Consider the following 72,089-nt stretch of genomic DNA (forward strand, 5'->3'; position numbering starts at 1 on the left):
TATGGTGACAGTGTGATATACGGTTCCCCCGCCAAGATTATTAGCTCCCCTCTGGGTACAGTAAGTCCTGCAAGCAGTAGTCTACTCTTTTGGGACACACTCTTGTTGTTTTATGAGAGAAACTCCAGGTCAAGTGATGTTCACACGAGTCGTCATGGTGTCCTGTTGCCCCCGGTTATCTCTCTGGATGTTGGAGTTGGAGGGCCTCCTCACTCGAGGTTGGTGTGTCCACGGAGCAAACCCTGCAACTTCAGGGCATGGTTGGTGGTTAGGATCACCACGTGGGGTCCTTTTCCCTTAGGAGGGAGGTGGCCTTTTGGGCTGCTGATTTCCAGGTTTTTAGATACTGCCAGTATCTTGGCCAGATGCGGCAGTGGGCCAAGCCCCTTGGTGACCATAGTTTATCCTACCTGGATGGCATTCTTGCATTGTTCCATTTCAAGTGGTCCCAGTTTTTGCACTAATTCTCCAATGGCGATTCACCTTTCACCAGGAATGTAAAGGTCAAAGGGTTTAGCTAAATTAGGGAGTTCCAGGGCAAGGGTCTGAATTGACTGCTCTTTCCATTCTTGAAAGGCCACTTCTGGATTCTATTCAAAAGGATCATCATCTTTTCCTTTCAGTGTTTCATATAATGGCCCAGCTAGTAGACTGCAGTTAGGGATCCAGAAGCAGCAAACCCTGGCCTCCCCAGGAACCCCTAAGCTGTCTTCTAGTTTTAGAAAGGAGTAAGGCCGAAAATGGTTTCTTCCCTTTCCTGGGATGGGCTTCTCTGACCTTCTGTGAGAATGAAGCCCAGGCAGGTCACCGCAGTCTGTGATATTTGAGCTTTTTCTTGGACAACTTCTATCCTTTATTGGCTTGGTAGTTCAGAGGCCTCCTTAGTAGGGCTGGCGATCAGAATGTCGTCTGCGTACTGAAGGAGGGTTTCCTTTTCCAGAGGTAGAACTTTTAGGTCTTTAGCTAAGGTTTCCCCAAAAATGGTGTGGGAATTTTTGCACCCTTGGGGCAAGACGGCCCGGAAGTATTGTTTTAGTTGTATGTTGAGTCCTGCCACTCACAAGCCAAAATTTCTTGTGACTCTGGGACTAATGGAATACAAAAGAAGGCATCATTGAAGACTAATACAGAATACCATGTCCTGGTGGTTGGTAGAATGACCAGCAGGGTGTAGGAATTAGGAGCAACTGGAGGTATATCCTCGGTGGCTTCACTGACTGTCCTGACATCCTTTACCAGGTCCCCAGCAGCCCATGGGGCTCTCGTGGTCAGACCAATCCCAGAATATGGAGCTCACCTGGGCAGGTACCCCACCCCCACCCCAGCCCACGGGGCTCTCGTGGTCAGGCCCCTCCCAGGATACAGAGCTACCCTTGCAGGTACCGTGGCAGGGCTGGGCACACAGGAACCGTGCACATAGCCCTCATTGCAGAGCACCCCCAGCTCACCTGTCGCTCAGAGCTGACACAGAGCACCTCAGAGCAGGACTTGAACTAACAAACAGCAGCTGCGACAGGTCTGTGACCCTGGGCATCACTCTGTGCGGCCTCCCTCCACCTGGTCTTCCAGAGACTTCCACTGCACCCGGGGCACCAGGCCTCTGTCTCCAACCACCACCCACCCCTCCTCTCCCTGACTCCTGGGTTCCTCTCATTAGGAGAGGGTTTTCTTGAAGTTGTCTCCCACTCATGGGCCAGATAAAATGATTAGAAAACAAGCCAAAGCTGCAGCCCCTTGTCTATCCTGACTCTCAGGAGCCCACACCTGTTCCTTGGACCTGGCCGGTTCAGCAATTTCCATTTTCTGCAACTGTGAGCCCCTGAGGGGTGATGATTGGCTGAGCTGGGCAGCCTAACCGTGCCGGCCAGCCCTCCCCAGGTGTGCCTGGGTTGAGATCAATATAAATACCACTCCAGGCAGCAAGAGCCCCTGCAGCCGTGCCTGACGCCATTTTCTCTGCCCTGTCAGCAGTCTCGGGGCTGGGCTGGTGGGAGGGAGTGAGAGGCCACGGCTTTGTGGGTGGCCCAGTGTGAGTGGGGCTCTGCTGGACTTTCTGCAGCAGGTGCCAGGCTGCCACCTGCTGAAGAAGAGGATGTGTCACCCATACCTGCTGCTGGAATTTCTCCCTGGGCAGAGGTGAGGAAGGAAAAAAGCAGTGGGGGCAGGGACAGGACGGGTATCTCAGGCAGGGAAATGGAAATCTTCCAGAAGAGCACCCAGGGCCAGGACCATCCTGGCTGGCCTGCAGGCACCAAGTCGGCCGGCATGCTGTCACTCGTGTGGCTCTATGGCCCTTCCTCTAGGCTTTCAAGTCCTTGTATATATTCAGGTGTTTTACCTGGGACGGGTGGGAATAGTTCAGCAGCAACTGGCCTGGGGCTCAGCTCACGTTTACTCACAGATGCCTCGGCACGGTGCCCCAGCTTTGCAATGAGGACGCTTGTTGCGTGGGGGCTGCTGGCTGAATGGGAGATGATTCCCCACCACTGACCAACTTCAGAATTGTTTACAACTGGAGCAAGTGCCCTGATACGGTTTTCCTCTGTGGAACTGGTGGGTTCTGTGTTTTATTTCTCTTTTTCGTTTTTGGTTCAAGGTAGATTTTATTCCTCTTTTTTGTATTTACAGATATAAGCATGGAAATAATTTATTCATATAAATACATGTATGTGAAGGGAATAATTGTTTTTTCTGTTTTATTTTTTAAATTTTATTTCTTTTCAATTGTGAATTTTATTTTATATTTTTATACAGCAGGTTCTTATTGGTTATCTATTTTATACATATAAATGTATACATGCCAATCCCAGTCTCTCAACTCCTCCCACCACCACCCCCCCAACAGCTTTCCCCCCTTGTTGTCCATACATTTGTTGTCTACATCTGTTGCTCTATTTATGCCTTGCAAAATGGTTAATCTGTACGGTTTTTCTAGGTTCCACATATATGCATGAATATACAAGATTTGTTTTTCTCTTTCTGACTTACTTCACTCTGTATGACAGTCTCTAGATCCATCGACGTCTCTACAAATGACCCAATTTCATTCCTTTTCATGGCTTAGTAATATTCCATTTTATATACGTACCACAGCTTTATGCATTCGTCTGTCTGTGGGCATTTAGGTTGCTTCCATTACCTCGATATTGTAAATAGTGATGCAATGAACATTGCGGTGAATGTCTCTTTTTGATTTATGGTTTTGTCTGGGTATATGTCCAGTACTGGGATTGCTGTATCATATGGTAATTCTATTGTTAGTTTCTTAAGAAACTCCATATTGTTCTCCATAGTGAATGTAACAATTTATATTCCCAACAATAGTGGAAGAGGGTTCCTTTTCTCCACACCCTTTCCAGCATTTATTGTTTGTAGATTTTCTGATGATGCCCATTCTATCAGGTGTGAGGTGATACCTCATTGTTGAGTCCATTTTGTTGAGCAAGGGGTAGGTCTTGTCTATTACACATTTGGCTTATGGAACAGTATCTGTGCTAATGTCAAACTCTGGTTTTATGCAGCACCCCAACTCACCTTCCCCCTTAAAAAAGCATAAGTTGCTTTTCTAAACTTGAGACCCTGTTCTGTTTTATAATTCAGTTCATGTGTAGCCAAGTTCACATTCCGTGTATTAGTGATATCTTATGATGTTTCTTTTTCTGTGTGACTTATTTCAGTTAGAATCATCAGACCTGAATCCACTCAGTATGCTGCTACGGGCCTGATGACATAGATTTCATTGCTGAGTGATATTGCATTGTACGTAAGTACCACAACTTCTTTATCCATTTTTCACTTTCTGCGATATTGAACTTGTACCGTAAATGAGGTTCTTGTTAAGAGAGCTGTCCCAAACTTTGGGGTGGTTGTGTCTTTTTGATTTTACTTTCCCTAAGCTACAGCACCATAAGTGGAAGTGCCCTAGGCTCTGTTGCTTGTTTTTTAGATGTTTCAGGAAACACCATACACCTCTCCCGAGTGGCTGTTGGCAATTTACGTCCCGCCCATCAGCATAACAAGGCTCCCAGTTCTCCATGGCCTGTCCTGCCTTTCTGGATTTTACACTTTCTTCAGGTGGCCCTTTTGACCTTGGGGAAGTGAGACTTCATTGTAGTGCAGATTTCCTTTGCAAGCTTGCTTGGTTGGCCAAAAAGGGCGTATGCGTTTTTTCGTGAATATATTCAGGAAAAAACGCATATGCCCTTTTTGGCCAAGTGCATCATTGTGGACGTTCTGCCTCTTTTCCTATGCTTTAAATGCAATTCCAGTCTACCTCCTGAAATCGGTTTCCTGCAATTCTGCCCCGCTTTCAAGTCCTCTTGGCAGCCTTACTTCAGTATATTTTTGGACGATAGCTGTCATTTATAACTCTGCAGGTTTGTGAATTACACTGCCCCTGAGCTCCTTTCTTCAACTCGCTTTCTTGTGAGCTGGCCGCAACACCGCAGGATTGCTTCAGGCCCTAATCTGGTTCCGGCACGGCACGCTGAGCCTTTGGTTAATTCCTCTTCCTGGTGGGAAATGAGAGTTAAATTTGCCCATCTAGACACCTCCAGCTAGTCTCTCTTCGGCTCTCCCTATTCCTGTTCATCTTCCGCAGAAATTGCAAACTGGGCCAAACAGGAGGTTAAAGGCACTGACTCTACAAGTCGGGAGAGTGTTAGTAAAGCGTCTGGAATGTTGCACCCAAGTACAAGGGGACGAGAACTGAGACATATTGGAACACGTCTCCCGATCCCATGGTTGATCATACTCTGGTTTCCACGTGCATGTTTTAGCTGAAGGAAGAATCCCTTAAACCTGGAGAGTTGAGACCCGTGGAATGGGTACCATGCAATATGACTTCAAAGGGTCTTCATTTGCTCACCGAACCTCTCCAATCCTATCACTGCTGCGTTTATGCCCCTGTACACACGCTTGATTTTCTTTCAGAGACATAGCTATCCATAGGTTTTAAGATACTTACTAGTCAGGTACATTCTTAGGCGTTTAATATGGGGTGTTGAGTCCATTTCGTTGAGCAAGGAGTAGTTCTTGTCTATTCCATATTAGGCTTAAGGAACTTTATCTGTGCTCATTTCAATCTCTGGTTTGATGCAGCACCCCAACTCACCTTTTCGCTTAAGCAAGCATAAGTTGGTTTTCTAAATTTGAGACCCTGTTCTGATTTGTAATCCAGTTCCTGTGTAGCCAAGTTTACATTCCGTGTATTAGTGATATCTTATGATGTTTCTTTTTCTGTGTGACTTATTTCAGTTAGAATCATCATACCTGAATCCACTCATTATGCTGCTATGGGCCTGATGACATAGATTTCATTGCTGAGTGATATTGCATTATATGTAAGTACCACAACTTCTTTATCCATATTTCACTTTCTGCGCTATTGAACTTGTACCATAAACGAGGTTCTTGTAAACAGAGCCGTCCCAAACTTTGGGGTGGCTGTGTCTTTTTGATTTGAATTTCCCTAAGCTATAGGACCATAAGTGGAAGTGCCCTAGGCTCTGTTGCTTTGTTCTTTAGATGTTTAAGGAAACACCATACAATTCTCCCAAGTGGCTGTTGGAAATTTACATACCGCCCATCAGCATAACAAGGCTCCCAGTTCTCCATGGCCTGTCCTGCCTTTCTGGATTTTACACTTTTTTCAGGTGGCCCTTTTGACCGGGGGGAAGTGAGCCTTCATTGTAGTGCAGATTTCCTTTGCAAGCTTGCTTGGTTGACCAAAAAGGGCGTATGCGTTTTTTCCTGAATATATTCAGGAAAAAACGCATACGCCCTTTTTGGCCAAGTGCATCATTGTGGACGTTCTGCCTCTTTTCCTATGCTTTAAATGCAATTCCAGTCTACCTCCTGAAATCGGTTTCCTGCAATTCTGCCCCGCTTTCAAGTCCTCTTGGCAGCCTTACTTCAGTATATTTTTGGACGATAGCTGTCATTTATAACTCTGCAGGTTTGTGAATTACAGTGCCCCTGAGCTCCTTTCTTCAACTCGCTTTCTTGTGAGCTGGCCGCAACACCGCAGGATTGCTTCAGGCCCTAATCTGGTTCCGGCACGGCACGCTGAGCCTTTGGTTAATTCCTCTTCCTGGTGGGAAATGAGAGTTAAATTTGCCCGTCCAGACACCTCCAGCTAGTCTCTCATTGGTTCTCCCTATTCCTGTTCATCTTCCGCAGAAATTGCAAATGGGCCAAACAGGAGGTTAAAGGCACTGACTCTCCAAGTCGGGAGAGTGTTAGTAAAGCGTCTGGAATGTTGCACCCGAGTACCAGGGGACGAGAACTGAGACATATTGGAACACGTCTCCCGATCACACGGTTGAACATACTCTGGGTTGCACGTGCCTGTTTTAGCTGAAGGAAGAATCCCTTAAACCTGGAGAGTTGAGACCCGTGGAATGGGTACCATGCAATATGACTTCAAAGGGTCTTCATTTGCTCACCGAACCTCTCCAATCCTATCACTGCTGTGTTTATGCCCCTGTACACACTCTTGATTATCTTTCAGAGACATAGCAATCCATAGGTTTTAAGATACTTACTAGTCAGTTACATTCTTAGGCGTTTAATATGGGGTGTTGAGTCCATTTCGTTGAGCAAGGAGTAGCTCTTGTCTATTCCATATTTGGCTTAAGGAACTTTATCTGTGCTCATTTCAATCTCTGGTTTGATGCAGCACCCCAACTCACCTTTTCGCTTAAGCAAGCATAAGTTGGTTTTCTAAATTTGAGACCCTGTTCTGATTTGTAATCCAGTTCCTGTGTAGCCAAGTTTACATTCCGTGTATTAGTGATATCTTATGATGTTTCTTTTTCTGTGTGACTTATTTCAGTTAGAATCATCATACCTGAATCCATTCATTATACTGCTACGGGCCTGATGACATAGACTTCATTGCTGAGTGATATTGCATTGTACGTAAGTACCACAACTTCTTTATCCATTTTTCGCTTTCTGCGATATTGAACTTGTACCGTAAATGAGGTTCTTGTAAACAGAGCCGTCCCAAACTTTGTGGTGGCTGTGTCTTTTTGATTTTAATTTCCCTAAGCTATAGGACCATAAGTGGAAGTGCCCTAGGCTCCGTTGCTTTGTTTTTTAGATGTTTCAGGAAACACCATACACTTAACCCGAGTGGCTCTTGGCAATTTACATCCCGCCCATCTGCATAACAAGGCTCCCAGTTCTCCATGGCCTGTCCTGCCTTTCTGGATTTTACACTTTTTTCAGATGGCACTTTTGACTGGGGGGAAGTGAGACTTCATTGCAGTGCAGATTTCCTTTGCAAGCTTGCTTGGTTCGCCAAAAAGTGCGTTTGCCTTTTTTCCTAAATATATTCAGGAAAAAATGCATACGCCCTTTTTGGCCAAGTGCATCATTGTGGACGTTCTGCCTCTTTTCCTATGCTTTAAATGCAATTCCAGTCTACCTCCTGAAATCGGTTTCCTGCAATTCTGCCTTGCTTTCAATGCCTCTTCTTAGCCTTACCTCAATATATTTTTTGAAAATAGTTGGCCTTCATAACTCTGCAGGTTTTGAATTGCAGTGGCCCTTAACTCCATTTTTCAGCTCTTATTTTTGTGATCTTGCCTCATAACCACAGGATTCCTTCAGGCCCTATTGTTCTTCTGGGGCACCTTGCTGTGCCTTTGGTTTATTCTTCTTACTGATATGAAATTAGAGTGACATGTGCCCATTGAAACCGCTACAGCTAGTTTCTCACTGGTTTCCCCTATTCCCATTCATCCTCCACACTAACTGCAGACTGCGATACCAGAACTTAAAGGCATTGACTGTCCATGTGGGGATATTTTAGTAAAGCAGCTGGAATATCGATCCGGAGCCCCAGGAGAGGAAAAATGAGGTGCGTTTTAGAAACCTTTCCCGATCATATGGTATACCAGTCGCTGGGTTTCCCAAGCATGGTTTAGCTGTAGGAAGATTCCCTTCAACCTGGAGTGTTGGGACCCTTGGAATGAGTAGCATGAAGTATTGCATTAAACTTTTGGCAGTTGCTCACCAAAGCTCACCAATCCTCTCAGCCCCAAGTGTCCAGCCTTATGTCTTATCCAGCTGTGGGTTTATATGTGGTCAATCCAGGTTGCATCACAGCCCCTGAGCGAATTTTGTAAGAATTTTTCTCTCTTTCATTGTTTCTGTGTTTTGTTTTTAAAATTTATTTCTATAATGGGGTTTAGCTCATTTTCACTGCTGTGTTTGTGCCGCTCTGCACACACTTGATTCCCTTATGGAGATATATCAATACATGGGTTTTAAGATTCTTATTACTCAGATATATTTCTCTGTGGTGTATAGGGTGTGTTGAGGCCAGTTCATTGAGCAAGGTGTAGATCTTGTCTAATATCTATTTGGTTTATTGAACGGTATCTGTGCTAATTTCAAACTCTGGTTTTATGCATCACCCCACCTCTCCTTTTCCCTTAAGCTGAAATAAGTGTGTTTTCTAAATGTGAGACACTGTTCTGTTCTGTAATTCATTTCTTGTGCAGCCATATTTACCCTCCCTCTATAAGTGATATCTTATGATATGTTTCTTTTTCTGTTTGACTTATTTCAAGTAGTATTATCGGACCTAAATCCACTCTTTATCCTTCTACTAGCCTTATTACATTGATTTCATGGTGAAGAGATATTCCATTGTACATAAGTACCACATCTTCTTTATCCATTGTTCTCTTTCCTGGGATATTTAAGGTGTACTGAAGTTGAGGTTCTTGTAAACAGAGTAGCCCTAAACTGTGGTGTGCTTGTGTCTTGTTGATTTTTAGACTTCCCTAGATATACTCCCATGATTGGAAGTGTCCTATGCTCTGTAGCTCTGTTTTTTAGATGATTTAGGAACCACCATACACTTCTCCAGAGTGGCTCTCGGCAGTTCACACACTGCCCATCAGCGTATAAAGGCTCCCTGTTCTCCATGGCCTGTCCTGCATTTCTGGTTTTTACAATTTTTTAGGATGGCCCTTTTGACCAGTGGGTAATGAGACTTCTTTGTTGTGCACATTTGCATTGCTTGCTTGCTTCGTTGCCCATAAAGTGTGCATGCGTTTTTTCCTGGATATAATCAGGAAAAAACGCATACGCCCTTTTGGGCCAACTGCATCATTGTCGAAATTCTGCCGCTTTTCATGTGCTTTAAAGACGAGTCCAATCTATCTCTTGAAATCTGTTTCTTGCAATTCTGTCTTGCATTCAGATCCTCTTCTTTGCCTTACCTCAACATATTTTTGGACGTTAGTTTTCATTTATAACTCTGCAGGTTTGTGAATTGCAGTGACCCTGAGCTCCATTTTTTAAGTTGCTCTTTTGTGAGCTGGCCTCAAAGCCGCAGGATTGCTTCAGGCCCTATTTTGGCTCGGGCGAGGCGGGCTGAGCCTTTTTTCAATTCTTATTCTTAATGGGAAATTAGAGTGATATGTGCCCGTCCAAACCCCTACAACTATTCTCTCATTGGTTCCCCCTCTTCCTGTTCATCCTCCTCACAATTTGCAAAATGTGTGAAACAGAAGTTGAAATGTGCTGATTCTCCAAGTGGGGAGATTCTAAGTAACGTGGCTGGAATGGTGAACAGGAGCACCAGGAGAGGATAAATGAGCTGCATTTTAGACACATCTCCCGATCACATGGTGTACAGTCCTCTGGGTTTTCCATGCATGTTTTAGCTGTAGGAAGATCCTTTGAACCTGCAGATTTGGGACCCATTGAATGGGTACCAGGTAGTATTACTTTAAAGGGTGTGCATTTCCTCACCCAACCTCACATTTCTCTTAGTGCAAACAGTTTCCAGCCTTATGTCTCATCCTGCTGTGGGTCTAGATGTGTTCAATCCATGTTGCATCACCGGCCCTGAGGAAAAGTTGTAAGAGGTTTTCTCTGTCTCTCTGTCGTTTATTTTTTTCAATTTATTACTATATTGGTTACAGCTGATTTTCAAAGCTCTGTTTCTTGCTGCTGTACATCCACTTGATTCACGTACAGAGAGACATCAGTAAATTCTTTTTCAGATTCTTACCAGTCGTATATATTCTTTTCCGGTGACTTGAGTGTGCTGAGTGCAGTTCTTTTAGCTACTGTGTAGGCCTTGTTGATTATCAGTTTGGTATTTGGAATGGTATCTTTGCTAATTTCAACCTCCTGGATGATGCCTCACCCCTCCCCACCTTTCCCGTTTAGCAGCCTTATGCGTGTTTTCTACATATTTGACTATGTTTTTGTTTTGTAATTTATTTCATGTGTAGCCATTTTGGATTCCACCTTTAAGTGATATCTTATGATATGTGTCTTTATCTTTTTGAATTATGTCACTTAGAATGATCATACGTAACTCCTCCGGAGTTGTTACAACTGGCCATATTTCATTGATTTCCAGGCTGAATAATATTCCACTCTACCTAAGTACCACATCTCTATCCATTTTTTCTCTCCAGGGACATTTAAGTTATATCCTAGTCGAGGATCTTTTAAACAGAGAGGGGGTAAACATTGGGGTGCCTGTGTCCTCTCGATTTTTGTTTTTCCCAAGATATACGCCCATGAGTGCAAGTGCCCTATGCTCTGTAGCTCATTTTTTAGATGCTTTAGTAAACACAATACACTTCTCCAGAATGGCCGTTGGCAATATATATTTCCACTATAAGTCTCACAGGGCTCCCTCTTCTCCTTGCCCTGTCCTGCATTTCTGTTGTTTACGCTTTATGAGGATGGCTCTTCTGACTGATGCGAAGTGATATCTCTTGTAGTATTGACTTCCAGTGCCCACCTGTTTGGTTGGCTAAAAAAGTGTATGCCCTTTTCTTGAATATATACAGAAAAAAACGCATACACCCTTTTTGGCCAACTGCAATGTTGGCAATGTTCAGCTCCTTTTCTTGTGCTTAATGGCGAGTCCTTTCTACCTCCTCAAATCCCTTTCCTGCCATTCTCCCTTGCTTACAAGTCCTTTTCTCTGACTTTCCTCAAGACATTTTTCAGTGATGGATATTTTCAACTCTGCAGTTTCGTGAATTTTACTGCCCCTGAGTTCCATTGTTCAACTTGTGTTTATGGGAACTGGCCACAAAGCAGCGGGATTTCCTCAAGCCCTATACTATTTCCATGGGCAACCCTAGCCTTTGGTCAATTCGTCTTCCTGATTGGAAATTAGAGTGACATGTGCCTGTCTGAACACCTAGGACTTGTCTCTCATTGTTCCTCATCCTTCCGCTTCATCCTCTGGACAAATTCCAAACTGTACGCAACAGGATGTTGACAGTGCTGCCATCTCCAAGTGGGGAGACTGTTAGTAAAGACGCTGGAGGGGTGAACCCGAGCACCAGGAGATGAGGAGATGAGATGCCTTTTCCAAACTCTTCCCGATCAGACGGTATACCATCCTCTGGGTGTGACAGACATGTTTTAGCAGTAGGAAGAGTCCCATTCATGTAAGGAGAACACCAGGGCTTTTTCAAAATCAGTGTCTCCCCGAAACCCAAACTGGGGAATTTTTTAAGCTACGGCTACACATATGTTCATTAAGGGCCTTGGGAAGTAGGCAGAGTCCAAACTTTAAATGATTGAAGTCTTCAGGGTCAGAAGCACTCACCACCAGCTTCCCTTAGGTTACACTTTAACTGTCATTGATAGATGATGTCAATAAAAATATCTATTCTTTTTCAGATTATTTCCCCTTATAGGTTATTGCAAAATGTTGAGTGTAGTTCCCTGTGCTATACAGTAGTTCCTTGTTGATGATCTATTTTATACATAGCAGTGTGTATGTGTTAATCCCAAACTGTTAATTTATCCCTCCTCCGACCTTTCCCCTTTGGTAATAATAAATTATAAGATTTTATACTTCTCAGAAATGGGGGAGCTGAAAGAGAGGTATCATTTTCAATGGAAAAGCATTTAAAACAAGATTGAAGCTTTAACCAAGATTATTAGATGTACATCCTTGGAAAGAAATCACTTCGTTTCTCTAATATTGACCTGACAAATAAGACAAACCTTTTCACTGAACTTGCTTATAATAAAGTGATGGAAATATCCAATGGAAACGTTAGAAACATCTTATTTTACCCGAGCCTTATACACTGTTCTATGTTAACTACAGTTTGGCTCACACATCTGTTCATTGAGGTTACAATAGTCTCAATTTCTGTTACTGATCCTCCAGAGTGGACCTCAACAAGTGTCCCCCTGCGCAGTGTCATTGGGGCCAACAGATCGAGACTGAGTTTGGTTCACAAGCAAAGGAAACTTTATATTTTGATCAGAGAATGGAGAGGTGAGAGCATGCACTACCCCGTGGGCTGTGGGCTGGGCTGCTGTGTAGAGATCCTGTCAGAGTCAGTGGGAGGGAGGGGGCGGAGCTCTCGAGGGCCGGGTTGGCTGCAGCTCAGGCTCTATATCGCGGAGTCTGCACTGGGCCCCAGGAGCTGAGGTGTCGACCCAGCCATTCTGCACTAGGAAATCTGGTCTGAAGTGCCGGGTGTGGAACCTCTGCATGCGGGACCCTAGGAGCACATGAAATTAGACAAAGCACAAAGGATAAAAAAGGTTAGACTTGACTTTATTGCCCAGATTCTATTTTTATCTCCCAGGGATTTTTAATGGGCTTTGCTGGGGACAAACCCCTCCTCTGCCTTTTGTCCCGTTCCTCATTCTTGGAGTGCTGAGGGTGCAGACCCTTCTTCTGTAACTGCTGAGTGCTGAGTTGGGAGCCCTCATACCAAGGGGCGAGGGTCAGAGCTTCTCCCCAGCAGCCTCCAGGTGACGTTGATTGTCCCCAGGCCCCCTGCCTCCCTGCTCGTCCACCTGAGCACCAGCATTGGAAGCGTTATAGATTCTAATGACCTTTAAGGGTCCAGGAAAGAGATGTGCAGAGACGCTGTGGGGGCCGGTTTCACCCCGCCCCACATTTGTTCGGCCACCTTAGGCTGACCGTTTCTGCCAGCCTAGATGCTCTGACCAGTAGTCTGCGCTTTCTTCAATTAGGCCCCTGAATTAACGTACAAACAGCACCAGGTGTCAGAGCCCTGCCCGCTCAACTCCCAGACAGTCCAGGGTCAGTGGTGATCAAGGACCATGATGGCCACTGAGTCAACAGCCTTTTGAAGTAAACAGGAGTCCAGCCAGTCTTATTGGCCACCATCATCACGGTGTCTGTAGGCTTTTCTATGGTGACAGTGTGATATACGGTTCCCCCGCCAAGATTATTAGCTCCCCTCTGGGTACAGTAAGTCCTGCAAGCAGTAGTCTACTCTTTTGGGACACACTCTTGTTGTTTTATGAGAGAAACTCCAGGTCAAGTGATGTTCACACGAGTCGTCATGGTGTCCTGTTGCCCCCGGTTATCTCTCTGGATGTTGGAGTTGGAGGGCCTCCTCACTCGAGGTTGGTGTGTCCACGGAGCAAACCCTGCAACTTCAGGGCATGGTTGGTGGTTAGGATCACCACGTGGGGTCCTTTTCCCTTAGGAGGGAGGTGGCCTTTTGGGCTGCTGATTTCCAGGTTTTTAGATACTGCCAGTATCTTGGCCAGATGCGGCAGTGGGCCAAGCCCCTTGGTGACCATAGTTTATCCTACCTGGATGGCATTCTTGCATTGTTCCATTTCAAGTGGTCCCAGTTTTTGCACTAATTCTCCAATGGCGATTCACCTTTCACCAGGAATGTAAAGGTCAAAGGGTTTAGCTAAATTAGGGAGTTCCAGGGCAAGGGTCTGAATTGACTGCTCTTTCCATTCTTGAAAGGCCACTTCTGGATTCTATTCAAAAGGATCATCATCTTTTCCTTTCAGTGTTTCATATAATGGCCCAGCTAGTAGACTGCAGTTAGGGATCCAGAAGCAGCAAACCCTGGCCTCCCCAGGAACCCCTAAGCTGTCTTCTAGTTTTAGAAAGGAGTAAGGCCGAAAATGGTTTCTTCCCTTTCCTGGGATGGGCTTCTCTGACCTTCTGTGAGAATGAAGCCCAGGCAGGTCACCGCAGTCTGTGATATTTGAGCTTTTTCTTGGACAACTTCTATCCTTTATTGGCTTGGTAGTTCAGAGGCCTCCTTAGTAGGGCTGGCGATCAGAATGTCGTCTGCGTACTGAAGGAGGGTTTCCTTTTCCAGAGGTAGAACTTTTAGGTCTTTAGCTAAGGTTTCCCCAAAAATGGTGTGGGAATTTTTGCACCCTTGGGGCAAGACGGCCCGGAAGTATTGTTTTAGTTGTATGTTGAGTCCTGCCACTCACAAGCCAAAATTTCTTGTGACTCTGGGACTAATGGAATACAAAAGAAGGCATCATTGAAGACTAATACAGAATACCATGTCCTGGTGGTTGGTAGAATGACCAGCAGGGTGTAGGAATTAGGAGCAACTGGAGGTATATCCTCGGTGGCTTCACTGACTGTCCTGACATCCTTTACCAGGTCCCCAGCAGCCCATGGGGCTCTCGTGGTCAGACCAATCCCAGAATATGGAGCTCACCTGGGCAGGTACCCCACCCCCACCCCAGCCCACGGGGCTCTCGTGGTCAGGCCCCTCCCAGGATACAGAGCTACCCTTGCAGGTACCGTGGCAGGGCTGGGCACACAGGAACCGTGCACATAGCCCTCATTGCAGAGCACCCCCAGCTCACCTGTCGCTCAGAGCTGACACAGCACCTCAGAGCAGGACTTGAACTAACAAACAGCAGCTGCGACAGGTCTGTGACCCTGGGCATCACTCTGTGCGGCCTCCCTCCACCTGGTCTTCCAGAGACTTCCACTGCACCCGGGGCACCAGGCCTCTGTCTCCAACCACCACCCACCCCTCCTCTCCCTGACTCCTGGGTTCCTCTCATTAGGAGAGGGTTTTCTTGAAGTTGTCTCCCACTCATGGGCCAGATAAAATGATTAGAAAACAAGCCAAAGCTGCAGCCCCTTGTCTATCCTGACTCTCAGGAGCCCACACCTGTTCCTTGGACCTGGCCGGTTCAGCAATTTCCATTTTCTGCAACTGTGAGCCCCTGAGGGGTGATGATTGGCTGAGCTGGGCAGCCTAACCGTGCCGGCCAGCCCTCCCCAGGTGTGCCTGGGTTGAGATCAATATAAATACCACTCCAGGCAGCAAGAGCCCCTGCAGCCGTGCCTGACACCATTTTCTCTGCCCTGTCAGCAGTCTCGGGGCTGGGCTGGTGGGAGGGAGTGAGAGGCCACGGCTTTGTGGGTGGCCCAGTGTGAGTGGGGCTCTGCTGGACTTTCTGCAGCAGGTGCCAGGCTGCCACCTGCTGAAGAAGAGGATGTGTCACCCATACCTGCTGCTGGAATTTCTCCCTGGGCAGAGGTGAGGAAGGAAAAAAGCAGTGGGGGCAGGGACAGGACGGGTATCTCAGGCAGGGAAATGGAAATCTTCCAGAAGAGCACCCAGGGCCAGGACCATCCTGGCTGGCCTGCAGGCACCAAGTCGGCCGGCATGCTGTCACTCGTGTGGCTCTATGGCCCTTCCTCTAGGCTTTCAAGTCCTTGTATATATTCAGGTGTTTTACCTGGGACGGGTGGGAATAGTTCAGCAGCAACTGGCCTGGGGCTCAGCTCACGTTTACTCACAGATGCCTCGGCACGGTGCCCCAGCTTTGCAATGAGGACGCTTGTTGCGTGGGGGCTGCTGGCTGAATGGGAGATGATTCCCCACCACTGACCAACTTCAGAATTGTTTACAACTGGAGCAAGTGCCCTGATACGGTTTTCCTCTGTGGAACTGGTGGGTTCTGTGTTTTATTTCTCTTTTTCGTTTTTGGTTCAAGGTAGATTTTATTCCTCTTTTTTGTATTTACAGATATAAGCATGGAAATAATTTATTCATATAAATACATGTATGTGAAGGGAATAATTGTTTTTTCTGTTTTATTTTTTAAATTTTATTTCTTTTCAATTGTGAATTTTATTTTATATTTTTATACAGCAGGTTCTTATTGGTTATCTATTTTATACATATAAATGTATACATGCCAATCCCAGTCTCTCAACTCCTCCCACCACCACCCCCCCAACAGCTTTCCCCCCTTGTTGTCCATACATTTGTTGTCTACATCTGTTGCTCTATTTATGCCTTGCAAAATGGTTAATCTGTACGGTTTTTCTAGGTTCCACATATATGCATGAATATACAAGATTTGTTTTTCTCTTTCTGACTTACTTCACTCTGTATGACAGTCTCTAGATCCATCGACGTCTCTACAAATGACCCAATTTCATTCTTTTTCATGGCTTAGTAATATTCCATTTTATATACGTACCACAGCTTTATGCATTCGTCTGTCTGTGGGCATTTAGGTTGCTTCCATTACCTCGATATTGTAAATAGTGATGCAATGAACATTGCGGTGAATGTCTCTTTTTGATTTATGGTTTTGTCTGGGTATATGTCCAGTACTGGGATTGCTGTATCATATGGTAATTCTATTGTTAGTTTCTTAAGAAACTCCATATTGTTCTCCATAGTGAATGTAACAATTTATATTCCCAACAATAGTGGAAGAGGGTTCCTTTTCTCCACACCCTTTCCAGCATTTATTGTTTGTAGATTTTCTGATGATGCCCATTCTATCAGGTGTGAGGTGATACCTCATTGTTGAGTCCATTTTGTTGAGCAAGGGGTAGGTCTTGTCTATTACACATTTGGCTTATGGAACAGTATCTGTGCTAATGTCAAACTCTGGTTTTATGCAGCACCCCAACTCACCTTCCCCCTTAAAAAAGCATAAGTTGCTTTTCTAAACTTGAGACCCTGTTCTGTTTTATAATTCAGTTCATGTGTAGCCAAGTTCACATTCCGTGTATTAGTGATATCTTATGATGTTTCTTTTTCTGTGTGACTTATTTCAGTTAGAATCATCAGACCTGAATCCACTCATTATGCTGCTACGGGCCTGATGACATAGATTTCATTGCTGAGTGATATTGCATTGTACGTAAGTACCACAACTTCTTTATCCATTTTTCACTTTCTGCGATATTGAACTTGTACCGTAAATGAGGTTCTTGTTAAGAGAGCTGTCCCAAACTTTGGGGTGGTTGTGTCTTTTTGATTTTACTTTCCCTAAGCTACAGCACCATAAGTGGAAGTGCCCTAGGCTCTGTTGCTTGTTTTTTAGATGTTTCAGGAAACACCATACACCTCTCGCGAGTGGCTGTTGGCAATTTACGTCCCGCCCATCAGCATAACAAGGCTCCCAGTTCTCCATGGCCTGTCCTGCCTTTCTGGATTTTACACTTTCTTCAGGTGGCCCTTTTGACCTTGGGGAAGTGAGACTTCATTGTAGTGCAGATTTCCTTTGCAAGCTTGCTCGGTTGGCCAAAAAGGGCGTATGCGTTTTTTCGTGAATATATTCAGGAAAAAACGCATATGCCCTTTTTGGCCAAGTGCATCATTGTGGACGTTCTGCCTCTTTTCCTATGCTTTAAATGCAATTCCAGTCTACCTCCTGAAATCGGTTTCCTGCAATTCTGCCCCGCTTTCAAGTCCTCTTGGCAGCCTTACTTCAGTATATTTTTGGACGATAGCTGTCATTTATAACTCTGCCGGTTTGTGAATTACACTGCCCCTGAGCTCCTTTCTTCAACTCGCTTTCTTGTGAGCTGGCCGCAACACCGCAGGATTGCTTCAGGCCCTAATCTGGTTCCGGCACGGCACGCTGAGCCTTTGGTTAATTCCTCTTCCTGGTGGGAAATGAGAGTTAAATTTGCCCGTCTAGACACCTCCAGCTAGTCTCTCTTCGGCTCTCCCTATTCCTGTTCATCTTCCGCAGAAATTGCAAACTGGGCCAAACAGGAGGTTAAAGGCACTGACTCTCCAAGTCGGGAGAGTGTTAGTAAAGCGTCTGGAATGTTGCACCCAAGTACCAGGGGACGAGAACTGAGACATATTGGAACACGTCTCCCGATCCCATGGTTGATCATACTCTGGGTTCCACGTGCATGTTTTAGCTGAAGGAAGAATCCCTTAAACCTGGAGAGTTGAGACCCGTGGAATGGGTACCATGCAATATGACTTCAAAGGGTCTTCATTTGCTCACCGAACCTCTCCAATCCTATCACTGCTGCGTTTATGCCCCTGTACACACGCTTGATTTTCTTTCAGAGACATAGCTATCCATAGGTTTTAAGATACTTACTAGTCAGGTACATTCTTAGGCGTTTAATATGGGGTGTTGAGTCCATTTCGTTGAGCAAGGAGTAGTTCTTGTCTATTCCATATTAGGCTTAAGGAACTTTATCTGTGCTCATTTCAATCTCTGGTTTGATGCAGCACCCCAACTCACCTTTTCGCTTAAGCAAGCATAAGTTGGTTTCCTAAATTTGAGACCCTGTTCTGATTTGTAATCCAGTTCCTGTGTGGCCAAGTTTACATTCCGTGTATTAGTGATATCTTATGATGTTTCTTTTTCTGTGTGACTTATTTCAGTTAGAATCATCATACCTGAATCCATTCATTATACTGCTACGGGCCTGATGACATAGACTTCATTGCTGAGTGATATTACATTGTACGTAAGTACCACAACTTCTTTATCCATATTTCACTTTCTGTGATATTGAACTTGTACCGTAAACGAGGTTCTTGTAAACAGAGCCGTCCCAAACTTTGGGGTGGCTGTGTCTTTTTGATTTTAATTTCCCTAAGCTATAGGACCATAAGTGGAAGTGCCCTAGGCTCTGTTGCTTTGTTTTTTAGATGTTTCAGGAAACACCATACACTTCTCCCAAGTGACTGTTGGCAATTTACATACCGCCCATCAGCATAACAAGGCTCCCAGTTCTCCATGGCCTGTCCTGCCTTTCTGGAATTTACACTTTTTTCAGATGGCCCTTTTGACTGGGGGGAAGTGAGACTTCATTGTAGTGCAGATTTCCTTTGCAAGCTTGCTTGGTTGGCCAAAAAGGGCGTATGCGTTTTTTCCTGAATATATTCAGGAAAAAACGCATACGCCCTTTTTGGCCAAGTGCATCATTGTGGACGTTCTGCCTCTTTTCCTATGCTTTAAATGCAATTCCAGTCTACCTCCTGAAATCGGTTTCCTGCAATTCTGCCCCGCTTTCAAGTCCTCTTGGCAGACTTACTTCAGTATATTTTTGGACGATAGCTGTCATTTATAACTCTGCAGGTTTGTGAATTACAGTGCCCCTGAGCTCCTTTCTTCAACTCGCTTTCTTGTGAGCTGGCCGCAACACCGCAGGATTGCTTCAGGCCCTAATCTGGTTCCGGCACGGCACGCTGAGCCTTTGGTTAATTCCTCTTCCTGGTGGGAAATGAGAGTTAAATTTGCCCGTCCAGACACCTCCACCTAGTCTCTCATTGGTTCTCCCTATTCCTGTCCATCTTCCTCAGAAATTGCAAACTGTGCCAAACAGGAGGTAAAAGGCACTGACTCTCCAAGTCAGGAGAGTGTTAGTAAAGCATCTGGAATGTTGCACCCGAGTACCAGGGGACGAGAACTGAGACATATTGGAACACGTCTCCCGATCACACGGTTGATCATACTCTGGGTTCCACGTGCATGTTTTACCTGAAGGCAGAATCCCTTAAACCTGGAGAGTTGAGACCCGTGGAATGGGTACCATGCAATATGACTTCAAAGGGTCTTCATTTGCTCACCGAACCTCTCCAATCCTATCACTGCTGCGTTTATGCCCCTGTACACACGCTTGATTTTCTTTCAGAGACATAGCAATCCATAGGTTTTAAGATACTTACTAGTCAGGTACATTCTTAGGCGTTTAATATGGGGTGTTGAGTCCATTTCGTTGAGCAAGGAGTAGTTCTTGTCTATTCCATATTTGGCTTAAGGAACTTTATCTGTGCTCATTTCAATCTCTGGTTTTATGCAGCACCCCAACTCACCTTTCCCCTTAAGCAAGCATAAGTTGGTTTTCTAAATTTGAGACCCTGTTCTGTTTTGTAAACCAGTTCCTGTGTAGCCAAGTTTACATTCCGTGTATTAGTGATATCTTATGATGTTTCTTTTTCTGTGTGACTTATTTCAGTTAGAATCATCATACCTGAATCCACTCATTATGCTGCTATGGGCCTGATGACATAGACTTCATTGCTGAGTGATATTGCATTGTACGTAAGTACCACAACTTCTTTATCCATTTTTCACTTTCTGTGATATTGAACTTGTACCGTAAACGACGTTCTTGTATACAGAGCCGTCCCAAACTTTGGGGTGGCTGTGTCTTTTTGATTTTAATTTCCCTAAGCTATAGGACCATAAGTGGAAGTGCCCTAGGCTCTGTTGCTTTGTTTTTTAGATGTTACAGGAAACACCATACACCTCTCACGAGTGGCTCTTGGCAATTTACATCCCGCCCATCAGCATAACAAGGCTCCCAGTTCTCCATGGCCTGTCCTGCCTTTCTGGATTTTACACTTTTTTCAGATGGCCCTTTTGACCGGGGGGAAGTGAGACTTCATTGTAGTGCAGATTTCCTTTGCAAGCTTGCTTGGTTGGCCAAAAAGGGCGTATGCGTTTTTTCCTGAATATATTCAGGAAAAAACTCATACGCCCTTTTTGGCCAAGTGCATCATTGTGGACGTTCTGCCTCTTTTCCTATGCTTTAAATGCAATTCCAGTCTACCTCCTGAAATCGGTTTCCTGCAATTCTGCCCCGCTTTCAAGTCCTCTTGGCAGCCTTACTTCAGTATATTTTTGGACGATAGCTGTCATTTATAACTCTGCAGGTTTGTGAATTACAGTGCCTCTGAACTCCTTTCTTCAACTCACTTTCTTGGGAGCTGGCCGCAACACCGCAGCATTGCTTCAGGCCCTAATCTGGTTCTGGCACGGCACACTGAGCCTTTGGTTAATTCCTCTTCCTGGTGGGAAATGAGAGTTAAATTTGCCCGTCTAGACACCTCCAGCTAGTCTCTCTTCGGCTCTCCCTATTCCTGTTCATCTTCCGCAGAAATTGCAAACTGGGCCAAACAGGAGGTTAAAGGCACTGACTCTCCAAGTCGGGAGAGTGTTAGTAAAGCGTCTGGAATGTTGCACCCAAGTACCAGGGGACGAGAACTGAGACATATTGGAACACGTCTCCCGATCCCATGGTTGATCATACTCTGGGTTCCACGTGCATGTTTTAGCTGAAGGAAGAATCCCTTAAACCTGGAGAGTTGAGACCCGTGGAATGGGTACCATGCAATATGACTTCAAAGGGTCTTCATTTGCTCACCGAACCTCTCCAATCCTATCACTGCTGCGTTTATGCCCCTGTACACACGCTTGATTTTCTTTCAGAGACATAGCTATCCATAGGTTTTAAGATACTTACTAGTCAGGTACATTCTTAGGCGTTTAATATGGGGTGTTGAGTCCATTTCGTTGAGCAAGGAGTAGTTCTTGTCTATTCCATATTAGGCTTAAGGAACTTTATCTGTGCTCATTTCAATCTCTGGTTTGATGCAGCACCCCAACTCACCTTTTCGCTTAAGCAAGCATAAGTTGGTTTCCTAAATTTGAGACCCTGTTCTGATTTGTAATCCAGTTCCTGTGTGGCCAAGTTTACATTCCGTGTATTAGTGATATCTTATGATGTTTCTTTTTCTGTGTGACTTATTTCAGTTAGAATCATCATACCTGAATCCATTCATTATACTGCTACGGGCCTGATGACATAGACTTCATTGCTGAGTGATATTACATTGTACGTAAGTACCACAACTTCTTTATCCATATTTCACTTTCTGTGATATTGAACTTGTACCGTAAACGAGGTTCTTGTAAACAGAGCCGTCCCAAACTTTGGGGTGGCTGTGTCTTTTTGATTTGAATTTCCCTAAGCTATAGGACCATAAGTGGAAGTGCCCTAGGCTCTGTTGCTTTGTTTTTTAGATGTTTCAGGAAACACCATACACTTCTCCCAAGTGACTGTTGGCAATTTACATACCGCCCATCAGCATAACAAGGCTCCCAGTTCTCCATGGCCTGTCCTGCCTTTCTGGAATTTACACTTTTTTCAGATGGCCCTTTTGACTGGGGGGAAGTGAGACTTCATTGTAGTGCAGATTTCCTTTGCAAGCTTGCTTGGTTGGCCAAAAAGGGCGTATGCGTTTTTTCCTGAATATATTCAGGAAAAAACGCATACGCCCTTTTTGGCCAAGTGCATCATTGTGGACGTTCTGCCTCTTTTCCTATGCTTTAAATGCAATTCCAGTCTACCTCCTGAAATCGGTTTCCTGCAATTCTGCCCCGCTTTCAAGTCCTCTTGGCAGACTTACTTCAGTATATTTTTGGACGATAGCTGTCGTTTATAACTCTGCAGGTTTGTGAATTACATTGCCCCTGAGCTCCTTTCTTCAACTCGCTTTCTTGTGAGCTGGCCGCAACACCGCAGGATTGCTTCAGGCCCTAATCTGGTTCCGGCACGGCATGCTGAGCCTTTGGTTAATTCCTCTTCCTGGTGGGAAATGAGAGTTAAATTTGCCCGTCCAGACACCTCCACCTAGTCTCTCATTGGTTCTCCCTATTCCTGTCCATCTTCCTCAGAAATTGCAAACTGTGCCAAACAGGAGGTAAAAGGCACTGACTCTCCAAGTCAGGAGAGTGTTAGTAAAGCATCTGGAATGTTGCACCCGAGTACCAGGGGACGAGAACTGAGACATATTGGAACACGTCTCCCGATCACACGGTTGATCATACTCTGGGTTCCACGTGCATGTTTTACCTGAAGGCAGAATCCCTTAAACCTGGAGAGTTGAGACCCGTGGAATGGGTACCATGCAATATGACTTCAAAGGGTCTTCATTTGCTCACCGAACCTCTCCAATCCTATCACTGCTGCGTTTATGCCCCTGTACACACGCTTGATTTTCTTTCAGAGACATAGCAATCCATAGGTTTTAAGATACTTACTAGTCAGGTACATTCTTAGGCGTTTAATATGGGGTGTTGAGTCCATTTCGTTGAGCAAGGAGTAGTTCTTGTCTATTCCATATTTGGCTTAAGGAACTTTATCTGTGCTCATTTCAATCTCTGGTTTTATGCAGCACCCCAACTCACCTTTCCCCTTAAGCAAGCATAAGTTGGTTTTCTAAATTTGAGACCCTGTTCTGTTTTGTAAACCAGTTCCTGTGTAGCCAAGTTTACATTCCGTGTATTAGTGATATCTTATGATGTTTCTTTTTCTGTGTGACTTATTTCAGTTAGAATCATCATACCTGAATCCACTCATTATGCTGCTATGGGCCTGATGACATAGACTTCATTGCTGAGTGATATTGCATTGTACGTAAGTACCACAACTTCTTTATCCATTTTTCACTTTCTGTGATATTGAACTTGTACCGTAAATGACGTTCTTGTATACAGAGCCGTCCCAAACTTTGGGGTGGCTGTGTCTTTTTGATTTTAATTTCCCTAAGCTATAGGACCATAAGTGGAAGTGCCCTAGGCTCTGTTGCTTTGTTTTTTAGATGTTTCAGGAAACACCATACACCTCTCACGAGTGGCTCTTGGCAATTTACATCCCGCCCATCAGCATAACAAGGCTCCCAGTTCTCCATGGCCTGTCCTGCCTTTCTGGATTTTACACTTTTTTCAGATGGCCCTTTTGACCGGGGGGAAGTGAGACTTCATTGTAGTGCAGATTTCCTTTGCAAGCTTGCTTGGTTGGCCAAAAAGTGCGTATGCGTTTTTTCCTGAATACATTCAGGAAAAAACTCATATGCCCTTTTTGGCCAAGTGCATCATTGTGGACGTTCTGCCTCTTTTCCTATGCTTTAAATGCAATTCCAGTCTACCTCCTGAAATCGGTTTCCTGCAATTCTGCCCCGCTTTCAAGTCCTCTTGGCAGCCTTACTTCAGTATATTTTTGGACGATAGCTGTCATTTATAACTCTGCAGGTTTGTGAATTACAGTGCCTCTGAACTCCTTTCTTCAACTCACTTTCTTGGGAGCTGGCCGCAACACCGCAGCATTGCTTCAGGCCCTAATCTGGTTCTGGCACGGCACACTGAGCCTTTGGTTAATTCCTCTTCCTGGTGGGAAATGAGAGTTAAATTTGTCCGTCCAGACACCTCCAGCTAGTCTCTCATTGGTTCTCCCTATTCCTGTTCATCTTCCGCAGAAATTGCAAACTGGGCCAAACAGGAGGTTAAAGGCACTGACTCTCCAAGTCGGGAGAGTGTTAGTAAAGCATCTGGAATGTTGCACCCAAGTACCAGGGGACGAGAACTGAGACATATTGGAACACGTCTCCCGATCACACGGTTGATCATACTCTGGGTTCCACGTGCATGTTTTAGCTGAAGGAAGAATCCCTTAAACCTGGAGAGTTGAGACCCGTGGAATGGGTACCATGCAATATGACTTCAAAGGGTCTTCATTTGCTCACCGAACCTCTCCAATCCTATCACTGCTGCGTTTATGCCCCTGTACACACGCTTGATTTTCTTTCAGAGACATAGCAATCCATAGGTTTTAAGATACTTACTAGTCAGGTACATTCTTAGGCGTTTAATATGGGGTGTTGAGTCCATTTCATTGAGCAAGGAGTAGTTCTTGTCTATTCTATATTTGGCTTAAGGAACTTTATCTGTGCTCATTTCAATCTCTGGTTTTATGCAGCACCCCAACTCACCTTTCCCCTTAAGCAAGCATAAGTTGGTTTTGTAAATTTGAGACCCTGTTCTGTTTTGTAATCCAGTTCCTGTGTAGCCAAGTTTACATCCCATGTATTAATGATATCTTATGATGTTTCTTTTTCTGTGTGACTTATTTCAGTTAGAATCATCATACCTGAATCCACTCATTATGCTGCTATGGGCCTGATGACATAGATTTCATTGCTGAGTGATATTGCATTGTACGTAAGTACCACAACTTCTTTATCCATTTTTCACTTTCTGCGCTATTGAACTTGTACCGTAAACGAGGTTCTTGTAAACAGAGCCGTCCCAAACTTTGGGGTGGCTGTGTCTTTTTGATTTTAATTTCCCTAAGCTATAGGACCATAAGTGGAAGTGCCCTAGGCTCTGTTGCTTTGTTTTTTAGATGTTTCAGGAAACACCATACACCTCTCCCGAGTGGCTGTTGGCAATTTACATCCCGCCCATCAGCATAACAAGGCTCCCAGTTCTCCATGGCCTGTCCTGCCTTTCTGGATTTTACACTTTTTTCAGATGGCCCTTTTGACCGGGGGGAAGTGAGACTTCATTGTAGTGCAGATTTCCTTTTCAAGCTTGCTTGGTTGGCCAAAAAGGGCGTATGCGTTTTTTCCTGAATATATTCAGGAAAAAACGCATACGCCCTTTTTGGCCAAGTGCATCATTGTGGACGTTCTGCCTCTTTTCCTATGCTTTAAATGCAATTCCAGTCTACCTCCTATAATCGGTTTCCTGCAATTCTGCCCCGCTTTCAAGTCCTCTTGGCAGCCTTACTTCAGTATATTTTTGGACGATAGCTGTCATTTATAACTCTGCAGGTTTGTGAATTACAGTGCCCCTGAGCTCCTTTCTTCAACTCGCTTTCTTGGGAGCTGGCCGCAACACCGCAGGATTGCTTCAGGCCCTAATCTGGTTCCGGCACGGCACGCTGAGCCTTTGGTTAATTCCTCTTCCTGGTGGGAAATGAGAGTTAAATTTGCCCGTCCAGACACCTCCAGCTAGTCTCTCATTGGTTCTCCCTATTCCTGTTCATCTTCCTCAGAATTTGCAAATGGGCCAAACAGGAGGTTAAAGGCACTGACTCTCCAAGTCGGGAGAGTGTTAGTAAAGCGTCTGGAATGTTGCACCCGAGTACCAGGGGACGAGAATTGAGACATATTGGAACACGTCTCCCGATCACACGGTTGATCATACTCTGGGTTCCACGTGCATGTTTTAGCTGAAGGAAGAATCCCTTAAACCTGGAGAGTTGAGACCCGTGGAATGGGTACCATGCAATATGACTTCAAAGGGTCTTCATTTGCTCACCGAACCTCTCCAATCCTATCACTGCTGCGTTTATGCCCCTGTACACACACTTGATTTTCTTTCGGAGACATAGCAATCCATAGGTTTGAAAATTCTTACTAGTCAGGTACATTCTTAGGCGTTTAATATGGGGTGTTGAGTCCATTTCGTTGAGCAAGGAGTAGTTCTTGTCTATTCTATATTTGGCTTAAGGAACTTTATCTGTGCTCATTTCAATCTCTGGTTTTATGCAGCACCCCAACTCACCTTTCCCCTTAAGCAAGCATAAGTTGGTTTTCTAAATTTGAGACCCTGTTCTGTTTTGTAATCCAGTTCCTGTGTAGCCAAGATTACATCCCGTGTATTAATGATATCTTATGATGTTTCTTTTTCTGTGTGACTTATTTCAGTTAGAATCATCATACCTGAATCCACTCATTATGCTGCTACGGGCCTGATGACATAGATTTCATTGCTGAGTGATATTGCATTGTACGTAAGTACCACAACTTCTTTATCCATTTTTCACTTTCTGCGCTATTGAACTTGTACCGTAAACGAGGTTCTTGTAAACAGAGCCGTCCCAAACTTTGGGGTGGCTGTGTCTTTTTGATTTTAATTTCCCTAAGCTATAGGACCATAAGTGGAAGTGCCCTAGGCTCTGTTGCTTTGTTTTTTAGATGTTTCAGGAAACACCATACACCTCTCCCGAGTGGCTGTTGGCAATTTACATCCTGCCCATCAGCATAACAAGGCTCCCAGTTCTCCATGGCCTGTCCTGCCTTTCTGGATTTTACACTTTTTTCAGATGGCTCTTGTGACCGGGGGGAAGTGAGACTTCATTGTAGTGCAGATTTCCTTTACAAGCTTGCTTGGTTGGCCAAAAAGGGCGTATGCGTTTTTTCCTGAATATATTCAGGAAAAAACGCATACGCCCTTTTTGGCCAAGTGCATCATTGTGGACGTTCTGCCTCTTTTCCTATGCTTTAAATGCAATTCCAGTCTACCTCCTGAAATCGGTTTCCTGCAATTCTGCCCCGTTTTCAAGTCCTCTTGGCAGCCTTACTTCAGTATATTTTTGGATGATAGCTGTCATTTATAACTCTGCAGGTTTGTGAATTACAGTGCCCCTGAGCTCCTTTCTTCAACTCGCTTTCTTGTGAGCTGGCCGCAACACCGCAGGATTGCTTCAGGCCCTAATCTGGTTCCGGCACAGCACGCTGAGCCTTTGGTTAATTCCTCTTCCTGGTGGGAAATGAGAGTTAAATTTGCCCGTCCAGACACCTCCACCTAGTCTCTCATTGGTTCTTCCTATTCCTGTTCATCTTCCGCAGAAATTGCAAACTGGGCCAAACAGGAGGTTAAAGGCACTGACTCTCCAAGTCGGGAGAGTGTTAGTTAAGCGTCTGGAATGTTACACCCGAGTACCAGGGGACGAGAATTGAGACATATTGGAACACGTCTCCCGATCACACGGTTGATCATACTCTGGGTTCCACGTGCATGTTTTAGCTGAAGGAAGAATCCCTTAAACCTGGAGAGTTGAGACCCGTGGAATGGGTTCCATGCAATATGACTTCAAAGGGTCTTCATTTGCTCACCGAACCTCTCCAATCCTATCACTGCTGCGTTTATGCCCCTGTACACACGCTTGATTTTCTTTCAGAGACATAGCAATCCATAGGTTTTAAGATACTTACTAGTCAGGTACATTCTTAGGCGTTTAATATGGGGTGTTGAGTCCATTTCGTTGAGCAAGGAGTAGTTCTTGTGTATTCCATATTTGGCTTAAGGAACTTTATCTGTGCTCATTTCAATCTCTGGTTTTATGCAGCACCCCAACTCACCTTTCCCCTTAAGCAAGCATAAGTTGGTTTTCTAAATTTGAGACCCTGTTCTGTTTTGTAATCCAGTTCCTTTGTAGCCAAGATTACATTCCGTGTATTAGTGATATCTTATGATGTTTCTTTTTCTGTGTGACTTATTTCAGTTAGAATCATCATACCTGAATCCACTCATTATGCTGCTACGGGCCTGATGACATAGATTTCATTGCTGAGTGATATTGCATTGTACGTAAGTACCACAACTTCTTTATCCATTTTTCACTTTCTGTGATATTGAACTTGTACCGTAAACGATGTTCTTGTAAACAGAGCCGTCCCAAACTTTGGGGTGGCTGTGTCTTTTTGATTTTAATTTCCCTAAGCTATAGGACCATAAGTGGAAGTGCCCTAGGCTCTGTTGCTTTGTTTTTTAGATGTTTCAGGAAACACTATACACCTCTCCCAACTGGCTGTTGACAATTTACATCCCGCCCATCAGCATAACAAGGCTCCCAGTTCTCCATGGCCTGTCCTGCCTTTCTGGATTTTACACTTTTTTCAGATGGCCCTTTTGACCGGGGGGAAGTGAGACTTCATTGTAGTGCAGATTTCCTTTGCAAGCTTGCTTGGTTGGCCAAAAAGGACGTATGCGTTTTATCCTGAATATATTCAGGAAAAAACGCATACGCCCTTTTTGGCCAAGTGCATCATTGTGGACGTTCTGCCTCTTTTCCTATGCTTTAAATGCAATTCCAGTCTACCTCCTGAAATCAGTTTCCTGCAATTCTGCCCCGCTTTCAAGTCCTCTTGGCAGCCTTACTTCAGTATATTTTTGGATGATAGCTGTCATTTATAACTCTGCAGGTTTGTGAATTACAGTGCCCCTGAGCTCCTTTCTTCAACTCGCTTTCTTGTCAGCTGGCCGCAACACCACAGGATTGCTTCAGGCCCTAATCTGGTTCCGGCACGGCACGCTGAGCCTTTGGTTAATTCCTCTTCCTGGTGGGAAATGAGAGTTAAATTTGCCCGTCCAGACACCTCCAGCTAGTCTCTCTTTGGTTCTCCCTATTCCTGTTCACCTTCCGCAGAAATTGCAAACTGGGCCAAACAGGAGGTTAAAGGCACTGACTCTCCAAGTCGGGAGAGTGTTAGTAAAGCGTCTGGAATGTTGCACCCGAGTACCAGGGGACGAGAATTGAGACATATTGGAACACGTCTCCCGATCACACGGTTGATCATACTCTGGGTTCCACGTGCATGTTTTACCTGAAGGCAGAGTCCCTTAAACCTGGAGAGTTGAGACCCGTGGAATGGGTACCATGCAATATGACTTCAAAGGGTCTTCATTTGCTCACCGAACCTCTCCAGTCCTATCACTGCTGCGTTTATTCCCCTGTACACAAGCTTGATTTTCTTTCAGAGACATAGCAATCCATAGGTTTTAACATACTTACTAGTCAAGTACATTCTTAGGCGTTTAATATGGGGTGTTGAGTCCATTTCGTTGAGCAAGGAGTAGTTCTTGTCTATTCTATATTTGGCTAAAGGAAATTTATCTGTGCTCATTTCAATCTCTGGTTTGATGCAGTACCCCAACTCACCTTTCCCCTTAAGCAAGCATAAGTTGGTTTTCTAAATTTGAGACCCTGTTCTGTTTTGTAATCCAGTTCCTGTGTAGCCAAGTTTACATCCCGTGTATTAGTGATATCTTATGATGTTTCTTTTTCTGTGATACTTATTTCAGTTAGAATCATCATACCTGAATCCACTCATCATGCTGCTACGGGCCTGATGACATAGATTTCATTGCTGAGTGATATTGCATTGTACGTAAGTACCACAACTTCTTTATCCATTTTTCACTTTCTGCGCTATTGAACTTGTACCGTAAACGAGGTTCTTGTAAACAGAGCCGTCCCAAACTTTGGGGTGGCTGTGTCTTTTTGATTTTAATTTCCCTAAGCTATAGGACCATAAGTGGAAGTGCCCTAGGCTCTGTTGCTTTGTTTTTTAGATGTTTCAGGAAACACCATACACCTCTCCCGAGTGGCTGTTGGCAATTTACATCCCGCCCATCAGCATAACAAGGCTCCCAGTTCTCCATGGCCTGTCCTGCCTTTCTGGATTTTACACTCTTTTCAGATGGCCCTTTTGACCGGGGGGAAGTGAGACTTCATTGTAGTGCAGATTTCCTTTGCAAGCTTGCTTGGTTGGCCAAAAAGGGCGTATGCGTTTTTTCCTGAATATATTCAGGAAAAAACGCATACGCCCTTTTTGGCCAAGTGCATCATTGTGGACGTTCTGCCTCTTTTCCTATGCTTTAAATGCAATTCCAGTCTACCTCCTGAAATCGGTTTCCTGCAATTCTGCCCCGCTTTCAAGTCCTCTTGGCAGCCTTACTTCAGTATATTTTTGGACGATAGCTGTCATTTATAACTCTGCAGGTTTGTGAATTACAGTGCCCCTGAGCTCCTTTCTTCAACTCGCTTTCTTGGGAGCTGGCCGCAACACCGCAGGATTGCTTCAGGCCCTAATCTGGTTCCGGCACGGCACGCTGAGCCTTTGGTTAATTCCTCTTCCTGGTGGGAAATGAGAGTTAAATTTGCCCGTCCAGACACCTCCAGCTAGTCTCTCATTGGTTCTCCCTATTCCTGTTCATCTTCCTCAGAAATTGCAAATGGGCCAAACAGGAGGTTAAAGGCACTGACTCTCCAAGTCGGGAGAGTGTTAGTAAAGCGTCTGGAATGTTGCACCCGAGTACCAGGGGACGAGAACTGACACATATTGGAACACGTCTCCCGATCACACGGTTGATCATACTCTGGGTTCCACGTGCATGTTTTAGCTGAAGGAAGAATCCCTTAAACCTGGAGAGTTGAGACCCGTGGAATGGGTACCATGCAATATGACTTCAAAGGGTCTTCATTTGCTCACCGAACCTCTCCAATCCTATCACTGCTGCGTTTATGCCCCTGTACACATGCTTGATTTTCTTTCAGAGACATAGCAATCCATAGGTTTTAAGATACTTACTAGTCAGGTACATTCTTAGGCGTTTAATATGGGGTGTTGAGTCCATTTCGTTGAGCAAGGAGTAGTTCTTGTCTATTCCATATTTGGCTTAAGGAACTTTATCTGTGCTCATTTCAATCTCTGGTTTTATGCAGCACCCCAACTCACCTTTCCCCTTAAGCAAGCATAAGTTGGTTTTCTAAATTTGAGACCCTGTTCTGTTTTGTAATCCAGTTCCTGTGTAGCCAAGTTTACATTCGGTGTATTAGTGATATCTTATGATGTTTCTTTTTCTGTGTGACTTATTTCAGTTAGAATCATCATACCTGAATCCACTCATTATGCTGCTACGGGCCTGATGACATAGATTTCATTGCTGAGTGATATTGCATTGTACGTAAGTACCACAACTTCTTTATCCATTTTTCACTTTCTGTGATATTGAACTTGTACCGTAAATGATGTTCTTGTAAACAGAGCCGTCCCAAACTTTGGGGTGGCTGTGTCTTTTTGATTTTAATTTCCCTAAGCTATAGGACCATAAGTGGAAGTGCCCTAGGCTCTGTTGCTTTGTTTTTTAGATGTTTCAGGAAACACTATACACCTCTCCCGACTGGCTGTTGACAATTTACATCCCACCCATCAGCATAACAAGGCTCCCAGTTCTCCATGGCCTGTCCTGCCTTTCTGGATTTTACACTTTTTTCAGATGGCCCTTTTGACCGGGGGGAAGTGAGACTTCATTGTAGTGCAGATTTCCTTTGCAAGCTTGCTTGGTTGGCCAAAAAGGGCGTATGCGTTTTATCCTGAATATATTCAGGAAAAAACGCATACGCCCTTTTTGGCCAAGTGCATCATTGTGGACGTTCTGCCTCTTTTCCTATGCTTTAAATGCAATTCCAGTCTACCTCCTGAAATCGGTTTCCTGCAATTCTGCCCCGCTTTCAAGTCCTCTTGGCAGCCTTACTTCAGTATATTTTTGGATGATAGCTGTCATTTATAACTCTGCAGGTTTGTGAATTACAGTGCCCCTGAGCTCCTTTCTTCAACTCGCTTTCTTGTGAGCTGGCCGCAACACCGCAGGATTGCTTCAGGCCCTAATCTGGTTCCGGCACGGCACGCTGAGCCTTTGGTTAATTCCTCTTCCTGGTGGGAAATGAGAGTTAAATTTGCCCGTCCAGACACCTCCAGCTAGTCTCTCATTGGTTCTCCCTATTCCTGTTCATCTTCCTCAGAAATTGCAAATGGGCCAAACAGGAGGTTAAAGGCACTGACTCTCCAAGTCGGGAGAGTGTTAGTAAAGCGTCTGGAATGTTGCACCCGAGTACCAAGGGACGAGAATTGAGACATATTGGAACACGTCTCCCGATCACACGGTTGATCATACTCTGGGTTCCACGTGCACGTTTTAGCTGAAGGAAGAATCCCTTAAACCTGGAGAGTTGAGACCCGTGGAATGGGTACCATGCAATATGACTTCAAAGGGTCTTCATTTGCTCACCGAACCTCTCCAATCCTATCACTGCTGCGTTTATGCCCCTGTACACACGCTTGATTTTCTTTCGGAGACATAGCAATCCGTAGGTTTGAAAATTCTTACTAGTCAGGTACATTCTTAGGCGTTTAATATGGGGTGTTGAGTCCATTTCGTTGAGCAAGGAGTAGTTCTTGTCTATTCTATATTTGGCTTAAGGAACTTTATCTGTGCTCATTTCAATCTCTGGTTTTATGCAGCACCCCAACTCACCTTTCCCCTTAAGCAAGCATAAGTTGGTTTTCTAAATTTGAGACCCTGTTCTGTTTTGTAATCCAGTTCCTGTGTAGCCAAGTTTACATCCCGTGTATTAATGATATCTTATGATGTTTCTTTTTCTGTGTGACTTATTTCAGTTAGAATCATCATACCTGAATCCACTCATTATGCTGCTACGGGCCTGATGACATAGATTTCATTGCTGAGTGATATTGCATTGTACGTAAGTACCACAACTTCTTTATCCATTTTTCACTTTCTGCGCTATTGAACTTGTACCGTAAACGAGGTTCTTGTAAACAGAGCCGTCCCAAACTTTGGGGTGGCTGTGTCTTTTTGATTTTAATTTCCCTAAGCTATAGGACCATAAGTGGAAGTGCCCTAGGCTCTGTTGCTTTGTTTTTTAGATGTTTCAGGAAACACCATACACCTCTCCCGAGTGGCTGTTGGCAATTTACATCCCGCCCATCAGCATAACAAGGCTCCCAGTTCTCCATGGCCTGTCCTGCCTTTCTGGATTTTACACTTTTTTCAGATGGCCCTTTTGACCGGGGGGAAGTGAGACTTCATTGTAGTGCAGATTTCCTTTACAAGCTTGCTTGGTTGGCCAAAAAGGGCGTATGCGTTTTTTCCTGAATATATTCAGGAAAAAACGCATACGCCCTTTTTGGCCAAGTGCATCATTGTGGACGTTCTGCCTCTTTTCCTATGCTTTAAATGCAATTCCAGTCTACCTCCTGAAATCGGTTTCCTGCAATTCTGCCCCGTTTTCAAGTCCTCTTGGCAGCCTTACTTCAGTATATTTTTGGATGATAGCTGTCATTTATAACTCTGCAGGTTTGTGAATTACAGTGCCCCTGAGCTCCTTTCTTCAACTCGCTTTCTTGTGAGCTGGCCGCAACACCGCAGGATTGCTTCAGGCCCTAATCTGGTTCCGGCACGGCACGCTGAGCCTTTGGTTAATTCCTCTTCCTGGTGGGAAATGAGAGTTAAATTTGCCCGTCCAGACACCTCCAGCTAGTCTCTCATTGGTTCTTCCTATTCCTGTTCATCTTCCTCAGAAATTGCAAATGGGCCAAACAGGAGGTTAAAGGCACTGACTCTCCAAGTCGGGAGAGTGTTAGTTAAGCGTCTGGAATGTTACACCCGAGTACCAGGGGACGAGAATTGAGACATATTGGAACACGTCTCCCGATCACACGGTTGATCATACTCTGGGTTCCACGTGCATGTTTTAGCTGAAGGAAGAATCCCTTAAACCTGGAGAGTTGAGACCCGTGGAATGGGTACCATGCAATATGACTTCAAAGGGTCTTCATTTGCTCACCGAACCTCTCCAATCCTATCACTGCTGCGTTTATGCCCCTGTACACACGCTTGATTTTCTTTCAGAGACATAGCAATCCATAGGTTTTAAGATACTTACTAGTCAGGTACATTCTTAGGCGTTTAATATGGGGTGTTGAGTCCATTTCGTTGAGCAAGGAGTAGTTCTTGTCTATTCTATATTTGGCTTAAGGAACTTTATCTGTGCTCATTTCAATCTCTGGTTTTATGCAGCACCCCAACTCACCTTTCCCCTTAAGCAAGCATAAGTTGGTTTTCTAAATTTGAGACCCTGTTCTGTTTTGTAATCCAGTTCCTGTGTAGCCAAGTTTACATCCCGTGTATTAATGATATCTTATGATGTTTCTTTTTCTGTGTGACTTATTTCAGTTAGAATCATCATACCTGAATCCACTCATTATGCTGCTACGGGCCTGATGACATAGATTTCATTGCTGAGTGATATTGCATTGTACGTAAGTACCACAACTTCTTTATCCATTTTTCACTTTCTGCGATATTGAACTTGTACCGTAAACGAGGTTCTTGTAAACAGAGCCGTCCCAAACTTTGGGGTGGCTGTGTCTTTTTGATTTTAATTTCCCTAAGCTATAGGACCATAAGTGGAAGTGCCCTAGGCTCTGTTGCTTTGTTTTTTAGATGTTTCAGGAAACACCATACACCTCTCCCGAGTGGCTGTTGGCAATTTACATCCCGCCCATCAGCATAACAAGGCTCCCAGTTCTCCATGGCCTGTCCTGCCTTTCTGGATTTTACACTTTTTTCAGATGGCCCTTTTGACCGGGGGGAAGTGAGACTTCATTGTAGTGCAGATTTCCTTTGCAAGCTTGCTTGGTTGGCCAAAAAGGGCGTATGCGTTTTTTCCTGAATATATTCAGGAAAAAACGCATACGCCCTTTTTGGCCAAGTGCATCATTGTGGACGTTCTGCCTCTTTTCCTATGCTTTAAATGCAATTCCAGTCTACCTCCTATAATCGGTTTCCTGCAATTCTGCCCCGCTTTCAAGTCCTCTTGGCAGCCTTACTTCAGTATATTTTTGGACGATAGCTGTCATTTATAACTCTGCAGGTTTGTGAATTACAGTGCCCCTGAGCTCCTTTCTTCAACTCGCTTTCTTGTGAGCTGGCCGCAACACCACAGGATTGCTTCAGGCCCTAATCTGGTTCCGGCACGGCACGCTGAGCCTTTGGTTAATTCCTCTTCCTGGTGGGAAATGAGAGTTAAATTTGCCCGTCCAGACACCTCCAGCTAGTCTCTCTTTGGTTCTCCCTATTCCTGTTCATCTTCCGCAGAAATTGCAAACTGGGCCAAACAGGAGGTTAAAGGCACTGACTCTCCAAGTCGGGAGAGTGTTAGTAAAGCGTCTGGAATGTTGCACCCGAGTACCAGGGGACGAGAATTGAGACATATTGGAACACGTGTCCCGATCACACGGTTGATCATACTCTGGGTTCCACGTGCATGTTTTACCTGAAGGCAGAGTCCCTTAAACCTGGAGAGTTGAGACCCGTGGAATGGGTACCATGCAATATGACTTCAAAGGGTCTTCATTTGCTCACCGAACCTCTCCAATCCTATCACTGCTGCGTTTATGCCCCTGTACACACGCTTGATTTTCTTTCAGAGACATAGCAATCCATAGGTTTTAAGATACTTATTGTCAGGTACATTCTTAGGCGTTTAATATGGGGTGTTGAGTCCATTTCGTTGAGCAACTAGTAGTTCTTGTCTATTCCATATTTGGCTTAAGGAACTTTATCTGTGCTCATTTCAATCTCTGGTTTTATGCAGCACCCCAACTCACCTTTCCCCTTAAGCAAGCATAAGTTTGTTTTCTAAATTTGAGACCCTGTTCTGTTTTGTAATCCAGTTCCTGTGTAGCCAGGTTTACATCCCGTGTATTAGTGATATCTTATGATGTTTCTTTTTCTGTGTGACTTATTTCAGTTAGAATCATCATACCTGAATCCACTCATTATGCTGCTACGGGCCTGATGACATAGATTTCATTGCTGAGTGATATTGCATTGTACGTAAGTACCACAACTTCTTTATCCATTTTTCACTTTCTGCGCTATTGAACTTGTACCGTAAACGAGGTTCTTGTAAACAGAGCCGTCCCAAACTTTGGGGTGGCTGTGTCTTTTTGATTTTAATTTCCCTAAGCTATAGGACCATAAGTGGAAGTGCCCTAGGCTCTGTTGCTTTGTTTTTTAGATGTTTCAGGAAACACCATACACCTCTCCCGAGTGGCTGTTGGCAATTTACATCCCGCCCATCAGCATAACAAGGCTCCCAGTTCTCCATGGCCTGTCCTGCCTTTCTGGATTTTACACTTTTTTCAGATGGCCCTTTTGACCGGGGGGAAGTGAGACTTCATTGTAGTGCAGATTTCCTTTGCAAGCTTGCTTGGTTGGCCAAAAGGGGCGTATGCGTTTTTTCCTGAATATATTCAGGAAAAAACGCATACGCCCTTTTTGGCCAAGTGCATCATTGTGGACGTTCTGCCTCTTTTCCTATGCTTTAAATGCAATTCCAGTCTACCTCCTGAAATCGGTTTCCTGCAATTCTGCCCCGCTTTCAAGTCCTCTTGGCAGCCTTACTTCAGTATATTTTTGGACGATAGCTGTCATTTATAACTCTGCAGGTTTGTGAATTACAGTGCCCCTGAGCTCCTTTCTTCAACTCGCTTTCTTGTGAGCTGGCCGCAACACCGCAGGATTGCTTCAGGCCCTAATCTGGTTCCGGCACGGCACGCTGAGCCTTTGGTTAATTCCTCTTCCTGGTGGGAAATGAGAGTTAAATTTGCCCGTCCAGACACCTCCAGCTAGTCTCTCATTGGTTCTCCCTATTCCTGTTCACCTTCCGCAGAAATTGCAAATGGGCCAAACAGGAGGTTAAAGGCACTGACTCTCCAAGTCGGGAGAGTGTTTGTAAAGCGTCTGGAATGTTACACCCGAGTACCAGGCGACGAGAATTGAGACATATTGGAACACGTCTCCCGATCACACGGTTGATCATACTCTGGGTTCCACGTGCATGTTTTAGCTGAAGGAAGAATCCCTTAAACCTGGAGAGTTGAGACCCGTGGAATGGGTACCATGCAATATGACTTCAAAGGGTCTTCATTTGCTCACCGAACCTCTCCAATCCTATCACTGCTGCGTTTATGCCCCTGTACACACGCTTTATTTTCTTTCGGAGACATAGCAATCCATAGGTTTTAAGATACTTACTAGTCAGGTACATTCTTAGGCGTTTAATATGGGGTGTTGAGTCCATTTCGTTGAGCAAGGAGTAGTTCTTGTCTATTCCATATTTGGCTTAAGGAACTTTATCTGTGCTCATTTCAATCTCTGGTTTGATGCAGCACCCCAACTCACCTTTCCCCTTAAGCAAGCATAAGTTGGTTTTCTAAATTTGAGACCCTGTTCTGTTTTGTAATCCAGTTCCTGTGTAGCCAAGTTTACATTCGGTGTATTAGTGATATCTTATGATGTTTCTTTTTCTGTGTGACTTATTTCAGTTAGAATCATCATACCTGAATCCACTCATTATGCTGCTACGGGCCTGATGACATAGATTTCATTGCTGAGTGATATTGCATTGTACGTAAGTACCACAACTTCTTTATCCATTTTTCACTTTCTGTGATATTGAACTTGTACCGTAAACGATGTTCTTGTAAACAGAGCCGTCCCAAACTTTGGGGTGGCTGTGTCTTTTTGATTTTAATTTCCCTAAGCTATAGGACCATAAGTGGAAGTGCCCTAGGCTCTGTTGCTTTGTTTTTTAGATGTTTCAGGAAACACCATACACCTCTCCCGACTGGCTGTTGGCAATTTACATCCCGCCCATCAGCATAACAAGGCTCCCAGTTCTCCATGGCCTGTCCTGCCTTTCTGGATTTTACACTTTTTTCAGATGGCCCTTTTGACCGGGGGGAAGTGAGACTTCATTGTAGTGCAGATTTCCTTTGCAAGCTTGCTTGGTTGGCCAAAAAGGGCGTATGCGTTTTTTCCTGAATATATTCAGGAAAAAACGCATACGCCCTTTTTGGCCAAGTGCATCATTGTGGACGTTCTGCCTCTTTTCCTATGCTTTAAATGCAATTCCAGTCTACCTCCTGAAATCGGTTTCCTGCAATTCTGCCCCGCTTTCAAGTCCTCTTGGCAGCCTTACTTCAGTATATTTTTGGATGATAGCTGTCATTTATAACTCTGCAGGTTTGTGAATTACAGTGCCCCTGAGCTCCTTTCTTCAACTCGCTTTCTTGTGAGCTGGCCACAACACCACAGGATTGCTTCAGGCCCTAATCTGGTTCCGGCACGGCACGCTGAGCCTTTGGTTAATTCCTCTTCCTGGTGGGAAATGAGAGTTAAATTTGCCCGTCCAGACACCTCCAGCTAGTCTCTCTTTGGTTCTCCCTATTCCTGTTCATCTTCCGCAGAAATTGCAAACTGGGCCAAACAGGAGGTTAAAGGCACTGACTCTCCAAGTCGGGAGAGTGTTAGTAAAGCGTCTGGAATGTTGCACCCGAGTACCAGGGGACGAGAACTGAGACATAGTGGAACACGTCTCCCGATCACACGGTTGATCATACTCTGGGTTCCACGTGCATGTTTTACCTGAAGGCAGAGTCCCTTAAACCTGGAGAGTTGAGACCCGTGGAATGGGTACCATGCAATATGACTTCAAAGGGTCTTCATTTGCTCACCGAACCTCTCCAATCCTATCACTGCTGCGTTTATGCCCCTGTACACACGCTTGATTTTCTTTCAGAGACATAGCAATCCATAGGTTTTAAGATACTTATTGTCAGGTACATTCTTAGGCGTTTAATATGGGGTGTTGAGTCCATTTCGTTGAGCAAGGAGTAGTTCTTGTCTATTCCATATTTGGCTTAAGGAACTTTATCTGTGCTCATTTCAGTCTCTGCTTTGATGCAGCACCCCAACTCACCTTTCCCCTTAAGCAAGCATAAGTTGGTTTTCTAAATTTGAGACCCTGTTCTGTTTTGTAATCCAGTTCCTGTGTAGCCAAGTTTACATCCCGTGTATTAGTGATATCTTATGATGTTTCTTTTTCTGTGTGACTTATTTCAGTTAGAATCATCATACCTGAATCCACTCATTATGCTGCTACGGGCCTGATGACATAGATTTCATTGCTGAGTGATATTGCATTGTACGTAAGTACCACAACTTCTTTATCCATTTTTCACTTTCTGTGATATTGAACTTGTACCGTAAACGAGGTTCTTGTAAACAGAGCCGTCCCAAACTTTGGGGTGGCTGTGTCTTTTTGATTTTAATTTCCCTAAGCTATAGGACCATAAGTGGGAGTGCCCTAGGCTCTGTTGCTTTGTTTTTTAGATGTTTCAGGAAACACCATACACCTCTCCCGAGTGGCTGTTGGCAATTTACATCCCGCCCATCAGCATAACAAGGCTCCCAGTTCTCCATGGCCTGTCCTGCCTTTCTGGATTTTACACTTTTTTCAGATGGCTCTTTTGACCGGGGGGAAGTGAGACTTCATTGTAGTGCAGATTTCCTTTACAAGCTTGCTTGGTTGGCCAAAAGGTGCGTATGCGTTTTTTCCTGAATATATTCAGGAAAAAACGCATACGCCCTTTTTGGCCAAGTGCATCATTGTGGACGTTCTGCCTCTTTTCCGATGCTTTAAATGCAATTCCAGTCTACCTCCTGAATTCGGTTTCCTGCAATTCTGCCCCGCTTTCAAGTCCTCTTGACAGCCTTACTTCAGTATATTTTTGGATGATAGCTGTCATTTATAACTCTGCAGGTTTGTGAATTACAGTGCCCCTGAGCTCCTTTCTTCAACTCGCTTTCTTGTGAGCTGGCCGCAACACCGCAGGATTGCTTCAGGCCCTAATCTGGTTCCGGCACAGCATGCTGAGCCTTTGGTTAATTCCTCTGCCTGGTGGGAAATGAGAGTTAAATTTGCCCGTCCAGACACCTCCAGCTAGTCTCTCATTGGTTCTTCCTATTCCTGTTCATCTTCCTCAGAAATTGCAAATGGGCCAAACAGGAGGTTAAAGGCACTGACTCTCCAAGTCGGGAGAGTGTTTGTAAAGCGTCTGGAATGTTACACCCGAGTACCAGGGGACGAGAACTGAGACATATTGGAACACGTCTCCCGATCACACGGTTGATCATACTCTGGGTTCCACGTGCATGTTTTACCTGAAGGCAGAGTCCCTTAAACCTGGAGAGTTGAGACCCGTGGAATGGGTACCATGCAATATGACTTCAAAGGGTCTTCATTTGCTCACCGAACCTCTCCAATCCTATCACTGCTGCGTTTATGCCCCTGTACACACGCTTGATTTTCTTTCAGAGACATAGCAATCCATAGGTTTTAAGATACTTATTGTCAGGTACATTCTTAGGCGTTTAATATGGGGTGTTGAGTCCATTTCGTTGAGCAAGGAGTAGTTCTTGTCTATTCCATATTTGGCTTAAGGAACTTTATCTGTGCTCATTTCAATCTCTGGTTTGATGCAGCACCCCAACTCACCTTTCCCCTTAAGCAAGCATAAGTTGGTTTTCTAAATTTGAGACCCTGTTCTGTTTTGTAATCCAGTTCCTGTGTAGCCAAGTTTACATCCCGTGTATTAGTGATATCTTATGATGTTTCTTTTTCTGTGTGACTTATTTCAGTTAGAATCATCATACCTGAATCCACTCATTATGCTGCTACGGGCCTGATGACATAGATTTCATTGCTGAGTGATATTGCATTGTACGTAAGTACCACAACTTCTTTATCCATTTTTCACTTTCTGCGCTATTGAACTTGTACCGTAAACGAGGTTCTTGTAAACAGAGCCGTCCCAAACACTGGGGTGGCTGTGTCTCTTTGATTTTAATTTCCCTAAGCTATAGGACCATAAGTGGAAGTGCCCTAGGCTCTGTTGCTTTGTTTTTTAGATGTTTCAGGAAACACCATACACCTCTCCCGAGTGGCTGTTGGCAATTTACATCCCGCCCATCAGCATAACAAGGCTCCCAGTTCTCCATGGCCTGTCCTGCCTTTCTGGATTTTACACTTTTTTCAGATGGCCCTTTTGACCGGGGGGGAAGTGAGACTTCATTGTAGTGCAGATTTCCTTTACAAGCTTGCTTGGTTGGCCAAAAGGGGCGTATGCGTTTTTTCCTGAATATATTCAGGAAAAAACGCATACGCCCTTTTTGGCCAAGTGCATCATTGTGGACGTTCTGCCTCTTTTCCGATGCTTTAAATGCAATTCCAGTCTACCTCCTGAAATCGGTTTCCTGCAATTCTGCCCCGCTTTCAAGTCCTCTTGACAGCCTTACTTCAGTATATTTTTGGATGATAGCTGTCATTTATAACTCTGCAGGTTTGTGAATTACAGTGCCCCTGAGCTCCTTTCTTCAACTCGCTTTCTTGTGAGCTGGCCGCAACACCGCAGGATTGCTTCAGGCCCTAATCTGGTTCCGGCACAGCATGCTGAGCCTTTGGTTAATTCCTCTGCCTGGTGGGAAATGAGAGTTAAATTTGCCCATCCAGACACCTCCAGCTAGTCTCTCATTGGTTCTTCCTATTCCTGTTCATCTTCCTCAGAAATTGCAAATGGGCCAAACAGGAGGTTAAAGGCACTGACTCTCCAAGTCGGGAGAGTGTTTGTAAAGCGTCTGGAATGTTACACCCGAGTACCAGGGGACGAGAATTGAGACATATTGGAACACGTCTCCCGATCACACGGTTGATCATACTCTGGGTTCCACGTGCATGTTTTAGCTGAAGGAAGAATCCCTTAAACCTGGAGAGTTGAGACCCGTGGAATGGGTACCATGCAATATGACTTCAAAGGGTCTTCATTTGCTCACCGAACCTCTCCAATCCTATCACTGCTGCGTTTATGCCCCTGTACACACGCTTGATTTTCTTTCAGAGACATAGCAATCCATAGGTTTTAAGATACTTACTAGTCAGGTACATTCTTAGGCGTTTAATATGGGGTGTTGAGTCCATTTCATTGAGCAAGGAGTAGTTCTTGTCTATTCTATATTTGGCTTAAGGAACTTTATCTGTGCTCATTTCAATCTCTGGTTTTATGCAGCACCCCAACTCACCTTTCCCCTTAAGCAAGCATAAGTTGGTTTTCTAAATTTGAGACCCTGTTCTGTTTTGTAATCCAGTTCCTGTGTAGCCAAGTTTACATCCCGTGTATTAATGATATCTTATGATGTTTCTTTTTCTGTGTGACTTATTTCAGTTAGAATCATCATACCTGAATCCACTCATTATGCTGCTACGGGCCTGATGACATAGATTTCATTGCTGAGTGATATTGCATTGTACGTAATTACCACAACTTCTTTATCCATTTTTCACTTTCTGCGCTATTGAACTTGTACCGTAAACGAGGTTCTTGTAAACAGAGCCGTCCCAAACATTGGGGTGTCTGTGTCTTTTTGATTTTAATTTCCCTAAGCTATAGGACCATAAGTGGAAGTGCCCTAGGCTCTGTTGCTTTGTTTTTTAGATGTTTCAGGAAACACCATACACCTCTCCCGAGTGGCTGTTGGCAATTTACATCCCGCCCATCAGCATAACAAGGCTCCCAGTTCTCCATGGCCTGTCCTGCCTTTCTGGATTTTACACTCTTTTCAGATGGCCCTTTTGACCGGGGGGAAGTGAGACTTCATTGTAGTGCAGATTTCCTTTGCAAGCTTGCTTGGTTGGCCAAAAAGTGCGTATGCGTTTTTTCCTGAATATATTCAGGAAAAAACGCATACGCCCTTTTTGGCCAAGTGCATCATTGTGGACGTTCTGCCTCTTTTCCTATGCTTTAAATGCAATTCCAGTCTACCTCCTGAAATCGGTTTCCTGCAATTCTGCCCCGCTTTCAAGTCCTCTTGGCAGCCTTACTTCAGTATATTTTTGGACGATAGCTGTCCTTTATAACTCTGCAGGTTTGTGAATTACAGTGCCCCTGAGCTCCTTTCTTCAACTCGCTTTCTTGTGAGCTGGCCGTAACACCGCAGAATTGCTTCAGGCCCTAATCTGGTTCCGGCACGGCACGCTGAGCCTTTGGTTAATTCCTCTTCCTGGTGGGAAATGAGAGTTAAATTTGCCCGTCCAGACACCTCCAGCTAGTCTCTCATTGGTTCTCCCTATTCCTGTTCATCTTCCGCAGAAATTGCAAATGGGCCAAACAGGAGGTTAAAGGCACTGACTCTCCAAGTCGGGAGAGTGTTAGTTAAGTGTCTGGAATGTTACACCCGAGTACCAGGGGACGAGAATTGAGACATATTGGAACACGTCTCCCGATCACACGGTTGATCATACTCTGGGTTCCACGTGCATGTTTTAGCTGAAGGAAGAATCCCTTAAACCTGGAGAGTTGAGACCCGTGGAATGGGTACCATGCAATATGACTTCAAAGGGTCTTCATTTGCTCACCGAACCTCTCCAATCCTATCACTGCTGCGTTTATGCCCCTGTACACACGCTTGATTTTCTTTCAGAGACATAGCAATGCATAGGTTTTAAGATACTTACTAGTCAGGTACATTCTTAGGCGTTTAATATGGGGTGTTGAGTCCATTTCGTTGAGCAAGGAGTAGTTCTTGTCTATTCCATATTTGGCTTAAGGAACTTTATCTGTGCTCATTTCAATCTCTGGTTTTATGCAGCACCCCAACTCACCTTTCCCCTTAAGCAAGCATAAGTTGGTTTTCTAAATTTGAGACCCTGTTCTGTTTTGTAATCCAGTTCCTGTGTAGCCAAGTTTACATCCCGTGTATTAATGATATCTTATGATGTTTCTTTTTCTGTGTGACTTATTTCAGTTAGAATCATCATACCTGAATCCACTCATTATGCTGCTACGGGCCTGATGACATAGATTTCATTGCTGAGTGATATTGCATTGTACGTAAGTACCACAACTTCTTTATCCATTTTTCACTTTCTGCGCTATTGAACTTGTACCGTAAACGAGGTTCTTGTAAACAGAGCCGTCCCAAACTTTGGGGTGGCTGTGTCTTTTTGATTTTAATTTCCCTAAGCTATAGGACCATAAGTGGAAGTGCCCTAGGCTCTGTTGCTTTGTTTTTTAGATGTTTCAGGAAACACCATACACCTCTCCCGAGTGGCTGTTGGCAATTTACATCCCGCCCATCAGCATAACAAGGCTCCCAGTTCTCCATGGCCTGTCCTGCCTTTCTGGATTTTACACTTTTTTCAGATGGCTCTTTTGACCGGGGGGAAGTGAGACTTCATTGTAGTGCAGATTTCCTTTACAAGCTTGCTTGGTTGGCCAAAAGGTGCGTATGCGTTTTTTCCTGAATATATTCAGGAAAAAACGCATACGCCCTTTTTGGCCAAGTGCATCATTGTGGACGTTCTGCCTCTTTTCCGATGCTTTAAATGCAATTCCAGTCTACCTCCTGAATTCGGTTTCCTGCAATTCTGCCCCGCTTTCAAGTCCTCTTGACAGCCTTACTTCAGTATATTTTTGGATGATAGCTGTCATTTATAACTCTGCAGGTTTGTGAATTACAGTGCCCCTGAGCTCCTTTCTTCAACTCGCTTTCTTGTGAGCTGGCCGCAACACCGCAGGATTGCTTCAGGCCCTAATCTGGTTCCGGCACAGCATGCTGAGCCTTTGGTTAATTCCTCTGCCTGGTGGGAAATGAGAGTTAAATTTGCCCGTCCAGACACCTCCAGCTAGTCTCTCATTGGTTCTTCCTATTCCTGTTCATCTTCCTCAGAAATTGCAAATGGGCCAAACAGGAGGTTAAAGGCACTGACTCTCCAAGTCGGGAGAGTGTTTGTAAAGCGTCTGGAATGTTACACCCGAGTACCAGGGGACGAGAACTGAGACATATTGGAACACGTCTCCCGATCACACGGTTGATCATACTCTGGGTTCCACGTGCATGTTTTACCTGAAGGCAGAGTCCCTTAAACCTGGAGAGTTGAGACCCGTGGAATGGGTACCATGCAATATGACTTCAAAGGGTCTTCATTTGCTCACCGAACCTCTCCAATCCTATCACTGCTGCGTTTATGCCCCTGTACACACGCTTGATTTTCTTTCAGAGACATAGCAATCCATAGGTTTTAAGATACTTATTGTCAGGTACATTCTTAGGCGTTTAATATGGGGTGTTGAGTCCATTTCGTTGAGCAAGGAGTAGTTCTTGTCTATTCCATATTTGGCTTAAGGAACTTTATCTGTGCTCATTTCAATCTCTGGTTTGATGCAGCACCCCAACTCACCTTTCCCCTTAAGCAAGCATAAGTTGGTTTTCTAAATTTGAGACCCTGTTCTGTTTTGTAATCCAGTTCCTGTGTAGCCAAGTTTACATCCCGTGTATTAGTGATATCTTATGATGTTTCTTTTTCTGTGTGACTTATTTCAGTTAGAATCATCATACCTGAATCCACTCATTATGCTGCTACGGGCCTGATGACATAGATTTCATTGCTGAGTGATATTGCATTGTACGTAAGTACCACAACTTCTTTATCCATTTTTCATTTTCTGCGCTATTGAACTTGTACCGTAAACGAGGTTCTTGTAAACAGAGCCGTCCCAAACACTGGGGTGGCTGTGTCTCTTTGATTTTAATTTCCCTAAGCTATAGGACCATAAGTGGAAGTGCCCTAGGCTCTGTTGCTTTGTTTTTTAGATGTTTCAGGAAACACCATACACCTCTCCCGAGTGGCTGTTGGCAATTTACATCCCGCCCATCAGCATAACAAGGCTCCCAGTTCTCCATGGCCTGTCCTGCCTTTCTGGATTTTACACTTTTTTCAGATGGCCCTTTTGACCGGGGGGGAAGTGAGACTTCATTGTAGTGCAGATTTCCTTTACAAGCTTGCTTGGTTGGCCAAAAAGGGCGTATGCGTTTTTTCCTGAATATATTCAGGAAAAAACGCATACGCCCTTTTTGGCCAAGTGCATCATTGTGGACGTTCTGCCTCTTTTCCGATGCTTTAAATGCAATTCCAGTCTACCTCCTGAAATCGGTTTCCTGCAATTCTGCCCCGCTTTCAAGTCCTCTTGACAGCCTTACTTCAGTATATTTTTGGATGATAGCTGTCATTTATAACTCTGCAGGTTTGTGAATTACAGTGCCCCTGAGCTCCTTTCTTCAACTCGCTTTCTTGTGAGCTGGCCGCAACACCGCAGGATTGCTTCAGGCCCTAATCTGGTTCCGGCACAGCATGCTGAGCCTTTGGTTAATTCCTCTGCCTGGTGGGAAATGAGAGTTAAATTTGCCCGTCCAGACACCTCCAGCTAGTCTCTCATTGGTTCTTCCTATTCCTGTTCATCTTCCTCAGAAATTGCAAATGGGCCAAACAGGAGGTTAAAGGCACTGACTCTCCAAGTCGGGAGAGTGTTTGTAAAGCGTCTGGAATGTTACACCCGAGTACCAGGGGACGAGAATTGAGACATATTGGAACACGTCTCCCGATCACACGGTTGATCATACTCTGGGTTCCACGTGCATGTTTTAGCTGAAGGAAGAATCCCTTAAACCTGGAGAGTTGAGACCCGTGGAATGGGTACCATGCAATATGACTTCAAAGGGTCTTCATTTGCTCACCGAACCTCTCCAATCCTATCACTGCTGCGTTTATGCCCCTGTACACACGCTTGATTTTCTTTCAGAGACATAGCAATCCATAGGTTTTAAGATACTTACTAGTCAGGTACATTCTTAGGCGTTTAATATGGGGTGTTGAGTCCATTTCGTTGAGCAAGGAGTAGTTCTTGTCTATTCTATATTTGGCTTAAGGAACTTTATCTGTGCTCATTTCAATCTCTGGTTTTATGCAGCACCCCAACTCACCTTTCCCCTTAAGCAAGCATAAGTTGGTTTTCTAAATTTGAGACCCTGTTCTGTTTTGTAATCCAGTTCCTGTGTAGCCAAGTTTACATCCCGTGTATTAATGATATCTTATGATGTTTCTTTTTCTGTGTGACTTATTTCAGTTAGAATCATCATACCTGAATCCACTCATTATGCTGCTACGGGCCTGATGACATAGATTTCATTGCTGAGTGATATTGCATTGTACGTAATTACCACAACTTCTTTATCCATTTTTCACTTTCTGCGCTATTGAACTTGTACCGTAAACGAGGTTCTTGTAAACAGAGCCGTCCCAAACATTGGGGTGGCTGTGTCTTTTTGATTTTAATTTCCCTAAGCTATAGGACCATAAGTGGAAGTGCCCTAGGCTCTGTTGCTTTGTTTTTTAGATGTTTCAGGAAACACCATACACCTCTCCCGAGTGGCTGTTGGCAATTTACATCCCGCCCATCAGCATAACAAGGCTCCCAGTTCTCCATGGCCTGTCCTGCCTTTCTGGATTTTACACTCTTTTCAGATGGCCCTTTTGACCGGGGGGAAGTGAGACTTCATTGTAGTGCAGATTTCCTTTGCAAGCTTGCTTGGTTGGCCAAAAAGTGCGTATGCGTTTTTTCCTGAATATATTCAGGAAAAAACGCATACGCCCTTTTTGGCCAAGTGCATCATTGTGGACGTTCTGCCTCTTTTCCTATGCTTTAAATGCAATTCCAGTCTACCTCCTGAAATCGGTTTCCTGCAATTCTGCCCCGCTTTCAAGTCCTCTTGGCAGCCTTACTTCAGTATATTTTTGGACGATAGCTGTCCTTTATAACTCTGCAGGTTTGTGAATTACAGTGCCCCTGAGCTCCTTTCTTCAACTCGCTTTCTTGTGAGCTGGCCGTAACACCGCAGAATTGCTTCAGGCCCTAATCTGGTTCCGGCACGGCACGCTGAGCCTTTGGTTAATTCCTCTTCCTGGTGGGAAATGAGAGTTAAATTTGCCCGTCCAGACACCTCCAGCTAGTCTCTCATTGGTTCTCCCTATTCCTGTTCATCTTCCGCAGAAATTGCAAATGGGCCAAACAGGAGGTTAAAGGCACTGACTCTCCAAGTCGGGAGAGTGTTAGTTAAGTGTCTGGAATGTTACACCCGAGTACCAGGGGACGAGAATTGAGACATATTGGAACACGTCTCCCGATCACACGGTTGATCATACTCTGGGTTCCACGTGCATGTTTTAGCTGAAGGAAGAATCCCTTAAACCTGGAGAGTTGAGACCCGTGGAATGGGTACCATGCAATATGACTTCAAAGGGTCTTCATTTGCTCACCGAACCTCTCCAATCCTATCACTGCTGCGTTTATGCCCCTGTACACACGCTTGATTTTCTTTCAGAGACATAGCAATGCATAGGTTTTAAGATACTTACTAGTCAGGTACATTCTTAGGCGTTTAATATGGGGTGTTGAGTCCATTTCGTTGAGCAAGGAGTAGTTCTTGTCTATTCCATATTTGGCTTAAGGAACTTTATCTGTGCTCATTTCAATCTCTGGTTTTATGCAGCACCCCAACTCACCTTTCCCCTTAAGCAAGCATAAGTTGGTTTTCTAAATTTGAGACCCTGTTCTGTTTTGTAATCCAGTTCCTGTGTAGCCAAGTTTACATCCCGTGTATTAATGATATCTTATGATGTTTCTTTTTCTGTGTGACTTATTTCAGTTAGAATCATCATACCTGAATCCACTCATTATGCTGCTACGGGCCTGATGACATAGATTTCATTGCTGAGTGATATTGCATTGTACGTAAGTACCACAACTTCTTTATCCATTTTTCACTTTCTGCGCTATTGAACTTGTACCGTAAACGAGGTTCTTGTAAACAGAGCCGTCCCAAACTTTGGGGTGGCTGTGTCTTTTTGATTTTAATTTCCCTAAGCTATAGGACCATAAGTGGAAGTGCCCTAGGCTCTGTTGCTTTGTTTTTTAGATGTTTCAGGAAACACCATACACCTCTCCCGAGTGGCTGTTGGCAATTTACATCCCGCCCATCAGCATAACAAGGCTCCCAGTTCTCCATGGCCTGTCCTGCCTTTCTGGATTTTACACTTTTTTCAGATGGCTCTTTTGACCGGGGGGAAGTGAGACTTCATTGTAGTGCAGATTTCCTTTACAAGCTTGCTTGGTTGGCCAAAAGGTGCGTATGCGTTTTTTCCTGAATATATTCAGGAAAAAACGCATACGCCCTTTTTGGCCAAGTGCATCATTGTGGACGTTCTGCCTCTTTTCCGATGCTTTAAATGCAATTCCAGTCTACCTCCTGAATTCGGTTTCCTGCAATTCTGCCCCGCTTTCAAGTCCTCTTGACAGCCTTACTTCAGTATATTTTTGGATGATAGCTGTCATTTATAACTCTGCAGGTTTGTGAATTACAGTGCCCCTGAGCTCCTTTCTTCAACTCGCTTTCTTGTGAGCTGGCCGCAACACCGCAGGATTGCTTCAGGCCCTAATCTGGTTCCGGCACAGCATGCTGAGCCTTTGGTTAATTCCTCTGCCTGGTGGGAAATGAGAGTTAAATTTGCCCGTCCAGACACCTCCAGCTAGTCTCTCATTGGTTCTTCCTATTCCTGTTCATCTTCCTCAGAAATTGCAAATGGGCCAAACAGGAGGTTAAAGGCACTGACTCTCCAAGTCGGGAGAGTGTTTGTAAAGCGTCTGGAATGTTACACCCGAGTACCAGGGGACGAGAACTGAGACATATTGGAACACGTCTCCCGATCACACGGTTGATCATACTCTGGGTTCCACGTGCATGTTTTACCTGAAGGCAGAGTCCCTTAAACCTGGAGAGTTGAGACCCGTGGAATGGGTACCATGCAATATGACTTCAAAGGGTCTTCATTTGCTCACCGAACCTCTCCAATCCTATCACTGCTGCGTTTATGCCCCTGTACACACGCTTGATTTTCTTTCAGAGACATAGCAATCCATAGGTTTTAAGATACTTATTGTCAGGTACATTCTTAGGCGTTTAATATGGGGTGTTGAGTCCATTTCGTTGAGCAAGGAGTAGTTCTTGTCTATTCCATATTTGGCTTAAGGAACTTTATCTGTGCTCATTTCAATCTCTGGTTTGATGCAGCACCCCAACTCACCTTTCCCCTTAAGCAAGCATAAGTTGGTTTTCTAAATTTGAGACCCTGTTCTGTTTTGTAATCCAGTTCCTGTGTAGCCAAGTTTACATCCCGTGTATTAGTGATATCTTATGATGTTTCTTTTTCTGTGTGACTTATTTCAGTTAGAATCATCATACCTGAATCCACTCATTATGCTGCTACGGGCCTGATGACATAGATTTCATTGCTGAGTGATATTGCATTGTACGTAAGTACCACAACTTCTTTATCCATTTTTCACTTTCTGCGCTATTGAACTTGTACCGTAAACGAGGTTCTTGTAAACAGAGCCGTCCCAAACACTGGGGTGGCTGTGTCTCTTTGATTTTAATTTCCCTAAGCTATAGGACCATAAGTGGAAGTGCCCTAGGCTCTGTTGCTTTGTTTTTTAGATGTTTCAGGAAACACCATACACCTCTCCCGAGTGGCTGTTGGCAATTTACATCCCGCCCATCAGCATAACAAGGCTCCCAGTTCTCCATGGCCTGTCCTGCCTTTCTGGATTTTACACTTTTTTCAGATGGCCCTTTTGACCGGGGGGGAAGTGAGACTTCATTGTAGTGCAGATTTCCTTTACAAGCTTGCTTGGTTGGCCAAAAAGGGCGTATGCGTTTTTTCCTGAATATATTCAGGAAAAAACGCATACGCCCTTTTTGGCCAAGTGCATCATTGTGGACGTTCTGCCTCTTTTCCGATGCTTTAAATGCAATTCCAGTCTACCTCCTGAAATCGGTTTCCTGCAATTCTGCCCCGCTTTCAAGTCCTCTTGACAGCCTTACTTCAGTATATTTTTGGATGATAGCTGTCATTTATAACTCTGCAGGTTTGTGAATTACAGTGCCCCTGAGCTCCTTTCTTCAACTCGCTTTCTTGTGAGCTGGCCGCAACACCGCAGGATTGCTTCAGGCCCTAATCTGGTTCCGGCACAGCATGCTGAGCCTTTGGTTAATTCCTCTGCCTGGTGGGAAATGAGAGTTAAATTTGCCCGTCCAGACACCTCCAGCTAGTCTCTCATTGGTTCTTCCTATTCCTGTTCATCTTCCTCAGAAATTGCAAATGGGCCAAACAGGAGGTTAAAGGCACTGACTCTCCAAGTCGGGAGAGTGTTTGTAAAGCGTCTGGAATGTTACACCCGAGTACCAGGGGACGAGAATTGAGACATATTGGAACACGTCTCCCGATCACACGGTTGATCATACTCTGGGTTCCACGTGCATGTTTTAGCTGAAGGAAGAATCCCTTAAACCTGGAGAGTTGAGACCCGTGGAATGGGTACCATGCAATATGACTTCAAAGGGTCTTCATTTGCTCACCGAACCTCTCCAATCCTATCACTGCTGCGTTTATGCCCCTGTACACACGCTTGATTTTCTTTCAGAGACATAGCAATCCATAGGTTTTAAGATACTTACTAGTCAGGTACATTCTTAGGCGTTTAATATGGGGTGTTGAGTCCATTTCGTTGAGCAAGGAGTAGTTCTTGTCTATTCTATATTTGGCTTAAGGAACTTTATCTGTGCTCATTTCAATCTCTGGTTTTATGCAGCACCCCAACTCACCTTTCCCCTTAAGCAAGCATAAGTTGGTTTTCTAAATTTGAGACCCTGTTCTGTTTTGTAATCCAGTTCCTGTGTAGCCAAGTTTACATCCCGTGTATTAATGATATCTTATGATGTTTCTTTTTCTGTGTGACTTATTTCAGTTAGAATCATCATACCTGAATCCACTCATTATGCTGCTACGGGCCTGATGACATAGATTTCATTGCTGAGTGATATTGCATTGTACGTAATTACCACAACTTCTTTATCCATTTTTCACTTTCTGCGCTATTGAACTTGTACCGTAAACGAGGTTCTTGTAAACAGAGCCGTCCCAAACATTGGGGTGGCTGTGTCTTTTTGATTTTAATTTCCCTAAGCTATAGGACCATAAGTGGAAGTGCCCTAGGCTCTGTTGCTTTGTTTTTTAGATGTTTCAGGAAACACCATACACCTCTCCCGAGTGGCTGTTGGCAATTTACATCCCGCCCATCAGCATAACAAGGCTCCCAGTTCTCCATGGCCTGTCCTGCCTTTCTGGATTTTACACTCTTTTCAGATGGCCCTTTTGACCGGGGGGAAGTGAGACTTCATTGTAGTGCAGATTTCCTTTGCAAGCTTGCTTGGTTGGCCAAAAAGTGCGTATGCGTTTTTTCCTGAATATATTCAGGAAAAAACGCATACGCCCTTTTTGGCCAAGTGCATCATTGTGGACGTTCTGCCTCTTTTCCTATGCTTTAAATGCAATTCCAGTCTACCTCCTGAAATCGGTTTCCTGCAATTCTGCCCCGCTTTCAAGTCCTCTTGGCAGCCTTACTTCAGTATATTTTTGGACGATAGCTGTCCTTTATAACTCTGCAGGTTTGTGAATTACAGTGCCCCTGAGCTCCTTTCTTCAACTCGCTTTCTTGTGAGCTGGCCGTAACACCGCAGAATTGCTTCAGGCCCTAATCTGGTTCCGGCACGGCACGCTGAGCCTTTGGTTAATTCCTCTTCCTGGTGGGAAATGAGAGTTAAATTTGCCCGTCCAGACACCTCCAGCTAGTCTCTCATTGGTTCTCCCTATTCCTGTTCATCTTCCGCAGAAATTGCAAATGGGCCAAACAGGAGGTTAAAGGCACTGACTCTCCAAGTCGGGAGAGTGTTAGTTAAGTGTCTGGAATGTTACACCCGAGTACCAGGGGACGAGAATTGAGACATATTGGAACACGTCTCCCGATCACACGGTTGATCATACTCTGGGTTCCACGTGCATGTTTTAGCTGAAGGAAGAATCCCTTAAACCTGGAGAGTTGAGACCCGTGGAATGGGTACCATGCAATATGACTTCAAAGGGTCTTCATTTGCTCACCGAACCTCTCCAATCCTATCACTGCTGCGTTTATGCCCCTGTACACACGCTTGATTTTCTTTCAGAGACATAGCAATGCATAGGTTTTAAGATACTTACTAGTCAGGTACATTCTTAGGCGTTTAATATGGGGTGTTGAGTCCATTTCGTTGAGCAAGGAGTAGTTCTTGTCTATTCCATATTTGGCTTAAGGAACTTTATCTGTGCTCATTTCAATCTCTGGTTTTATGCAGCACCCCAACTCACCTTTCCCCTTAAGCAAGCATAAGTTGGTTTTCTAAATTTGAGACCCTGTTCTGTTTTGTAATCCAGTTCCTGTGTAGCCAAGTTTACATCCCGTGTATTAATGATATCTTATGATGTTTCTTTTTCTGTGTGACTTATTTCAGTTAGAATCATCATACCTGAATCCACTCATTATGCTGCTACGGGCCTGATGACATAGATTTCATTGCTGAGTGATATTGCATTGTACGTAAGTACCACAACTTCTTTATCCATTTTTCACTTTCTGCGCTATTGAACTTGTACCGTAAACGAGGTTCTTGTAAACAGAGCCGTCCCAAACTTTGGGGTGGCTGTGTCTTTTTGATTTTAATTTCCCTAAGCTATAGGACCATAAGTGGAAGTGCCCTAGGCTCTGTTGCTTTGTTTTTTAGATGTTTCAGGAAACACCATACACCTCTCCCGAGTGGCTGTTGGCAATTTACATCCCGCCCATCAGCATAACAAGGCTCCCAGTTCTCCATGGCCTGTCCTGCCTTTCTGGATTTTACACTCTTTTCAGATGGCCCTTTTGACCGGGGGGAAGTGAGACTTCATTGTAGTGCAGATTTCCTTTGCAAGCTTGCTTGGTTGGCCAAAAAGGGCGTATGCGTTTTTTCCTGAATATATTCAGGAAAAAACGCATACGCCCTTTTTGGCCAAGTGCATCATTGTGGACGTTCTGCCTCTTTTCCTATGCTTTAAATGCAATTCCAGTCTACCTCCTGAAATCGGTTTCCTGCAATTCTGCCCCGTTTTCAAGTCCTCTTGGCAGCCTTACTTCAGTATATTTTTGGATGATAGCTGTCATTTATAACTCTGCAGGTTTGTGAATTACAGTGCCCCTGAGCTCCTTTCTTCAACTCGCTTTCTTGTGAGCTGGCCGCAACACCGCATGATTGCTTCAGGCCCTAATCTGGTTCCGGCACAGCACGCTGAGCCTTTGGTTAATTCCTCTTCCTGGTGGGAAATGAGAGTTAAATTTGCCCGTCCAGACACCTCCAGCTAGTCTCTCATTGGTTCTCCCTATTCCTGTTCATCTTCCGCAGAAATTGCAAATGGGCCAAACAGGAGGTTAAAGGCACTGACTCTCCAAGTCGGGAGAGTGTTAGTTAAGCGTCTGGAATGTTACACCCGAGTACCAGGGGACGAGAATTGAGACATATTGGAACACGTCTCCCGATCACACGGTTGATCATACTCTGGGTTCCACGTGCATGTTTTAGCTGAAGGAAGAATCCCTTAAACCTGGAGAGTTGAGACCCGTGGAATGGGTACCATGCAATATGACTTCAAAGGGTCTTCATTTGCTCACCGAACCTCTCCAATCCTATCACTGCTGCGTTTATGCCCCTGTACACACGCTTGATTTTCTTTCAGAGACATAGCAATGCATAGGTTTTAAGACACTTACTAGTCAGGTACATTCTTAGGCGTTTAATATGGGGTGTTGAGTCCATTTCGTTGAGCAAGGAGTAGTTCTTGTCTATTCCATATTTGGCTTAAGGAACTTTATCTGTGCTCATTTCAATCTCTGGTTTTATGCAGCACCCCAACTCACCTTTCCCCTTAAGCAAGCATAAGTTGGTTTCCTAAATTTGAGACCCTGTTCTGTTTTGTAATCCAGTTCCTGTGTAGCCAAGTTTACATTCCATGTATTAATGATATCTTATGATGTTTCTTTTTCTGTGTGACTTATTTCAGTTAGAATCATCATACCTGAATCCACTCATTATGCTGCTACGGGCCTGATGACATAGATTTCATTGCTGAGTGATATTGCATTGTACGTAAGTACCACAACTTCTTTATCCATTTTTCACTTTCTGCGATATTGAACTTGTACCGTAAACGAGGTTCTTGTAAACAGAGCCGTCCCAAACTTTGGGGTGGCTCTGTCTTTTTGATTTTAATTTCACTAAGCTATAGGACCATAAGTGGAAGTGCCCTAGGCTGTGTTGCTTTGTTTTTTAGATGTTTCAGGAAACACTATACACCTCTCCAGAGTGGCTGTTGGCAATTTACATCCCGCCCATCAGCATAACAAGGCTCCCAGTTCTCCATGGCCTGTCCTGCCTTTCTGGATTTTACACTTTTTTCAGATGGCCCTTTTGACCGGGGGGAAGTGAGACTTCATTGTAGTGCAGATTTCCTTTGCAAGCTTGCTTGGTTGGCCAAAAAGGGCGTATGCGTTTTTTCCTGAATATATTCAGGAAAAAACGCATACGCCCTTTTTGGCCAAGTGCATCATTGTGGACGTTCTGCCTCTTTTCCTATGCTTTAAATGCAATTCCAGTCTACCTCCTGAAATCGGTTTCCTGCAATTCTGCCCCGCTTTCAAGTCCTCTTGGCAGCCTTACTTCAGTATATTTTTGGACGATAGCTGTCCTTTATAACTCTGCAGGCTTGTTAATTACAGTGCCCCTGAGCTCCTTTCTTCAACTCGCTTTCTTGTGAGCTGGCCGTAACACCGCAGAATTGCTTCAGGCCCTAATCTGGTTCCGGCACGGCACGCTGAGCCTTTGGTTAATTCCTCTTCCTGGTGGGAAATGAGAGTTAAATTTGCCCGTCCAGACACCTCCAGCTAGTCTCTCATTGGTTCTCCCTATTCCTGTTCATCTTCCGCAGAAATTGCAAATGGGCCAAACAGGAGGTTAAAGGCACTGACTCTCCAAGTCGGGAGAGTGTTAGTTAAGTGTCTGGAATGTTACACCCGAGTACCAGGGGACGAGAATTGAGACATATTGGAACACGTCTCCCGATCACACGGTTGATCATACTCTGGGTTCCACGTGCATGTTTTAGCTGAAGGAAGAATCCCTTAAACCTGGAGAGTTGAGACCCGTGGAATGGGTACCATGCAATATGACTTCAAAGGGTCTTCATTTGCTCACCGAACCTCTCCAATCCTATCACTGCTGCGTTTATGCCCCTGTACACACGCTTGATTTTCTTTCAGAGACATAGCAATGCATAGGTTTTAAGATACTTACTAGTCAGGTACATTCTTAGGCGTTTAATATGGGGTGTTGAGTCCATTTCGTTGAGCAAGGAGTAGTTCTTGTCTATTCCATATTTGGCTTAAGGAACTTTATCTGTGCTCATTTCAATCTCTGGTTTTATGCAGCACCCCAACTCACCTTTCCCCTTAAGCAAGCATAAGTTGGTTTTCTAAATTTGAGACCCTGTTCTGTTTTGTAATCCAGTTCCTGTGTAGCCAAGTTTACATTCGGTGTATTAGTGATATCTTATGATGTTTCTTTTTCTGTGTGACTTATTTCAGTTAGAATCATCATACCTGAATCCACTCATTATGCTGCTACGGGCCTGATGACATAGATTTCATTGCTGAGTGATATTGCATTGTACGTAAGTACCACTTCTTCTTTATCCATTTTTCACTTTCTCTGATATTGAACTTGTACCGTAAACGATGTTCTTGTAAACAGAGCCGTCCCAAACTTTGGGGTGGCTGTGTCTTTTTGATTTTAATTTCCCTAAGCTACAGGACCATAAGTGGAAGTGCCCTAGGCTCTGTTGCTTTGTTTTTTAGATGTTTCAGGAAACACCATACACCTCTCCCGAGTGGCTGTTGGCAATTTACATCCCGCCCATCAGCATAACAAGGCTCCCAGTTCTCTATGGCCTGTCCTGCCTTTCTGGATTTTACACTTTTTTCAGATGGCCCTTTTGACCGGGGGGAAGTGAGACTTCATTGTAGTGCAGATTTCCTTTGCAAGCTTGCTTGGTTGGCCAAAAAGGGCGTATGCGTTTTTTCCTGAATATATTCAGGAAAAAACGCATACGCCCTTTTTGGCCAAGTGCATCATTGTGGACGTTCTGCCTCTTTTCCTATGCTTTAAATGCAATTCCAGTCTACCTCCTGAAATCGGTTTCCTGCAATTCTGCCCCGCTTTCAAGTCCTCTTGGCAGCCTTACTTCAGTATATTTTTGGATGATAGCTGTCATTTATAACTCTGCAGGTTTGTGAATTACAGTGCCCCTGAGCTCCTTTCTTCAACTCGCTTTCTTGTGAGCTGGCCGCAACACCACAGGATTGCTTCAGGCCCTAATCTGGTTCCGGCACGGCACGCTGAGCCTTTGGTTAATTCCTCTTCCTGGTGGGAAATGAGAGTTAAATTTGCCCGTCCAGACACCTCCAGCTAGTCTCTCTTTGGTTCTCCCTATTCCTGTTCATCTTCCGCAGAAATTGCAAACTGGGCCAAACAGGAGGTTAAAGGCACTGACTCTCCAAGTCGGGAGAGTGTTAGTAAAGCGTCTGGAATGTTGCACCCGAGTACCAGGGGAAGAGAACTGAGACATATTGGAACACGTCTCCCGATCACACGGTTGATCATACTCTGGGTTCCACGTGCATGTTTTACCTGAAGGCAGAGTCCCTTAAACCTGGAGAGTTGAGACCCGTGGAATGGGTACCATGCAATATGACTTCAAAGGGTCTTCATTTGCTCACCGAACCTCTCCAATCCTATCACTGCTGCGTTTATGCCCCTGTACACACGCTTGATTTTCTTTCAGAGACATAGCAATCCATAGGTTTTAAGATACTTATTGTCAGGTACATCCTTAGGCGTTTAATATGGGGTGTTGAGTCCATTTCGTTGAGCAAGGAGTAGTTCTTGTCTATTCTATATTTGGCTTAAGGAACTTTATCTGTGCTCATTTCAATCTCTGGTTTGATGCAGCACCCCAACTCACCTTTCCCCTTAAGCAAGCATAAGTTGGTTTTCTAAATTTGAGACCCTGTTCTGTTTTGTAATCCAGTTCCTGTGTAGCCAAGTTTACATCCCGTGTATTAGTGATATCTTATGATGTTTCTTTTTCTGTGTGACTTATTTCAGTTAGAATCATCATACCTGAATCCACTCATTATGCTGCTACGGGCCTGATGACATAGATTTCATTGCTGAGTGATATTGCATTGTACGTAAGTACCACAACTTCTTTATCCATTTTTCACTTTCTGCGCTATTGAACTTGTACCGTAAACGAGGTTCTTGTAAACAGAGCTGTCCCAAACTTTGGGGTGGCTGTGTCTTTTTGATTTTAATTTCCCTAAGCTATAGGACCATAAGTGGAAGTGCCCTAGGCTCTGTTGCTTTGTTTTTTAGATGTTTCAGGAAACACCATACACCTCTCCCGAGTGGCTGTTGGCAATTTTCATCCCGCCCATCACAATAACAAGGCTCCCAGTTCTCCATGGCCTGTCCTGCCTTTCTGGATTTTACACTTTTTTCAGATGGCCCTTTTGACCAGGCGGAAGTGAGACTTCATTGTAGTGCAGATTTCCTTTACAAGCTTGCTTGGTTGGCCAAAAAGGGCGTATGCGTTTTTTCCTGAATATATTCAGGAAAAAACGCATACGCCCTTTTTGGCCAAGTGCATCATTGTGGACGTTCTGCCTCTTTTCCTATGCTTTAAATGCAATTCCAGTCTACCTCCTGAAATCGGTTTCCTGCAATTCTGCCCCGCTTTCAAGTCCTCTTGACAGCCTTACTTCAGTATATTTTTGGATGATAGCTGTCATTTATAACTCTGCAGGTTTGTGAATTACAGTGCCCCTGAGCTCCTTTCTTCAACTCGCTTTCTTGTGAGCTGGCCGCAACACCGCAGGATTGCTTCAGGCCCTAATCTGGTTCCGGCACAGCACGCTGAGCCTTTGGTTAATTCCTCTTCCTGGTGGGAAATGAGAGTTAAATTTGCCCGTCCAGACACCTCCACCTAGTCTCTCATTGGTTCTTCCTATTCCTGTTCATCTTCCTCAGAAATTGCAAATGGGCCAAACAGGAGGTTAAAGGCACTGACTCTCCAAGTCGGGAGAGTGTTAGTTAAGCGTCTGGAATGTTACACCCGAGTACCAGGGGACGAGAATTGAGACATATTGGAACACGTCTCCCGATCACACGGTTGATCATACTCTGGGTTCCACGTGCATGTTTTAGCTGAAGGAAGAATCCCTTAAACCTGGAGAGTTGAGACCCGTGGAATGGGTACCATGCAATATGACTTCAAAGGGTCTTCATTTGCTCACCGAACCTCTCCAATCCTATCACTGCTGCGTTTATGCCCCTGTACACACGCTTGATTTTCTTTCAGAGACATAGCAATCCATAGGTTTTAAGATACTTACTAGTCAGGTACATTCTTAGGCGTTTAATATGGGGTGTTGAGTCCATTTCATTGAGCAAGGAGTAGTTCTTGTCTATTCTATATTTGGCTTAAGGAACTTTATCTGTGCTCATTTCAATCTCTGGTTTTATGCAGCACCCCAACTCACCTTTCCCCTTAAGCAAGCATAAGTTGGTTTTCTAAATTTGAGACCCTGTTCTGTTTTGTAATCCAGTTCCTGTGTAGCCAAGTTTACATCCCATGTATTAATGATATCTTATGATGTTTCTTTTTCTGTGTGACTTATTTCAGTTAGAATCATCATACCTGAATCCACTCATTATGCTGCTACGGGCCTGATGACATAGATTTCATTGCTGAGTGATATTGCATTGTACGTAAGTACCACAACTTCTTTATCCATTTTTCACTTTCTGCGATATTGAACTTGTACCGTAAACGAGGTTCTTGTAAACAGAGCCGTCCCGAACTTTGGGGTGGCTGTGTCTTTTTGATTTTAATTTCCCTAAGCTATAGGACCATAAGTGGAAGTGCCCTAGGCTCTGTTGCTTTGTTTTTTAGATGTTTCAGGAAACACCATACACCTCTCCCGAGTGGCTGTTGGCAATTTACATCCCGCCCATCAGCATAACAAGGCTCCCAGTTCTCCATGGCCTGTCCTGCCTTTCTGGATTTTACACTTTTTTCAGATGGCCCTTTTGACCGGGGGGAAGTGAGACTTCATTGTAGTGCAGATTTCCTTTGCAAGCTTGCTTGGTTGGCCAAAAAGGGCGTATGCGTTTTTTCCTGAATATATTCAGGAAAAAACGCATACGCCCTTTTTGGCCAAGTGCATCATTGTGGACGTTCTGCCTCTTTTCCTATGCTTTAAATGCAATTCCAGTCTACCTCCTGAAATCGGTTTCCTGCAATTCTGCCCCGCTTTCAAGTCCTCTTGGCAGCCTTACTTCAGTATATTTTTGGATGATAGCTGTCATTTATAACTCTGCAGGTTTGTGAATTACAGTGCCCCTGAGCTCCTTTCTTCAACTCGCTTTCTTGTGAGCTGGCCGCAACACCACAGGATTGCTTCAGGCCCTAATCTGGTTCCGGCACGGCACGCTGAGCCTTTGGTTAATTCCTCTTCCTGGTGGGAAATGAGAGTTAAATTTGCCCGTCCAGACACCTCCAGCTAGTCTCTCTTTGGTTCTCCCTATTCCTGTTCATCTTCCGCAGAAATTGCAAACTGGGCCAAACAGGAGGTTAAAGGCACTGACTCTCCAAGTCGGGAGAGTGTTAGTAAAGCGTCTGGAATGTTGCACCCAAGTACCAGGGGACGAGAACTGAGACATATTGGAACACGTCTCCCGATCACATGGTTGATCATACTCTGGGTTCCACGTGCATGTTTTAGTTGAAGGAAGAATCCCTTAAACCTGGAGAGTTGAGACCCGTGGAATGGGTACCATGCAATATGACTTCAAAGGGTCTTCATTTGCTCACCGAACCTCTCCAATCCTATCACTGCTGCGTTTATGCCCCTGTACACACGCTTGATTTTCTTTCAGAGACATAGCAATCCATAGGTTTTAAGATACTTACTAGTCAGGTACATTCTTAGGCGTTTAATATGGGGTGTTGAGTCCATTTCATTGAGCAAGGAGTAGTTCTTGTCTATTCTATATTTGGCTTAAGGAACTTTATCTGTGCTCATTTCAATCTCTGGTTTGATGCAGCACCCCAACTCACCTTTCCCCTTAAGCAAGCATAAGTTGGTTTTCTAAATTTGAGACCCTGTTCTGTTTTGTAATCCAGTTCCTGTGTAGCCAAGTTTACATCCCATGTATTAATGATATCTTATGATGTTTCTTTTTCTGTGTGACTTATTTCAGTTAGAATCATCATACCTGAATCCACTCATTATGCTGCTACGGGCCTGATGACATAGATTTCATTGCTGAGTGATATTGCATTGTACGTAAGTACCACAACTTCTTTATCCATTTTTCACTTTCTGCGATATTGAACTTGTACCGTAAACGAGGTTCTTGTAAACAGAGCCGTCCCGAACTTTGGGGTGGCTGTGTCTTTTTGATTTTAATTTCCCTAAGCTACAGGACCATAAGTGGAAGTGCCCTAGGCTCTGTTGCTTTGTTTTTTAGATGTTTCAGGAAACACCATACACCTCTCCCGAGTGGCTGTTGGCAATTTACATCCCGCCCATCAGCATAACAAGGCTCCCAGTTCTCCATGGCCTGTCCTGCCTTTCTGGATTTTACACTTTTTTCAGATGGCCCTTTTGACCGGGGGGAAGTGAGACTTCATTGTAGTGCAGATTTCCTTTGCAAGCTTGCTTGGTTGGCCAAAAAGGGCGTATGCGTTTTTTCCTGAATATATTCAGGAAAAAACGCATACGCCCTTTTTGGCCAAGTGCATCATTGTGGACGTTCTGCCTCTTTTCCTATGCTTTAAATGCAATTCCAGTCTACCTCCTGAAATCGGTTTCCTGCAATTCTGCCCCGCTTTCAAGTCCTCTTGGCAGCCTTACTTCAGTATATTTTTGGATGATAGCTGTCATTTATAACTCTGCAGGTTTGTGAATTACAGTGCCCCTGAGCTCCTTTCTTCAACTCGCTTTCTTGTGAGCTGGCCGCAACACCACAGGATTGCTTCAGGCCCTAATCTGGTTCCGGCACGGCACGCTGAGCCTTTGGTTAATTCCTCTTCCTGGTGGGAAATGAGAGTTAAATTTGCCCGTCCAGACACCTCCAGCTAGTCTCTCTTTGGTTCTCCCTATTCCTGTTCATCTTCCGCAGAAATTGCAAACTGGGCCAAACAGGAGGTTAAAGGCACTGACTCTCCAAGTCGGGAGAGTGTTAGTAAAGCGTCTGGAATGTTGCACCCGAGTACCAGGGGAAGAGAACTGAGACATATTGGAACACGTCTCCCGATCACACGGTTGATCATACTCTGGGTTCCACGTGCATGTTTTACCTGAAGGCAGAGTCCCTTAAACCTGGAGAGTTGAGACCCGTGGAATGGGTACCATGCAATATGACTTCAAAGGGTCTTCATTTGCTCACCGAACCTCTCCAATCCTATCACTGCTGCGTTTATGCCCCTGTACACACGCTTGATTTTCTTTCAGAGACATAGCAATCCATAGGTTTTAAGATACTTATTGTCAGGTACATCCTTAGGCGTTTAATATGGGGTGTTGAGTCCATTTCGTTGAGCAAGGAGTAGTTCTTGTCTATTCTATATTTGGCTTAAGGAACTTTATCTGTGCTCATTTCAATCTCTGGTTTGATGCAGCACCCCAACTCACCTTTCCCCTTAAGCAAGCATAAGTTGGTTTTCTAAATTTGAGACCCTGTTCTGTTTTGTAATCCAGTTCCTGTGTAGCCAAGTTTACATCCCGTGTATTAGTGATATCTTATGATGTTTCTTTTTCTGTGTGACTTATTTCAGTTAGAATCATCATACCTGAATCCACTCATTATGCTGCTACGGGCCTGATGACATAGATTTCATTGCTGAGTGATATTGCATTGTACGTAAGTACCACAACTTCTTTATCCATTTTTCACTTTCTGCGCTATTGAACTTGTACCGTAAACGAGGTTCTTGTAAACAGAGCTGTCCCAAACTTTGGGGTGGCTGTGTCTTTTTGATTTTAATTTCCCTAAGCTATAGGACCATAAGTGGAAGTGCCCTAGGCTCTGTTGCTTTGTTTTTTAGATGTTTCAGGAAACACCATACACCTCTCCCGAGTGGCTGTTGGCAATTTTCATCCCGCCCATCACAATAACAAGGCTCCCAGTTCTCCATGGCCTGTCCTGCCTTTCTGGATTTTACACTTTTTTCAGATGGCCCTTTTGACCAGGCGGAAGTGAGACTTCATTGTAGTGCAGATTTCCTTTACAAGCTTGCTTGGTTGGCCAAAAAGGGCGTATGCGTTTTTTCCTGAATATATTCAGGAAAAAACGCATACGCCCTTTTTGGCCAAGTGCATCATTGTGGACGTTCTGCCTCTTTTCCTATGCTTTAAATGCAATTCCAGTCTACCTCCTGAAATCGGTTTCCTGCAATTCTGCCCCGCTTTCAAGTCCTCTTGACAGCCTTACTTCAGTATATTTTTGGATGATAGCTGTCATTTATAACTCTGCAGGTTTGTGAATTACAGTGCCCCTGAGCTCCTTTCTTCAACTCGCTTTCTTGTGAGCTGGCCGCAACACCGCAGGATTGCTTCAGGCCCTAATCTGGTTCCGGCACAGCACGCTGAGCCTTTGGTTAATTCCTCTTCCTGGTGGGAAATGAGAGTTAAATTTGCCCGTCCAGACACCTCCACCTAGTCTCTCATTGGTTCTTCCTATTCCTGTTCATCTTCCTCAGAAATTGCAAATGGGCCAAACAGGAGGTTAAAGGCACTGACTCTCCAAGTCGGGAGAGTGTTAGTTAAGCGTCTGGAATGTTACACCCGAGTACCAGGGGACGAGAATTGAGACATATTGGAACACGTCTCCCGATCACACGGTTGATCATACTCTGGGTTCCACGTGCATGTTTTAGCTGAAGGAAGAATCCCTTAAACCTGGAGAGTTGAGACCCGTGGAATGGGTACCATGCAATATGACTTCAAAGGGTCTTCATTTGCTCACCGAACCTCTCCAATCCTATCACTGCTGCGTTTATGCCCCTGTACACACGCTTGATTTTCTTTCAGAGACATAGCAATCCATAGGTTTTAAGATACTTACTAGTCAGGTACATTCTTAGGCGTTTAATATGGGGTGTTGAGTCCATTTCATTGAGCAAGGAGTAGTTCTTGTCTATTCTATATTTGGCTTAAGGAACTTTATCTGTGCTCATTTCAATCTCTGGTTTTATGCAGCACCCCAACTCACCTTTCCCCTTAAGCAAGCATAAGTTGGTTTTCTAAATTTGAGACCCTGTTCTGTTTTGTAATCCAGTTCCTGTGTAGCCAAGTTTACATCCCATGTATTAATGATATCTTATGATGTTTCTTTTTCTGTGTGACTTATTTCAGTTAGAATCATCATACCTGAATCCACTCATTATGCTGCTACGGGCCTGATGACATAGATTTCATTGCTGAGTGATATTGCATTGTACGTAAGTACCACAACTTCTTTATCCATTTTTCACTTTCTGCGATATTGAACTTGTACCGTAAACGAGGTTCTTGTAAACAGAGCCGTCCCGAACTTTGGGGTGGCTGTGTCTTTTTGATTTTAATTTCCCTAAGCTATAGGACCATAAGTGGAAGTGCCCTAGGCTCTGTTGCTTTGTTTTTTAGATGTTTCAGGAAACACCATACACCTCTCCCGAGTGGCTGTTGGCAATTTACATCCCGCCCATCAGCATAACAAGGCTCCCAGTTCTCCATGGCCTGTCCTGCCTTTCTGGATTTTACACTTTTTTCAGATGGCCCTTTTGACCGGGGGGAAGTGAGACTTCATTGTAGTGCAGATTTCCTTTGCAAGCTTGCTTGGTTGGCCAAAAAGGGCGTATGCGTTTTTTCCTGAATATATTCAGGAAAAAACGCATACGCCCTTTTTGGCCAAGTGCATCATTGTGGACGTTCTGCCTCTTTTCCTATGCTTTAAATGCAATTCCAGTCTACCTCCTGAAATCGGTTTCCTGCAATTCTGCCCCGCTTTCAAGTCCTCTTGGCAGCCTTACTTCAGTATATTTTTGGATGATAGCTGTCATTTATAACTCTGCAGGTTTGTGAATTACAGTGCCCCTGAGCTCCTTTCTTCAACTCGCTTTCTTGTGAGCTGGCCGCAACACCACAGGATTGCTTCAGGCCCTAATCTGGTTCCGGCACGGCACGCTGAGCCTTTGGTTAATTCCTCTTCCTGGTGGGAAATGAGAGTTAAATTTGCCCGTCCAGACACCTCCAGCTAGTCTCTCTTTGGTTCTCCCTATTCCTGTTCATCTTCCGCAGAAATTGCAAACTGGGCCAAACAGGAGGTTAAAGGCACTGACTCTCCAAGTCGGGAGAGTGTTAGTAAAGCGTCTGGAATGTTGCACCCAAGTACCAGGGGACGAGAACTGAGACATATTGGAACACGTCTCCCGATCACATGGTTGATCATACTCTGGGTTCCACGTGCATGTTTTAGTTGAAGGAAGAATCCCTTAAACCTGGAGAGTTGAGACCCGTGGAATGGGTACCATGCAATATGACTTCAAAGGGTCTTCATTTGCTCACCGAACCTCTCCAATCCTATCACTGCTGCGTTTATGCCCCTGTACACACGCTTGATTTTCTTTCAGAGACATAGCAATCCATAGGTTTTAAGATACTTACTAGTCAGGTACATTCTTAGGCGTTTAATATGGGGTGTTGAGTCCATTTCATTGAGCAAGGAGTAGTTCTTGTCTATTCTATATTTGGCTTAAGGAACTTTATCTGTGCTCATTTCAATCTCTGGTTTGATGCAGCACCCCAACTCACCTTTCCCCTTAAGCAAGCATAAGTTGGTTTTCTAAATTTGAGACCCTGTTCTGTTTTGTAATCCAGTTCCTGTGTAGCCAAGTTTACATCCCATGTATTAATGATATCTTATGATGTTTCTTTTTCTGTGTGACTTATTTCAGTTAGAATCATCATACCTGAATCCACTCATTATGCTGCTACGGGCCTGATGACATAGATTTCATTGCTGAGTGATATTGCATTGTACGTAAGTACCACAACTTCTTTATCCATTTTTCACTTTCTGCGATATTGAACTTGTACCGTAAACGAGGTTCTTGTAAACAGAGCCGTCCCGAACTTTGGGGTGGCTGTGTCTTTTTGATTTTAATTTCCCTAAGCTATAAGACCATAAGTGGAAGTGCCCTAGGCTCTGTTGCTTTGTTTTTTAGATGTTTCAGGAAACACCATACACCTCTCCCGAGTGGCTGTTGGCAATTTACATCCCGCCCATCAGCATAACAAGGCTCCCAGTTCTCCATGGCCTGTCCTGCCTTTCTGGATTTTACACTTTTTTCAGATGGCCCTTTTGACCGGGGGGAAGTGAGACTTCATTGTAGTGCAGATTTCCTTTGCAAGCTTGCTTGGTTGGCCAAAAAGGGCGTATGCGTTTTTTCCTGAATATATTCAGGAAAAAACGCATACGCCCTTTTTGGCCAAGTGCATCACTGTGGACGTTCTGCCTCTTTTCCTATGCTTTAAATGCAATTCCAGTCTACCTCCTGAAATCGGTTTCCTGCAATTCTGCCTTGCTTTCAATGCCTCTTCTTAGCCTTACCTCAATATATTTTTTGAAAATAGTTGGCCTTCATAACTCTGCAGGTTTTGAATTGCAGTGGCCCTTAACTCCATTTTTCAGCTCTTATTTTTGTGATCTTGCCTCATAACCACAGGATTTCTTCAGGCCCTATTGTTCTTCTGGGGCACCTTGCTGTGCCTTTGGTTTATTCTTCTTACTGATATGAAATTAGAGTGACATGTGCCCATTGAAACCGCTACAGCTAGTTTCTCACTGGTTTCCCCTATTCCCATTCATCCTCCACACTAACTGCAGACTGTGCGATACCAGAACTTAAAGGCATTGACTGTCCATGTGGGGATATTTTAGTAAAGCAGCTGGAATGTCGATCCGGAGCCCCAGGAGAGGAAAAATGAGGTGCGTTTTAGAAACCTTTCCCGATCATATGGTATACCAGTCGCTGGGTTTCCCAAGCATGGTTTAGCTGTAGGAAGATTCCCTTCAACCTGGAGTGTTGGGACCCTTGGAATGAGTAGCATGAAGTATTGCATTAAACTTTTGGCAGTTGCTCACCAAAGCTCACCAATCCTCTCAGCCCCAAGTGTCCAGCCTTATGTCTTATCCAGCTGTGGGTTTATATGTGGTCAATCCAGGTTGCATCACAGCCCCTGAGCGAATTTTGTAAGAATTTTTCTCTCTTTCATTGTTTCTGTGTTTTGTTTTTAAAATTTATTTCTATAATGGGGTTTAGCTCATTTTCACTGCTGTGTTTGTGCCGCTCTGCACACACTTGATTCCCTTATGGAGATATATCAATACATGGGTTTTAAGATTCTTATTACTCAGATATATTTCTCTGTGGTGTATAGGGTGTGTTGAGGCCAGTTCATTGAGCAAGGTGTAGATCTTGTCTAATATCTATTTGGTTTATTGAACGGTATCTGTGCTAATTTCAAACTCTGGTTTTATGCATCACCCCACCTCTCCTTTCCCCTTAAGCTGAAATAAGTGTGTTTTCTAAATGTGAGACACTGTTCTGTTCTGTAATTCATTTCTTGTGCAGCCATATTTACCCTCCCTCTATAAGTGATATCTTATGATATGTTTCTTTTTCTGTTTGACTAATTTCAAGTAGTATTATCGGACCTAAATCCACTCTTTATCCTTCTACTAGCCTTATTACATTGATTTCATGGTGAAGAGATATTCCATTGTACATAAGTGCCACATCTTCTTTATCCATTGTTCTCTTTCCTGGGATATTTAAGGTGTACTGAAGTTGAGGTTCTTGTAAACAGAGTAGCCCTAAACTGTGGTGTGCTTGTGTCTTGTTGATTTTTAGACTTCCCTAGATATACTCCCATGATTGGAAGTGTCCTATGCTCTGTAGCTCTGTTTTTTAGATGATTTAGGAACCACCATACACTTCTCCAGAGTGGCTCTCGGCAGTTCACACACTGCCCATCAGCGTATAAAGGCTCCCTGTTCTCCATGGCCTGTCCTGCATTTCTGGTTTTTACAATTTTTTAGGATGGCCCTTTTGACCAGTGGGTAATGAGACTTCTTTGTTGTGCACATTTGCATTGCTTGCTTGCTTCGTTGCCCATAAAGTGTGTATGCGTTTTTTCCTGGATATAATCAGGAAAAAACGCATACGCCCTTTTGGGCCAACTGCATCATTGTCGAAATTCTGCCGCTTTTCATGTGCTTTAAAGACGAGTCCAATCTATCTCTTGAAATCTGTTTCTTGCAATTCTGTCTTGCATTCAGATCCTCTTCTTTGCCTTACCTCAACATATTTTTGGACGTTAGTTTTCATTTATAACTCTGCAGGTTTGTGAATTGCAGTGACCCTGAGCTCCATTTTTTAAGTTGCTCTTTTGTGAGCTGGCCTCAAAGCCGCAGGATTGCTTCAGGCCCTATTTTGGCTCGGGCGAGGCGGGCTGAGCCTTTTTTCAATTCTTATTCTTAATGGGAAATTAGAGTGATATGTGCCCGTCCAAACCCCTACAACTATTCTCTCATTGGTTCCCCCTCTTCCTGTTCATCCTCCTCACAATTTGCAAAATGTGTGAAACAGAAGTTGAAATGTGCTGATTCTCCAAGTGGGGAGATTCTAAGTAACGTGGCTGGAATGGTGAACAGGAGCACCAGGAGAGGATAAATGAGCTGCATTTTAGACACATCTCCCGATCACATGGTGTACAGTCCTCTGGGTTTTCCATGCATGTTTTAGCTGTAGGAAGATCCTTTGAACCTGCAGATTTGGGACCCATTGAATGGGTACCAGGTAGTATTACTTTAAAGGGTGTGCATTTCCTCACCCAACCTCACATTTCTCTTAGTGCAAACAGTTTCCAGCCTTATGTCTCATCCTGCTGTGGGTCTAGATGTGTTCAATCCATGTTGCATCACCGGCCCTGAGGAAAAGTTGTAAGAGATTTTCTCTGTCTCTCTGTCGTTTATTTTTTTCAATTTATTACTATATTGGTTACAGCTGATTTTCAAAGCTCTGTTTCTTGCTGCTGTACATCCACTTGATTCACGTACAGAGAGACATCAGTAAATTCTTTTTCAGATTCTTACCAGTCGTATATATTCTTTTCCGGTGACTTGAGTGTGCTGAGTGCAGTTCTTTTAGCTACTGTGTAGGCCTTGTTGATTATCAGTTTGGTATTTGGAATGGTATCTTTGCTAATTTCAACCTCCTGGATGATGCCTCACCCCTCCCCACCTTTCCCGTTTAGCAGCCTTATGCGTGTTTTCTACATATTTGACTATGTTTTTGTTTTGTAATTTATTTCATGTGTAGCCATTTTGGATTCCACCTTTAAGTGATATCTTATGATATGTGTCTTTATCTTTTTGAATTATGTCACTTAGAATGATCATACATAACTCCTCCGGAGTTGTTACAACTGGCCATATTTCATTGATTTCCAGGCTGAATAATATTCCACTCTACCTAAGTACCACATCTCTATCCATTTTTTCTCTCCAGGTACATTTAAGTTATATCCTAGTCGAGGATCTTTTAAACAGAGAGGGGGTAAACATTGGGGTGCCTGTGTCCTCTCGATTTTTGTTTTTCCCAAGATATACGCCCATGAGTGCAAGTGCCCTATGCTCTGTAGCTCATTTTTTAGATGCTTTAGTAAACACAATACACTTCTCCAGAATGGCCGTTGGCAATATATATTTCCACTATAAGTCTCACAGGGCTCCCTCTTCTCCTTGCCCTGTCCTGCATTTCTGTTGTTTACGCTTTATGAGGATGGCTCTTCTGACTGATGCGAAGTGATATCTCTTGTAGTATTGACTTCCAGTGCCCACCTGTTTGGTTGGCTAAAAAAGTGTATGCCCTTTTCTTGAATATATACAGAAAAAAACGCATACACCCTTTTTGGCCAACTGCAATGTTGGCAATGTTCAGCTCCTTTTCTTGTGCTTAATGGCGAGTCCTTTCTACCTCCTCAAATCCCTTTCCTGCCATTCTCCCTTGCTTACAAGTCCTTTTCTCTGACTTTCCTCAAGACATTTTTCAGTGATGGATATTTTCAACTCTGCAGTTTCGTGAATTTTACTGTCCCTGAGTTCCATTGTTCAACTTGTGTTTATGGGAACTGGCCACAAAGCAGCGGGATTTCCTCAAGCCCTATACTGTTTCCATGGGCAACCCTAGCCTTTGGTCAATTCGTCTTCCTGATTGGAAATTAGAGTGACATGTGCCTGTCTGAACACCTAGGACTTGTCTCTCATTGTTCCTCATCCTTCCGCTTCATCCTCTGGACAAATTCCAAACTGTACGCAACAGGATGTTGACAGTGCTGCCATCTCCAAGTGGGGAGACTGTTAGTAAAGACGCTGGAGGGGTGAACCCGAGCACCAGGAGATGAGGAGATGAGATGCCTTTTCCAAACTCTTCCCGATCAGACGGTATACCATCCTCTGGGTGTGACAGACATGTTTTAGCAGTAGGAAGAGTCCCATTCATGTAAGGAGAACACCAGGGCTTTTTCAAAATCAGTGTCTCCCCGAAACCCAAACTGGGGAATTTTTTAAGCTACGGCTACACATATGTTCATTAAGGGCCTTGGGAAGTAGGCAGAGTCCAAACTTTAGATGATTGAAGTCTTCAGGGTCAGAAGCACTCACCACCAGCTTCCCTTAGGTTACACTTTAACTGTCATTGATAGATGATGTCAATAAAAATATCTATTCTTTTTCAGATTATTTCCCCTTATAGGTTATTGCAAAATGTTGAGTGTAGTTCCCTGTGCTATACAGTAGTTCCTTGTTGATGATCTATTTTATACATAGCAGTGTGTATGTGTTAATCCCAAACTGTTAATTTATCCCTCCTCCGACCTTTCCCCTTTGGTAATAATAAATTATAAGATTTTATACTTCTCAGAAATGGGGGAGCTGAAAGAGAGGTATCATTTTCAATGGAAAAGCATTTAAAACAAGATTGAAGCTTTAACCAAGATTATTAGATGTACATCCTTGGAAAGAAATCACTTCGTTTCTCTAATATTGACCTGACAAATAAGACAAACCTTTTCACTGAACTTGCTTATAATAAAGTGATGGAAATATCCAATGGAAACGTTAGAAACATCTTATTTTACCCGAGCCTTATACACTGTTCTATGTTAACTACAGTTTGGCTCACACATCTGTTCATTGAGGTTACAATAGTCTCAATTTCTGTTACTGATCCTCCAGAGTGGACCTCAACAAGTGTCCCCCTGCGCAGTGTCATTGGGGCCAACAGATCGAGACTGAGTTTGGTTCACAAGCAAAGGAAACTTTATATTTTGATCAGAGAATGGAGAGGTGAGAGCATGCACTACCCCGTGGGCTGTGGGCTGGGCTGCTGTGTAGAGATCCTGTCAGAGTCAGTGGGAGGGAGGGGGCGGAGCTCTCGAGGGCCGGGTTGGCTGCAGCTCAGGCTCTATATCGCGGAGTCTGCACTGGGCCCCAGGAGCTGAGGTGTCGACCCAGCCATTCTGCACTAGGAAATCTGGTCTGAAGTGCCGGGTGTGGAACCTCTGCATGCGGGACCCTAGGAGCACATGAAATTAGACAAAGCACAAAGGATAAAAAAGGTTAGACTTGACTTTATTGCCCAGATTCTATTTTTATCTCCCAGGGATTTTTAATGGGCTTTGCTGGGGACAAACCCCTCCTCTGCCTTTTGTCCCGTTCCTCATTCTTGGAGTGCTGAGGGTGCAGACCCTTCTTCTGTAACTGCTGAGTGCTGAGTTGGGAGCCCTCATACCAAGGGGCGAGGGTCAGAGCTTCTCCCCAGCAGCCTCCAGGTGACGTTGATTGTCCCCAGGCCCCCTGCCTCCCTGCTCGTCCACCTGAGCACCAGCATTGGAAGCGTTATAGATTCTAATGACCTTTAAGGGTCCAGGAAAGAGATGTGCAGAGACGCTGTGGGGGCCGGTTTCACCCCGCCCCACATTTGTTCGGCCACCTTAGGCTGACCGTTTCTGCCAGCCTAGATGCTCTGACCAGTAGTCTGCGCTGTCTTCAATTAGGCCCCTGAATTAACGTACAAACAGCACCAGGTGTCAGAGCCCTGCCCGCTCAACTCCCAGACAGTCCAGGGTCAGTGGTGATCAAGGACCATGATGGCCACTGAGTCAACA

This window comes from Leucopleurus acutus, assembly GCF_964270905.1.
Source record: "Leucopleurus acutus genome assembly, contig: HAP1_SCAFFOLD_128, whole genome shotgun sequence".
NCBI classification, from domain to species: Eukaryota; Metazoa; Chordata; class Mammalia; order Artiodactyla; family Delphinidae; genus Leucopleurus; species Leucopleurus acutus.